General features: G+C 39.7%; 1 protein-coding gene across 2 annotated transcripts; it reads right to left on the bottom strand.

Moving 5' to 3' along the window:
* Positions 1-758: 758 nt before the first annotated feature.
* Positions 759-51,719, bottom strand: LOC104363218 (vesicle-associated membrane protein 2). 2 transcript variants are annotated; one of them, XM_033001607.2, is made up of 5 exons: positions 51,557-51,719; positions 18,234-18,348; positions 13,923-14,081; positions 11,892-11,943; positions 759-9,956 (listed from the first exon to the last, which is right to left on the bottom strand). In XM_033001607.2, coding segments are annotated over exons 1-5 (345 nt in total). In that variant the 5' UTR covers positions 51,559-51,719; the 3' UTR covers positions 759-9,939. The 2 variants fall into 2 exon arrangements, with proteins under 2 accessions (XP_032857498.1, XP_032857497.1); XM_033001606.2 differs by lacking the exon at positions 11,892-11,943.
* Positions 51,720-52,195: the final 476 nt, after the last annotated feature.

Here is a 52,195-nt window from a genome sequence, read left to right as displayed (position 1 = left end):
GGGGGGTGGGGGAAGAACAATACTGTGCCCTTTATATGCGCTGAGTTAATTTGCGACAATATTAGAAGAGCTGTTGAATAACGCCCCATATGCATGAAGGTGCAGAGCTACCTGGGAGTTACCGTGATGCTTACATACTTTAAAATGTATCTATAGTCACTAGGAGGAGGAAAAAAGCAGCTTCCAACTCTTGTTAATTACTCATTAGGAATCATGATAGCAACAGTTACTGTGCCCCAGTAAGCCATCACACTAGTGGCCACTATCAGCTCTTTCAAGTCAAGGCAGAAGATGACCCAGTACAAGAATCTGTATCACCCTCAGAGAATCCTTCTTTCTTCATTTAAAAATGTGCCCAAAGTACACCAAATCTGTGAACTAGCAGGATGTCATGGCAATGAATTTTCTGAGTTAACTGTGCCCTATTAAAAGGAAAACATGTTACCATTTAAGAAAGTTAAGAATAAGGTCAAATGCACTAAAGGCATTCTCCCATTTGCTCTTCTTCACAAGTGTTTGGTGGTTGTACCACTGTCCCCCCTCCCACTTCTGTACAGAGTTCATTATTGTTTATACAACAGAAGTGGGATTTTTTTTCTTTTGTATTAGACTGAATATATAAAAACTCAATGTGAATTTGAAAATCTTAATTTCCAGAAGTCTTTATCACTTAACACAGAGAAAGTATGAAAACTGAAGCTGCTTAACTGTCCTTAAACTGTGTATATTGGAGACAGAAATGATACAAAAAGCAACTTCTTAAAACAAGATTTATTGGCACAAACATACATGTTACAAATGTCTACAATATTCTTGGAAAATATGTTTACCACTTAAAAAAAAATCACTGTCCACAAAAAAGTACAGTAATATCAAACTTTGTAAGTCATCACAATTTTATCATCAAAATGCATGCATTCATCATTTATAAATGAATTCCACTGACCTCCAGATAAAGCACTTGAAGAAATTTCCTGGTCTCCACAACATTATTTTTCCTCCCCAGGTAGCTCTAATAAGATGCAAATTGAATGCTTTCTGTAGAGGCACAAATCACAATTTCCTGCTCAGTACAGCTGAGTCTATGAGGTGAGAAATGCTGTTCTCAACACAGACTTTCAGACCCTTTCTGAGTGCATTACTACATAGCTTAACACTACTGTGTGGCCTTTAAAAGTATGCAATTAAAGACTTGTTGTGGAGTTTAGTTTTTAAAAGGGCAACCGAAAACTTACTTCTGGTTATTCCTATTAGAGGAAGTAAAGCTTGAAGAATTAAAAGGAAAGAGGTAGAAGAAAGGTTTGTTTTGCATTGCCATTCCAGAAGCATCTGAAAGAAGGGTGGAGCATTGCTAAAGTGACTTGTGAGGAGAAATAGTAATCTCAGTAAATACTCTTTTTTCTTTGGTGCCAGTCTAGTAACTTAGTAGCCAATCAAGTTCTTGTCACTGACCTCAGACAGTACAGAACTAGACTTTACCAAATGTCCTGAATCTGATCCTATACCTATCCTCAGCTTCACTGTCAGAGAAGCAGACTTCACATACACAGAGGGGAGAGAATGCCCCAATATCCTCAGCATGATCAGATCTGGCTTAGTCCAATGTAAATGAGGAAGAAAGAAAAGTTCTTGACGTCAGTGGAAGCTCTTTGAAAAACGGGGGTTGCACTGACTCCCACCAGATCTGAATTTTACTCTAATCAGATCAGTGCACACAGAAAAAAAGGCAAGATCACAAACCACATACACTTATGAAGGTGCATACTGCACTTTTATCAACCTTGGTAGGGCAGAAAATATATCCAAAGGCAGAATTTGCTGTGGAATCACCAGCCTTGGAGATTTTCAAAACTCACCAAGACAAACCCTGTGCAACCTGATCCAGCCTCAAAGGTGGCTCTGCTTCAAGCAGGAGACTGGGCTAGATAAACCCCAGGGGTCCTTTCCAACCTAATTTTTCTATCATTCAAAGGAAAGGCTTCTCCTCTCCTGAATCAGAACATGGCACAGATTCCATATCAGGCCTGGATTTAGTAAAGACAGACAAGGTGTTTTTGTTGTCTTAAACAGAGAATGGAAATTCTCTTTATGCTTAAGTGCATGGTGAAGTTGCTTCCAGAACAGGACATGCATTACTCTACACTCTGGGCCAGAGAGTGTGAAATACTCAACCATCTGTCCATTTTAAGTCTACAGTGGTGAATTGATTAGATAGCACCTCCAGAGGCTGCTTTTCTGTGTTAAGACTCAAGCATAAGTCATTAAGGAAAATACTAATTAGCTGGCTACAAATTAATTTCCTGCAATGATTAAAACAAGTTGATAATATGAGTTCATATATTGCCACTAAGAGAACTTTTTATGCTGCAAAATAAACTAAAGGTTGCTCACAGTAGATGCTGGCTATGTTTCATCTCTTGGAAAGAGAACGTATCACCCAAATGACAAATGCTTGCCTACGTATATAAGCACTTCTTTCGTAAAGGGGAAGGAAAAGAGAATAGGAGTTGTCAAATAAAAATTTAACCTCTACGACAATTGGTGTTTCCCCCTCAAAATGTATTTTTGCAACAGACAAAGGATGTTTTTAAGCCCTGCTCTTGAGTAGGAGGTACTAATTTCTAATCTTTCAGTGGTGCTGATATACATAATGTGACTAATATTTTACCACGTATGCGGTCAGGGGAGGGAGGACTTTTTAATTTACAAGACAAAGTAATGATGTTTTTCATGACAAGTAGTGGGTTATCAGTAACATTTTATTGTGCAGACCTGCGAGTGTGTCTTAGCTACATAAACTTTTCTTTCCAATCTGGGAAAAAAGCAAATGGAACATAGATTGTACTTAGCATTTCTAATGAAAAAAAAAAATATTCATCAATAAATAGGCTTCAGAAGCTAATTATTTGACTATTTCTATAGCTGCTAATAGCTTAAATAATAGATAAATAATACTTAAATAAGTAATGGTCACACTGTATACTCATGGCCTTTACTATACATTTCTACTTTTATTCAGAATCTTTTTTCCCTTTAAGTTTCATCAAAGGCTGAACTTGCATTATTTAGTACGCTGTAGCTTGCTAGCAGCATGGTAGCCACGCTGACCACAATTTTCAGGTCTAGCCAGCACTACCGTGACTAATGGAGAAATTGTTGCAACCTTTCAGGTCAATACTATAAATAGTAATAGCTGAACTTCTGAAAACAATTGTGCATTGTGCATGTATGAATTTGTGGCTCCACTATATGCATTATCTCAAACATTGATCTTACGAAGAAAACAACTGCAGCTGCCATTATATACTTGTACTTTAAACACACCTGGAGCTTATCGGGGGGACAAACTAATTTCAAACTATAGATTAAAATACTGAGACCTCTTAATTCTTTTAAACTCTTTTCATTACAAAAGCTCAGACCATCACCACTTGTTCACATACACGTAACAGGAGTGTAATGGATTCAGCAAAGTGATTTTCCATCCTCTCCTTAGACCGTTTATTGGTGGACATGCATAGATACTAGAGTGGAAGAAGGGTAAGCAAAATCATGCTGTGTCAAAAAGACTTAATTACTTGCAGACCAGAGTGGGCATTCAGTATGTATCCGTACTTTACCAAGCACTCTGGAGCTCTTATTTGACTGAAATCCTCAACCACTTCTGCAGCTGACGACAGCAGCAGGTCTTTTGATGGTATACCTCAAATGGTGCTCTCTGCAAAAAATACTAGATCATCCTTCCTGCATATATCCCCTGCGTTTTCAATATAAAAGTGAAAGGAAGTAAATTCAACTACAATTTGTCATAGTTCATTTTAAGTAGTAGTCCATATGCACTTCAATAGACTAGCACTGCTGAGTTTTAATGTACGAAAGGTGCTCTTAGGCACAGCCACTTATAGAAAGGAGTTTACTGAATGTTGGCTATATTTCACTTAAACTATTTCCCAATTTACTATCTGGTCATTATCACACTATACTTATTTGCTGTTTCCTCTCTTTTCCATTGACATTGATGAAATTACTGTTACAAGAAATGTTAAATGCATTTAATTAAATTTAAAGTAGTGTAGCAAAAATGCTGTTGTCTAGCAGTCAGGAGCTTTCTTTTGTATCACATCATTCTGAACCAAATAAAGATTCAGGAGCCATATTCTGTGACCAGTGTTCATGTCCCATCAGTGGAGGCTGGTTTGAGGACTGCAGGGCATTATAGGGAGGAGGTTCTGCTCCACTCAGGCCTGCCTCACCTCTGACTGAGGTCAACAATAACAATATGGCAGAAGACATGGAGTCAAGTCAGAGGGCAGCAGAACAACCTTAGCCCCAATATATTATGTTCCAAATACACTACACTCCAAAAACAAAAGCTTTCTAAGAGAATGAAAAGAGACTTGAAGAATAATGGAGAATCCAGACACTGTGAGAAGAGCTAAAGAATGGAGAAGCTTTTTTCATAATTATCTTTGTTGTTCTCTATGATATTTTCTCTTTGCGAACAAGTACTTTGCCCTTTTAAACTGATAGCACATGGCTTCTTTGGTTCAATAGAGTGTTACGTATGAACCACGATGCTGTATTCATGTTTTAAACCAGTACAGGTTATGATTTTTGCTTTGGAGAGTTAGCAGATGTGATACAGTCATGACAGAATGAGGTTACTGCAGAAATGACTCATTGTTGAATAATCAAGTGTTTACTCCACCAAAACTGCATGTAACCAGACTGCCACAGTTTTTCCGCTTTATTGTAAGATGTAGCTTTTAAATGTCAGTGCATCAGGAAGAAAGGTAAACTCCTTGGGTGGCTCAGAACTCTTTTTATGCATGTGTTTAAAGGCAGACAGCATTCTGGTTCTCAATGGAGAAAAAAGCTACTGAGCACATCAATGGAGGCATACATTAATGAAGGGACATTAACTGAAGAGGAAAACAAAATCCTTTCTTGAAGTGGAATAGAGAAGTGTTTCTGAAGGAGACCAGATGAAGAAAGAACAACTGATGTGAAGTTTTGGTTTGTTTCATACATCCCAATCTAGTATCTCTCCTGAAAATAATGTCACCATCTGAGAAATCTTCAGTCAATCATTTCTCTAGATGCAATTAATTTTTTTTCGAACTACATTCTTTGGCCTTTTGGGTTTTGCTTTTAAAAAAGTGATTTGAGGATGCTTGTGCTTTCTCTTGCATGAAGAAACATGCTCAAATGTATCTCATCTAGCAAGAGGGACCTAAATCAGGGGAGAGGAAAAACTGGCTGGAAGAGCATCTCACTCTTCTGACTACACAGAGGGCCCAAAGGTTATGATCTGTTATGGGTCTAAAGTTCAGCTCAGGACATGATTCCAGACAAAAGACACTTTGCTCTTTTTGAGGCCTTTCTCTAATACTCACTGTGTACCTTGGGAGCGAGCCCAGTGCCTTATATGGCTACTGGTTTAGCCCTCGTCCCTGTTTAAAGGGCAGGGGAAGCAGCATTGACATCTAAATCTTGGATCATACCCAAGTGCTCTCTAGTTTCTTTGCAAAGGTCTAGCACCAACATAAGCAATCAAGGTGCTGTCATAAAAAAAAAAAAAAAAGATTATACATACTCCCGCTGGGTTGATAACTTCCCATGGAATACAGAAAAACTCACTCTGTAAAAGCATGAAAAAGAGTTGAGTAACATCTGAGCTTCTAAAAGTTCCTGAAGTTTGAGTCTCCCATAGTAGATGCATTTCTGAGAAGCAGACATCACCATTTCACGGGTATGCTCTAACACATATGTCGAGTCACGAACTTACTCAAGAGCTAAAATCCATTTTATTCAGACAAGAAGTAGTTCAGCTATTCATATAGTTATGTGAAGCCCTGTCAGAGGAGTAGTGACAGAAATGAGACACAAACAGGAGAATTTCAAAAGGTCTTGCTACGCAGACAAAAACATAGCAGATTGTGACTGTTGTTATTAATTCCTTGCACAGATAATGTTGTCCTGTTCTTCCATCATTGTGAATGTTTAAGTCACTTCCTGCAGATCACTATTTAAAAGGAAAAACCAAATATTTTAGTTGCCTGAACTGTTCCTGGGGCTAACTTCATGCAAGTTCCAATAGAATTAAAGTGCCAGCTTTAAAAATCAAATTGACTACATTTCTAAATCAATTCTTGTCTTACAGACCCTAGGTTACATTTAGAATCTTTATCAGATTCTCCCCTCCTCCTTCTAATAATACTGGATTATGTTGGACTATGTTGGATTGACTGTGCTATTACATAATGTTGTCAAGGGAAAATCAGGTCAAGTGCCCCATTTGGGCTTCCACACTACTGTTCCTGCAAGTCCTGTGTATCAACATTTTTAGTTTTAAAGCCACATGTATGTTATTGCAAAGTGAGCTAAATTAGAAGGAAGAAGCTATAATTCCCAAGCAGGACCTTACTAGCCTGTGGACAGTGGATGCAGGTAACACTTCTTCAACCTCAGAAGCTGATGTGCACCCATTGGCAAGCCGAACAGCTATGGTACAAGCACACAACAGCTCCTAACCATCCCAGTTCAGCTATGCTGTTTCTGAATGGCATATCATGCTAGCATCCTAGCTGTACAGCTGTAGCCCAGAGATCAGAGGAAAAATATCTTATAAGGATAGAATATGCAAGTCTCAAATAATATCTAACTCTGGCTAAAGCTATCAAAATCCTTGCTTCCAGCCAGAGAAGTCTTCAGTCCCCAAGATGGCAGTCAGAAAGCAATCAGCCTTGCAGACCCCTGAGGGTTTGCTGGGGAGTGAGTAAAAGGAAGCCCTTTTGTGCCCTTTTATCAGCCAAAGGTAAAAGTCTAGTCAATAGTTAGTGATGAAGAGTAGTAGTTGAAATTCTACCCAGTAATTGAAATTCTCATCAGTGCTGACTAAACGAGAATGAGTCAACCTTTTCATGGGAAATTTACTATTACAAGTAGGCAGTTGTAACTGCACGGACATTTTAAATGTAGAGGCAGTGAGTGGAAAGCAATCAATCTTGGCTTCAACACTAAGATCTCCAACTGTGTTTATATAGATTGTCCTCTGTACCAGTCTACGTATAGGTGATGGTGTTGCATAATCTATGACCCTGAACAGTCCTATATTACCATATTCTCCTTGCAGAAGGATTAACCCTCTGCAGGATTGGTTTGACTCTGGTCTGTGCATCTGGGAAGGACATACTTGTTCATGCTTCCTGGGCTGAATTAGAAAAGTTAAATGGCTTATCTTACTGACTGCGACCAACCAGCACAGCACAACTAGCAAACATTGAACGTTCATGAGCACACTATATGCAAAGAACTTAAAAGAGTTAAACACCTTAATTTAGCATATTTCATTAGTACGCAGGAGGAAATTGCCTCTTCATAAACATTTTACAACCCACTAGAGGCTAGGTTTCTTGAATAAAGTCTTCCTTGCAAATTCTCACCAACATTTAACAGTCATCCCCATTAGTTACTGTTTTGAAGAAGAATGAGTATACATTCCACAGCCAGCAGTTTACTCTCCCTTAAAGCTCCCACTTCGATTATTAACTTTCTTGAAATATGTTAGCTAGCAGGATGTAAGCTTTGCATCCTTAGAGCAGTTTCATTAGTTTCATTTGGAAACTGCATCTTTGTAGCTCGAGGATTCAAACTCTTTGATGTGTATTTGCAGCCATATCAGCTAAATAGTTAGGTCAGACTCTCATAGGAGAAAGCACCATCTACATTAAGGAGCTGTATCAGCATGTAACCTTACTGATCGTACCATCTCCAGTGAAAGCTATCTTCAACTCATGAGTCCTTTCAACATTCCTGGAGAGAAGCCCTGTGAAGATCAAGCCATGCTCAACATGGGTGCAGGTGACAGGGTCTCACACTGCGGAGATAATTCTTTCATATCAGCTAGACAAGTATCTTAGCAGTTTAAAAAGGGTCCTGAAGATAGACGGCTTATTCCTTTTCCAGTGAAGGCTCAATTATACATAGCATTCAGTTGTGATACCTCATGGAGTCAGGCCTCTCATGACAGCAGTTTTCTGTCTGGCCCATGAGGATTTCAGAATTGTTTATATACTCAGCTGAAGGACTGAAGTGAACAGGACATACCAGGGAGTCCAGTAGCACATTAGTAACTTTGAATGTTAAGTTTTGTTAAGACTGTGGCCACTTACTACTTAATGATATGGAACAGTACATGTGAATATGAAGTAATAAATACCTAGGGGAAAAAATACAACTGGAAACATTCAACTGATCATTGCTTATTCTTTCTGCAAAATTCTACTTAATCACAATTTGTATATGCATCCACTGCAATGAACTTGTCTGGGTCTCTGATTTTTTAATCTAAGACCATGTTAAGAGAGATGCTCCACGGTGGGAATATTTACACTGTTATCACCATTTCCCCTAATTAAATTGCGGCGGTGGGGGTACGGCGGGACACCAAACAATTTTTTTTTTTTAATTCTATAAATTCATCTTAGAATTCTCAGGGAGTTATCCTAAACATACCCTTACAGAATTTCCTGGCTCAAAATTTGACAATTCATTTTTAGCTTGCTTAACTATGATTAAACTATTCAGTGTTTAAAAAAGAAAAAATGAGGAATTCAACATTTGGGAGAAACCCTACAACAATAACATACAAGAACCTTCTCTCAAACCACAATATATAATTTCTCTTAATTACATCAAATGCTAGTTTAAACTAATTGAGTATGAAAAATATCTCAGCTGTGCACTTTACAAAGACAACACTATAGTTTATGAACTACACACACACACAAATTAAATTAAGTTTTTAAAAAGCCTATTAACACCACCATTTTGGAACAGTGTTTCTCTGCCTTCCTCTTCTCCAGGGAAGCTTTGCTAGTCATCCTTCCCTTTCTTGGCCTCTCTCTACTGTTCCCTCTATTTACTCATACCTCCTTGTTCCTGATTTATGAATGGTCCTCACAGTGGGGACCCATTTCTGCAAAATGGTGCAGAGATAGCTTCCTACAATTGTGCTGGGAAGCCACAGACATCACTAAAATTGATCATGTGCTTTAAGTTAGGGCTGTAAGTATTGGGGACTGGCATTCAAGAGAGTCCCATGAAGTCTGACAAACAGTGCCTTGAGTTTTTTGAAAGAATCTGTATCTTGGTCATTTATGATCCTTGTATTACCATTTTTGCATTTCACTTGGCTTTTTGAAGTCTGTGCTAGCTAATGCTTTTTTGTTTGTCATACAGTTTTTTTTTTTTTTCTGGCTTTCATATGGAGGCCATCCTGGTTGTACAGAACACCCCATAATGAAAAAATAAAATCCATAAAATATGATGATCTAGTTCTATTTATTTTCTGCAGACAATGCTTTTAGACTTGGATACTACAACTAATCTCAAAAAATCTGTGTTTGGCTGGCTGAATTGAAATAAGATGTCTTACATGAATACTTGTAGGTACCACTCTCTTTAATGGGAGTACCAGATACTCACTACCTCAAAAAGTTACATTGGATAGTGGATTTTGCCATCCAACTTTAGGAGCTCAGATTAAGAATTTTGGCCCTAAAGTTTGATGCAACCTTAGGTTTGGGTCCAATCCACCTGACAGTGTCCCTTTAAGCAGGAGCTTCCCCATAGCTGCATTCTCTGATTCTGAGATGTTTAGGATGCTTTTCATATACTACAGTTTCTGAAGGTCAGTGCATACATATTTTAAGACACAGTGATAAGACAGTGTATGGAACTACTTGGCAGTATTTAGCTGGTACAGTTTCTTGTGGAAACAACAGAATTCCAAAACACACCACACTGAATGCTTATGGGTTATTACAAGCAAAAATCCCAAGACACTGGGAATTAAAAAGCGGAGTTCAACAAAGGAACACTGATATCGTTGGTTGATATGAACAAAGTTGTGCCAAGTCTTCCGTCTTTGCTTTTTCAAGTGGAGAAATAAACTGGGAAAGGAAGCAGAAGGGAAAAAAAAAAAAAAAAGACATAAACCAACAGTTATTACAGAGTTACTGTTGCTCTTTATCTCACAGAAGCATGTGCTGTCAGAGAATGGCAAACACCTTTAGCGCATCTTTGCTGAAAGAGCATGACATGTCTTGCACACAATCTGCCTTCCTAGCTGGAATGGGGATGCTCCTGTATACAAAGGAGTTCAGAGCGGGAACTAGCATGGAAAGTAGGGGAAACTGCAACTCGAAAGATAGAAGGGGCAAGGACTGATGGTGATGTTAGCCGCTATCACCAGCTCCAGCAACTCCTGCAGTTCCACATGTTGTAACTCTTGCTTCAGCAGGGAGCCAGCCTGCTTTTCCAGGGCCCTACTACCAGGTCGGTAGGAAGCCTGGCTTGGGCCACTGCATCACCCAAGGTAGCTTGTTGCTGTGAGGAACTACCCAATTTATCTGCAACTTAAATTCATTTAAATCTCACTAAACTTGCAATAGATCTCACTATGGTGAGCCATGACCTGGGTTTGATGATGTGACACACAAGCTTGTGAATAAATACCCTAAACCCAACCTAAGCCATGTCAAACCTGCTACGTCTGCTTCTAAACTTACCAGGACAGACATCCAACATTTAAAACTAGGAGGGAAACAACGTTATTACTTATATATCATTTCAGCCTTAACTTCTAAGGAGAAAATATGAGCTATCTTGTCTGCTTTTTACTTTCATGTTAAGATACACATAATGCTCAATGATGCATATATACACATCAATCAATGGCCACACATCTGTCTTCCCAGGTTGCTGCACTAGACTGCAGAACAAAGGCCTGTCTTTCCCTTGAAGCCAGTTGCCTTGAGTACCCGGTTAATATAGTTAATCAATATCTAGCCACATCCCATTCTTGCTGTATCAGTGTTACGAAATCGTAGAATTATTCTGGGTCGCTCTGGTGCCAGCATTCATAAGACTAATAAACTGCCACATGTATCTCAATCCATTTAGTCATATTTACAGGTGATTCTGCAAGCCTTCTTTACAGAAGCAACAGAGGAAAATGGAAACATGCTGAATACAAGGCATGTAATTTGAGAGCTGGGAATTAATTTACATGCACAGTTTAGCCTCCTGGTGGATCTCTTCTGGGTTACTAGCTGGATTGTCTAACTCAAGAAATCTCCCTTTCAGGAGTTAATGCCATATTACAGTTATGTCACATAACGGCTGTTGCTAACACAGAGGTTACATAAATAAAATGTTCAGTTCCTGTCATTACAAGATCCCTGGCTCCCAACCAGCATGACTGCTATTATTCATTCATATGCTATCTTTCCTATAACAAATGTGTGGAATGAGATGATCTCTCAAGACAAGAAATCAGTAAGACTTTGGGCCATCTTTTACCAATATTTAGGTGTCCAAGATGCAAAGTGATTTTCAGAAGCACCAGCATCTCAAATTCCAGCTGATTTGGTGGGAACTAGGCACCTACATGCTTTTAAAAAAATTAATGAGATGCCTTTTGCCTGTGGGCCTTCACCCTCTTGTTATAGGCATGAGGTAATTCAAGCATTACTGTTCTCACTAGAAAACACCAGGACTGTGGCACTGGTTGTTATGAAAGGAAGACATCTGAGACTGTATAAAAATTTATATCAACATGAAAAGGGAGAGTCGTTAATCCTAGGGAAAATTATGTAACATGCCAATGTAAAATACCTTAAATGTCAACAAATTCTACCTATATAAGTGTCCAGAGAGTTTGCAGTAATTCTCACTATAACAGCATGGCACTAGAAGAGGAATTTCACAAATTAATCAGTTTAAATACTTTATATTATTTTTTGTTGTTGTTTTTTAATATATCAGCACTTCGTAAGTCACAGAGCTATTGAGATCAAAAATGAAAGAGAAAATGAACTACTCACTTATAATTATAATGAGAATGACTGCGCATACTACACCAAGGATGATCATCATCTATAAAAAGAAAGTTATGAGAAAAAAAGAGAACGTCAGGTTTTCACATGAAAGACATTAAACCCTCAGTTTTTTTGTTTTTACATAGTGGCTCATTCCTCGCACTTTTAATTCTTGCAAAGACTCCCTGCAATAGACTTGTTAAGGCCCTAAAGTTAGTGTCAATTTTAGGAACAGCTGACCACCAGCAATGGACATAGCCTCTTGACAAAGCTAGCAAGTTCTTGCCCATCAGCTAAGTTGCAGTGACCAACCTCATCCATTTCCAGCAGTAAAGAAAAAGTAAACTTCCAAAGTAAAATAACTCCAGAGGTGCTCCAGAGTGGCTGGATTCACACATGACCATTTACCACTTTACACCACAGTAACTTGATCTCTTTTCACCATGCTCCTGTAGTCAGGGAAGAGGCAGCTGGAGATGTCTAATGCCTAGCAGCTATTTGTGCTTGCTTTGTGTACTTGTGCTGTTAAGAGAGGTAGCCCATGCTAGCCAGCATGGTTTACAGCATGTTAGCCTGGAAATAGCTCATTGCAAAGTTGAAGTCCATTCCCATAGGAACAGATAAATCAGAGCCAGCTGTGCACAGACCATATCAGCACTGAGCTGTGTGGGGTAGAGGCCCCCACATGAGACTTGCTGAATGCTTATGAGGCCACCGGAGATGCTGCAGTTCAGTTCCCATCACTACTCCAGTGAGAATGGAAAAACTGAAAACCAACAAACACGGACATGTCAAATGAAGGCCTTCATTCCTCCCAACATAAATCTGGAGGACAGAGCCAGCCATTGGCTTGCAGATTTATTTATTTTTCCCCTTCCTTCCAGAGTTTGGGAGCCAGAGTAAGGACAGAGGGATTCCGTTTGTCAGGGTAAAGCAGGAAGAGACAATGAGGAAAGGAGAAAGAGGGTAGGTTTGAAGGTCTAGTGTAGTGTAGATCACTACGGTGACTGCAGTCAGCATGGGTGAACCTAACTCAAAATCTGTGTCTGTAGCTCCCGAAAGTCCTGCTTCCTGCACTGTCAGGCAAAGCAACTGGGCAACAGCTAGAAGAGGCCCAGAGGAACTGCTCAGATGAATTTCTAACCTGGATCCACTTATTCCTAGAGTGTTTGTGTGTATAGTTCACCCAGAATATGTTGCCCTGCTTTACATTTCATAGCAGCGTGGATTGAAGAGACAAAGCAGGCAACAGACTGTTGAGAGATACATGTGAGATTTTCCTTTGGGAACAGGTGGATTTATCTGGGTGGACATGAATGATTAGCAGCAAAGATGGTACTGAAAAGAAATGGAAATTAAGCTGAATTTTGGCATAGTGTTCATGTTGGTGGTGCATGAGTAGAAAGAATCAAGGATATGAGGTCTGATATGAATAAGAGGAGCTGAAGCTTCTGGGTCCAGAAAACACAAATCCTGGAGAAGGTTTGGAAAAGCAAAGGAGAGTGAGGTTCCCTCTGTTCATGGGAAAGGATGAGACTTTGAAGACAGCAGAGGAGAGAGCTGGTTGATCAAAGTCCAGCTCTATCCTAATTTGTCCCTCTTTTTTAAATGGATTGTCATTTCTTCACTTCTCACAGCAGTTTGTGGAACCAAAGAGGTTGATGATCTCCCAGAAGGAAAAAGCTGCTTTTTTCCCCACTACCAGGATTCACTACACCTGTTCAGGTTTTGTGGATTGTCCAGGGAACTGGCATGAATTGACATGGAATGCTCTCCCATCCCTATCTGCGGGCACTGACTGAAGCATCAAAATTTGTATCTACCTTTTATATACTGCAGAAGTGATCTAAAGAATAGGTTCTAGTAAAGATCAAAGTTGCTTGACTTATTATCCTGGAGCCTAGAGGGCAAGGCATCTCTTTCTCCCCTTGTCAATAAGAAAATGCTTAGAGATGCCATCCTGCAAAGTCCTGCTAAGTTCAAGTGGAAGTAATGTCTGCCATGAAGTGATTCTTAACAAGAATATATATTTCTTACCTTGCAATTTTTCCACCAGTATTTTCTCTTCAGTTTGGCTGCACTGGTTTCAAACTGTGAGGCTCCTGCTTGCAATGCATCTGCCCGGTTGTCAAGTTCTGATAGTTTCTGGTCTCTTTCTAGCACCTTGTCCACGTTCATTCTCATGATGTCTACCACCTGCAAAGGCACAGCCTTACATTAGATTCCACACACAGTAAAGCAGGTCACCCATACGTTCACACTGTGGAGTATCCTATACCATACTGAAACCAACCATTTGCAATTATGGTATGTGAAAGCAATTACCTGGACAGTGCCTCAAAAACCATGCCTATGGAAACAGAAACAGTGAGAATAAGATAAACATAGCTATACCGTGCTCAGATGCTCTTAAAGGTAAAAAATAAAGGGACATTATGAAATACTGTAATTAGTTTCATTAAAGCTTTTGATTTCTTTTAGCCTACAACTAGCTACTTCACTAGAGATACAAAAAACTGATGGAGACCAATACCTCTATACTTCGATTTGGTTGACATTTATCTAGTCATTACTAAGACCAAGCCATTACTTCCCTTATACATTTAATGTAACTTCCTTACCTGAACTAGAGAAATTGGCTAGATAAAGGATATTCTAAAGGGAACTGTATGCATTTCCTGACCAAAGACCTTACTCATTCTGCAGATCTTTCTCAGACAAGATGAATTCCCAGCCATAATTTGAAGTCCTGCTTGAAAGTGGGGGAGGAGAAAATTATACCTGAGAAGATTCAGCCTGAACTGTAGCAGGAAGCTCATGCCACCTCATTGCACAGCCTCGTCAAAAAAAATGTGCACAGCCAGTACGCAGTAGGTAAGGCCCATCCATACATACATTTTATACATAGAGTTAGACAAAAATCCTCTTCTAGCAAGCCAATAACTCTAAATAGAAATTCTGTACAAATTCATAACTAATATAAATGTTATATAGCATACCAATCTCAGTAAAGTTGTGTCTACTTATTCTAGCAGTGGATATGGTTGCTGGTCTGTTACTTCTCATACTCTGTAATAAGTCCATGTTGTTTGTATTTAGTATAATTTAACTATTACCTGCAAAACCCCAGAGTTATTAAAAAACTACATGATTTAAATACAGTGAGAAGAAACTGGTAGTGAAAGAATCTTTGAAAGGACAGGCATAGGGTTAAATGCTGTTCTAAAACTCAAAAGATTTGTTTTACTTGTCTGCCAAACCTAAAACAAAATCAAATATTTTGTTCAACACAGATTTTTTTATTTGCTTTTCCAAACCAAAATCTTCCAAGCATTTAACTTCTTATCAAATTAAAAAAACCTTTTGTTGGTGGATGAAAAACTATGAGCCAGCAATGTGCAGTAAGAAAGCCAACCATGTCCTGGGCTGCATCCAAGAGCAGTGTGGCCAGAAGGTCGAGGGAGGGGATTCTCCCCCTCTACTCTGCGCTGGGGAGACCCTCCCCTATAATGCTGTGTCCAGCTCTGGAGTCCTCAGTATAAGAAGAACACAGAGCTGGTGGAGCAGATCCACAGGAGACCACAAAGATTATCAGGGGGCTGGAGCAGCTCCCCTGTGAGGCCAGGCTGAGAGTTGGAGGTGTTCAGCCTGGAGAAGAGAAGGCTCCGGGAGACCTTAGAGAGGCCTCCCGGTGCTTAAAGGGGGGACAGGAAAGGTGGGGAGGGACTCTTTCTCAGGGGATGTAGGAATGGGACAAGGGGTAACAGTTTTAAACTCAAAGAGGGTCAATTTAGACCAGATCTAATGAAGAAATCCTTCCCTGTGTGGGTGGTGAGGCACTGGCACAGGTTGCCCAGAGAAGCTGAGGCTGCCCCCTCCCTGGAAGGGTTCAAGGCCAGGTTGGATGGGGCTGGGAGCACCCTGGTCTAGTGGAAAGAATCTAAGGGGGATGGAACTAGATGATCTTTAAGGTCCCTTCCAACCCAAACAATTCTATGATTCATTTATTAGCTAGTATTTACGTGAATTTTGTCTTGGCACAATGTTTTGTAATGAAAATTTTAAACTTTTTGAAAATGCTGAAACAAAATACTGTAACATTTCCTACCCATTCTCTCTCTTTTTTTTTTTTTTTTTTTTTTTTCCCAGAACTATTTATTGAAATTTAACCTGACTGCAGTGAACACTTGTCCTGATGAGACTGCATTTTTGTCAAATAAATAAATGTTTGTCTAGACTAAAACCAAAATCTGGGCCATAGAAAATAAGCTCTAGGATGCCTAGGGAAATCAGATTGGAAAACCCAACATGGATATAGCTGAAATACTGTATCAGCATTGATATAGTATTAAAAATGTCAGTCATTTTACTAAGACCAAGAATTTCCTCTTAAGCAAAGACGTGATTGTGTTGCTGAGTTCTGGGTTTGAATCTGAAGTGCTGCCAGAGTCTAGTGCTGTGCTGTGGTGTTTGGTGCCACCTACAGATTACTTCCCCACAAGACAGGAAAGAAAAAAACAGGAAAGATCTAGTAGTAAGGTCAAAGCAATGCTTAACAGGTCAGATCCTTAGGTTCTAAAAACCAGTTTTACCTTAGTGACTTCACGGTACTGAAAACCCAGTGGCATTTTTCTCCCTTGGCTATTCTTATACTGTGATTTTCCTATTAAACAAGGATCTGCTGACCATTTGCTATCCACCCAAAACCAATACCAACCTCAGCTTCCCTCTCAAATGGGAGGCGAAAAAAACATGGATTCTGATTATCACCCACATAATCCTCAAATCCAAGAGCTACACACTGTCCACTCATACTGGGTAAGAGTTCCTGCCAAAATTATGCCATCATGCTTCACAAGAAGACAATCTTGCATGGGCTTGAGTGAAAAGTCTCAGAATACAGAGTTTCTTAAACACAAAGTGGGGATTCACTAGCCTCATTGGAGCCATCTCCATTGATCCGCTTGAAGAGCCCTATTCGTCTGACCTGCATTGCTCATTTTAGACAATAACCAGCAATTATTTTTTATCTTCTAGGGACAATTACTTTTGCTGCAGCTCACATAAACAATTACAGCACCATCATGACATAATATGTTCAGGACAAGAAGTTATTTCATTGTTCTGACCCAAGACAAAAGCTGAAATGTAATATTCCTTTCCCCACTTCAAGAGACACTCCTCAGTGTGATGTGAAAATTGGTGATAATGAGAGAACCTGGCCTAGAAATTCCTGCAGACATTTCTGCAGCCAGAGGATGTTCTTGTAATTAGCTCTAAGCATCAGCAATGGCAAGACCAGAAAGACCCCATTTCAGATCTTCAGCAAAGAAGAAATTATCAGAAAGACAAAGCTCAATTTGACAGGCGTATTTAAGTCATCTTAAGAAATGCATTTGAGCTGGATGTTGTTAAGTCTTTTAAAGCATGCCTGGAGGTGTTGAAAATAGCAGCCTTTCTACATGTAAATAGGTATTTTCTGATATGTATTTTATTGAATTAGCATTAAAGAATCACACAAGCCTTGGCCAGTTCCCCATGGACATTAAGCCATTAGTTACCTAAGTCTTTGTATGGGTTTAGCAAAACTCTGTACGTAATACCCAGCACATAAAACTGCACAGCAAGTGTGCAAGGATGCTACAGCTGCTACTGTACTGTTGGCATGCTCAGGGACTACACCCACGAGCGGTGGTATGCTCACTTAGTACCATTATCACATCAGTTAGATGGATACCAGCATTACAGACAAGGTGGCGGGGTAGTCTGTATGCTACAAGAATTTCAGGATCCAAGCTGGAACAGGCACGTATTCTCCAATAAAAGGAGGGGGGATTTGTTGAAGATGCTGTTATGACATCATGTGTGGGTGTATTTCCTTGGGGATAAATTGTGACGATTAATCAATAGAGCTCTGGCTAACAAACACAGCCCTCAGCTGTGTAATTCTCATGGCTTGAATCTATCTATGAGAAGCTGATGGTCTGTCCCTGTGGAACAGCCTGTGAGATTAGCATCTAACCTTTAGGAACACAGGAACACGTTAAAAGAGCTGGTTCCCTATGACATTTCCTCCTGACTGACTGGGATGAATTCCTGAATTGGCACCAATGCCCACATTTATTCTGCAGAAGTGTTACTGGTACAAGGATGTTCACATTCAAAATCTCTCTTGTACTGTCTGCCTCCTCATAAATGTTATCCTTTGGTAAACTTAATTTCCTAGATCTGCTGCCTTCAGATGAGCAGAAGTTGCTGGATCATGAGAGAGGAAAGCATCTTAAAGAAAATAAAAGAAAACACATCAGCACCCTTGTGGTGAACAAAAAATCACATGAAGCCACTTACCTCATCCACTCGGGCTTGTGTCTGCTGCAGCCTTTTGTTGCTTGACACATTGGTAGCAGGAGGTGGCCCTGCAGCCCCAGCACTGGTGGGACCTTGGGTAGGAGCTGGAGCAGACCTAGATCAAAACCAGAGAACATAAAAAGTGACTGAAACCGTCTTCGCTTCACTACTGCTTTTCTGGAATAAGTCAAAAGTATCCTTCTCTTAAAAGGAGTTTTTCATTGTCTCACAACCCACATTTTCCATTCATGGATCACAACCCTAGTGTCCCATTCCCTCCCATGCTACAATTAGTTTTCACATTATTTCTTGATAGGACTGTATCAACCTCTTCCCCCTCTCTTGCTGTCTTTTTAAACAGCAAGCAATTCAGATTATCTACCCTAAATTAGGCCAATGGCCTGACTGAAAGGGCAAGGCTTATGTCCCACTAAAGAAACAGACTCTGCTTCAGGTATTTTGTGTAGATGCTATAAGAGCTAGGGCTGCAACCCTGTCTTCTTCCTCACTATGCTGAGTGACACCCCCCCTGCTCCTCACTGTTTGGCTGGAAGCTAACCAGGTAAAGATAAACAAAAGGATAAGAAAAAGAAATGGAGGAAGAAGTGGGGGTGAGAAGTGCATACAGCATGAAGTTAGTCATCTCAGGCATTCAGAAATGCTTAACCACCCCACCACTGGTCACCAACTGCCCCACCAGAGTGTCTGGCCAGGCCTGAATATCTGCCATGGACTCTGGATGAATATTTGCAGCAATGCTGTGAACAGAGCCCTGATCTCCTGCACATCAGCTCTTTTCTTAAGCATCAACATTGGCTTTCCCCAGTTTGCTCTAAAACAAATGACAAAACAAAAAGCCCTTAAAATCCAGCAACGGATCTGGTCTGTCTCAGTGCATGAGCTTGTGCAGACAAATCACCCTGCTGGCCTGAATAGGGTCCTTCAAACCTAGCCAGTCATTCACACCCACACTTTAACCTGTGAAACCTTACCCTTCCTTTCAAGGGTCACCTGTCACTTCCTGCAGAGAAATAAAACCCCTCCTGAAGCTGCAGAGGAAATCCCTAAGCATGTGAACTGAAAAATATCACAAATCCTACTCATGCATTACCACTGCCTTCCCACAGTGACAGACTGAGAGAACACAGTGTTTCTCTGTGAATCATTCCCTTTTACATCCTGGGGTCTGATTAATGCTGCTGGAATTATTGCCTCATTAATACACTGTCAAAGCACCTAGGTGCACTAAAGTTAGTTCCCCAAAGGTACCTTAAACTGCAAAATTCAGTTTGATGGTATCACCTGTGGGCTGAGATCCTACAGGTAACGCTGACCCTCACAGACTCCCAGTGATAGAGCAGCTGTTTATGGACCCAGAGCACTGATGTTTTGTTTTTGTGGTTTTTTTTTTTTTTTTAACTGTGGGTGAGAACATCATTATCAAGCTTTAGTTGAAAGAAAAGAACTTGAGCTTTATACAAATTGCTCATCCTTTGAGGACCTCACAGCCACTATTAAAAACATAAAAGACCAGATGCTGCTGCCACCTAGAATGGAATTACTCCATTGAAAGGCCACAAGTCAGGTTCCCAACAGGATTTATTCTGAGTTTACGCTATTGTCACAAAGGATTAAAATCCGACTATAATGCATATCAGACTCAAGTAACGCAAAACAAGATCTCCCTGGAGCATTAACAACTTCAAAGGGAGTTCCTGGTACAATAACAGAGCTGAAATTGAAATGGTAAAATTTCTTTGTAGTCAAGAAAGTAAATAGGCTTTTTCCCAAACAACACAAGCAGACTTTTTTCTATGGAAACATTGCGTCACACTGTTAACTACTACAAATGTTAATAGAGCTCCCCTCTTGAGCTATGTACTGTTAGCATCCCAAAGACTACAGAAGGGAAGCACATGAGAAGCGTTTTTCCAGGCCACATATTTGTGCTAGTAAGCATAGTTTATAGGTGCAGGCCTGTTCTTGATCAAACCTATGTCATAACTCAGAAGTTCAGTGTTAGGCCATATACCTTTTCTGCCCAGTAATTTTTATCTTTTTTGGCATCTTTCAAGCTGTCCTTAAAATGGTTTGGCATAAAGTAAACACTTCCCAGTTTGTTCTCTTCAAGCATCCTTGCTGCCCTCTAATTTGGTTTCAACTTTATTTCCTGGGACTTCTCTGTTCCCTGTGTAAGGGAGGAATGGATGGGAAGAATGGCTATTTTTACAGCTGCCCTGACCATCCAGCAGGGGTTACTGTAAGTACCAAACGGAGATGGCAATCTTTATGCTAAGGTACAGCAAGCTTGTAATTAACATACCCATCTTTATTAATTATATAAAATCTAATACAAGAGTAACCAGAGCTGGGTGCTGCCTGTAGTGCAGAGCTACTCTTTCCAAACTTTTTGCCACTGGAGTTGTGCTCTCCTTACACAGTAACAGCAGCTGCCTTGCTCACAGCCTCGTGGGTCAGAGCGATGAGCTGCTGCAAGCATAAGAGCGCTCACCAGAAGAGATGCAACACCTGCTACAGAGGGGACAGCATAGGTTCCCAGACAGGCTCCATGAAGTTGGTCCTTAAGTATGTGGCTTCAATGCCACCAGCAGCTTTTTCAGATTAACAAGGCATAAGCACTCTCTTGTCATTAGGGATCATGTAATATCCAAATTAGGCAAAACAAGCACAAAGGTACCTGCATCACCTCTCCTCCTCCCAAGGCACTTCTGAACAGGACAGAGGGGTCTCCATGCTTCTGGCTCAGCCCTACCAGTGTTTGAGCTCTGTAGAAAGCATCCTGGCTGGGCAACAGCAGAAAGCAGTACCTCTGTGATCTAATGTGGTTCCAGTCCCACAAGGTGTCCGCTAAGAGTTTATCTTTGAAACTAAGTTTTCTAGTAAAGAAGGGAATTGAAGGCCTACATCACTGGAAAGCACCAATATTCTCTGGGATATCTTAGTGCAAAAATGCCAGAAGGAAAGTCCAACCTACGTTTACATCATTCTCCTATTATTGCCTCTGTACTGTGTCATATCATCTTATAATTTCTCAGAAGCATTATTCAAAGAAATTTATGGAAAACATTAGCACTATATTAGAGAGGCTTTCTTTTGAAATACATGAAGCATCACAACTTTAAAGTCCAATTTCTCATCATCTGGCATAATTTTTGGGAGCTACAAAAGAATGCAAAATCCATATAAAATCTCCATCACTGGGCCCCTTGCCATCAGACTTTTTTTCCTTTTCCTAAAAAAAAACCAAAACCCACTGAGAATCTTTACTCCAGTGAACAGGTCAAATTCATTTTGAAGGGGGAACAAAGCTCTATTATTGGTGGTGAAAAAGGATATAAATCCATAACAAATACTCTTAAATGGCAATCATTCTGTGATGAAAAAGCACTGGGGTATGGCCTGGGAGAGCAACAAGTAACATGCTTCAGGACAACTGTACCCACACACTTAGAACCTCAGCAGTTAGGTCATTCTTTATATAACATATGTTACATCCTCACTCCCCACCATGCCAGATTTTGCTTCACTTAGCACATGAGCAATCTGACTGATTGAAAGCAGGTGCTGGATCTGTGTATGTATGCAGCTACCTAGGAAGGAACATTTTGGGACTGTCCTAGTGATTCAATAAAATGGTCTCAGCTGACCAGCTCTGGTTACTTGCTGGGCCTGAAACTAGTAAGTCAAAATCATGACTAAGAGATTTCTCATCTCACCTGGATATTTTGGAAGCAATTTACTACTTAACTTTAACCAGTAAAGGAAGCTGCAACTCTAAGAGAGAATTGGAGATACCCAGTATGACTGTTTTCCATTTCAGCACTGGCTCAAAGAATATTAAGGATGACTGTGTATCTAATGTTTTGGGAAGCTGCCTGACATATACTTGCGTTTTTGTTCATACGTGTGAGCTACATAGGAGAAATTTTTTGTGTTAGGCTAGGGGAGATGCACAATGTAAATACCAGTAGGATGCCAGGCCACCACTGTGACTTTGGTACAGTTTACATTAGGACCGTGATAGCTGCTTCCAGCACCTTGTTTTATCCACCCAAAGTGTTTTTTAAAGCCTCCGGCTACAGGACCTAATCCCTTCAAAGCCTTTATCCTAACATCACTGCAATAAGCTAAGGAAAAGCTATTATTCCTGCGTATGGCTGGGAAACAGGTACAGGGAGATTAAGTGACTTGCTCAGTGTCACAGAAAGCCTATGGCAAAGCAGCCCGAGCCTCTTCATTGCCATCCTTTTGCCCTCTCTGCTTCAGCTATTGACTCCAAATCAAAGCTCACAACCTATTTCTAATAACAGGAGTTATTTTCTATGCCTCAGACTTAAATAGGAAGAAACACACAGTTAAAGGTTATAGCACGAGGAAAGTGATAATTACATCAGCTTTAGCTGGCATCACCTGGCAAAGCTCAGGGGAAGGAGCAGTGAAAGTGCATCAGTGCAGCACACAATTTGACTAATGATCCCTATAAAAAGTGAAATGAAAGACACAATTTTATATGAAACCCAGTCTGATTCCCCTTTCCTCAAACTCTTTCCCTGTTGTTCAAATTAAACATAAAATTGCACTGTCTCTCTTCTTTTTTTTTTTTACTGTCCAGGTACCATCTTTATGTACTGAATATTTAGTGTTGTAACCAAATTTATGTATATTTAAGACACTGTTCTTCCATTTGGACCCCTTCAAGAGGCATCTACCCATTTGTGCTTCACTGCTTAAGTGGGGTTTGACAGTCTGTGGTTCCAAAGTCATTAAAATAAAACAAAAAACAAACCAAAACCAAACACAAAAACCCCCTTTATTTAATGGTAAAATAAATCAGAACACTTCCGTAGCTCTGTACTCTTGAGATTTAACTCTAAGACAATTATTAAAACTAGATACAAATACAAATTCATACACTGCTTTAGTGACTATGGATGTCAGTAAAGATCCTGGACTTAACAGTAACTGTAGAAACAAACCACTCTCACATTGTCCCTCGTGCTGAGATTGTTATTCTGTAAATTTAGATGCATCTGAAAGCTTTGAGGCAGGGAGGATCTCTAAGGCAATAAAGGAGCTCTATAGCACTGGGGGTTGGCTTTAGTTTTGAACTTGCTTTGTTTATTCCTATGCAGTAATAGCCAAAGCAATTTTTCCACTGCTAATTGGCAAAGGGGGACTTTTACTAATAATACTTAAGAGTCTCCTGCTTTCTGGAGGGATTTGCTGGCTCCCAGTTTTCTGGTAATCAGACTCTACCACACAGAATTTTAGTTCTGCGGTAGGTCAGTTTAGCCAACACTAGCACAAAAGCTTTCTTAGCAATGAGTTTGGCTATACGCAGTTTGACACAGCCCTAATAAAATCCAGTCTAACCTAAGAGGGCAGATTAAAATTCTGTGCTAGCCTATTTACATGTCATCTCTCAAAGAAATTGCTACCTTTGATATCAAAACTCCTTAAAATTTTGGGCCTTCCAGACTTATGTGCTTAACTGTAGAAACTTAACAATAGTACAGGCCTAACATAGTTGTGTGTGGACAATCATGTTGCTGTTTGGGAATATACAGATGTGTGTCTAGAAATCAAGAGACATTAGCTATCCATTCCAACACCTCCTACCTAAATTTTTGCTTTTCCCATAGTGAAATGGGATAGTACCCAATGTCAAGTCCTGTTACTCCTTCAAAACCACACACTAATTCTCTCAGGAGAGGTTCAGAGAAAAGGCAACTTACTTCTAATGCCCCCATAAAATTAAGTGTCCTCCAGAATTAGGTTCTCAGCCTTCTTAGAAGTAGGTAATGTTGTTCTCTGCCTGTAAGATGAGAGGACTCTTCAAAAGAAAACCCTGGCTAGAGAGCATGACCTACCCAGTTCCAAGATAGATGCACTCAGGAAGGTAATTTGCTTTTCAGTTCAGCTGTCCACTAATTGTATGCATTTCAGATTCCTAGCTGATGTTCCCCAGCCCTCCAATTATTAACTAGCCTATTTTAATAGGCTAAGTTTATCCTTGTTTTCATTCTCCTAATCTCACTTTCACAGGGGGAAAAAGAAAAAAGCTGCTCTATGGGAGTAAAGAAAGTAATGATACTACAAAACTGGTTAGGGTGAAAAGCTGATTAGGTTATTGACAGAGAAGTGTCACTGCTGGGCTAGTGGACATTTGCATATTTGGGGGTTCAGTGATTTTCAGACTATGGAAAGATGTTTTCAGTCCTCAGAGATCTCACAGAGGGAGCAGAATTAACTCCCAACAGGAGGAAAGGGGCTTCCTTCACTACCAGAGAACCATCGCTGCTTTAACAGAGATGTTCTTAACTGTGCTTTTCAGTGTTCCATCTGAGCCCTTAAGTATTCACGAAAAATGTGACTATTGCCAATTAAATGGCTACAGACTTCAACACAGACTCATTCAATTCTATGACTATCCATTCTAAAATGATTTCTCATGCTATCTGTAATAACTGGGTAGTAATGAGTAATAGTGAATTGGTGGTAGAGGAAAAAAAAAACATATATAAAAGGAATTAGCATTTGAGATGTCTTGGTTTTGTGACAAAAGTTCTGCTTTGAACACATTTCTGTTCCCAAATGTGATTTTCATGTACTACCAGCAATATTCTACAAGGACTTGCCCTTATTACAAAATATTTACTCTGATCATCAGCCAAAGAATAATATCCTACATTTAATGTCCTGTGAACACATTTAATTAAATATTCCCACCAGTTTATTATGACTGCATTGACCATCTGGTGTGCTAAATATGCACACAAAGGAAAAATGGAGGAACCTTAAGACATCATCTTTAATTTGATCATTTGTTATGCTAGTAATGACTGACTGATTTATCTTCTATAGCATCTTCTATTCAAGCCAAATGAGTATTACTTACAAGATCCAAAGCACCTGAATTCTAAATCAAGCCAATTAGTTCAGCCAAATGACTTTTGTGAAAAACTACGAATTTGCCAGACAGAGTTGCATTATTTCCATAATTTCTCTAAATTGTAGTCTTCACAACAACCAGTTGAGGTGACTCAGGCAGGGTTTCTGTTAGTCAGAAAAGTAACACAAGGCAGGATTCCTTTTCTGAAATATCAACACTACAGTTTTTTTAGAACCTTCTGGCCCCTTGCTGTCATCTTTTGCAAAGGCTGTGGCTTAAGATAAAGTCAACACAATGCAGGGATATTGATTCATGTGTTAACCACTGACCACACTTTGCAGAGTAATCTGTGGATTTTCTTGAAGGATGATTAAGGGTTAGATGACTCATATTCACAAATCAAAAACTCAGAACTACACAGTAGAAGTAAACTGTCTAACATATGCTAGTGTTAAGTGATCACCTATCCAAAAAAAGCATCTGCACATACAAACTAATTCTATGTCTTTAGATCCTAGTTGACCATTCTCATCTTCACATTTGACTGGACAAAGGAAAGGTTTAGCAAAAATGTATGGAACTACTGAAGCAGACAACTAAGTAGATACTCACCGTTATAACCTGTAATCTATCTGATCCACTTAAAAAAGCTCAGCCTGCTACTTAAACCGCAGTTAAGAATTATGTTGATCCAGACTAGACTAATCAACTCTGGACTCTAACACACTGTGATATGGGTTTTAATCTTTACACCATAGTACTTGCCTCTCCAAAAGCAGCAGTGATGAAGGCTGCCCATCTCTTCCAGAGGGGCAGAGCAGCAAATTAGGTCTCTCTGGGAACAGCTGCAAGAGGGAAGGTGTTAAGAGGAAGACTAGGGAAAATGTGGGCCCTCTCTGGAAGGAAAAGGGAAACTTGGTCACCTGAGATATGGAGATATGGAGAAAGCTGAGCTACTCAACTACTTTTTGGCCTTAGTCTTCACCATCAAGAGTTCCAGCCATATCACCCAAGATGCAGAAGGTAAAGGTGGGGACTGGGAGAAGGGAGAACTGCCCACTGTAGGAGAAGATCAGGTTTGAGACTATCTAAGGAACTTGAAGGTGCACAAGTCTGTGGGTCCTGAAGACACTTTGCTGAAAATCAGTTCTGAGTTGCATCACTATAAACAGTTCTTGGGGTTCTCTAGATAAATGGAAACACTCTTCTCCATGTCTGCTGAGTGAGTACTTCTATTTTGCTTAGCATTCGTCCGGAACATGGAAGTTAATTATTTTTACAATACTGCAGAAGTAGCCACTTGTTCCTCATTTCCTTTTTTGAAAACAAAAATGTCATTAGGAATGAGGAGAAATGTTTGAGATTTAAACCTGTTATGATTTAAAAATCAAAGACTTAATCAAAATTTGAACTGTCCATATGTTATTCAGGTGAGAAGAAATTGGTGAGAATCATATTTGGGACAAAGCAATCCATTTACAGTCAGTGATAAAGTCTTGTTCATATTAACAAAGTCAGATCAAGATCACTGAAGCATTCCCATATATAACATTTCCTGCCCTCAAGGCTATTCTTCAAGCTCTCTCAGTCTTTCCATCTGTGCCTTGAAGGGCAAAGTAGTACCTCCTGCTGTTGTGATTGGGATACAGATACATAATTTAGTCTAGAAGCAAATATTATTTGTGTAGTTTGTTTTCATAAAACAGCTGAAAAACTTTCTATAAATATCCCAACTAAATATTGGGAGTTAAATCTACCTGTTCACAACAAATTCAGCCTACCCACAGCAAGATTCAGTGCACTGATAGAGCTATCTATTTTTTTTTTTTTTTTTAATTTCTCTTTTGCTCCTGTATCCTTTTTTATTTGAATCATGATGCTGGTGCCAGTGCTGTAATGCAGGCCTGGCACAACAGGTTTCAGACATACAGTTCTTCAAACATTATTGGGAACCTTGTGTATGGCATACAGGAGCATGATGATGCACCAAACAGAAGTAGTTCAGGGCTGTAACCAGTTCCCTAGGTAACAAAGAGATACTATTAAAAGAGAAAGTGATACTATGGTGGTAAGTAAATAAATGCATAAAATAAAGGCCCACAAGCATGACTAACTTTCCTAGATACTGCAGAGACTAGAGAGGGGCAGAGCATGTAAATTCATGCACCTTGTATCTGTGAGGAAAAAAAAAAAAATCCTCCCCAATTAGAAAGTCAAACAATGCCCTTATCCATAAGTTCCTTTTAGGCAGCTGGGGACACACTGTACCTACCAGCCCTTTTCCTCTTACCTCACCACTACTTTCCCAACTCTCTTTCACATTACAAACAGCTACTAAGCAACAGGAGGTTTGCAGAGAATGAGTCATTCTCATATGGTTGATAGGCTGAGTGCAGGATGGAGATTAGTGACCTGACAATGCACAGCCCCAGAATCATTGTGCTTCCAGGTAATCAACACGGTCACTGAATGCAGCAAAACTTAATAAATGATAAGTGCTTTAAAAGGATACAGTTATAAGTCATGCCTCATAATTCTCACAAATCGATGTGTTAGCCTAAAAAGAAGGCTGCTGTATGTTAGATGCACAGTTGACACGTGGCATTAAGCATTCCATACCAATAAAGTAGTCCCTTAAAGTTAACTAGCCAATAATTAAATTAGATTTTATTTAGATGGCAATATGAAATCCTTAGGCTTTGGACTAATAGTAAAAATTTTGGGAACTAAAAGGGAAGTGGGGCATAACCACACAATGTCAGTCAGTTCCCAACGTAAGCAACAGATTTTCAGATTTTGACATAACTGGGAGTGTTTCTGTCATGAGATATCTTTTTGACTGAGGTTTTACCTTTCCTTCCCCCTTCTCAACAGAATAATGGAAATAGAAAATTCATCTGGAAAAGGCCTCAGGAGTTCATCTTGACCATTCCCTTATCTCCAGGCAGGACTGCTACTTCAGATCTGAAACAGGTTTGTCTGCCTCAGCCTTGTCTGTTTTTTCCCCCCCAACGATATTTGTATCAGACATTTTGATGGTTCATTTAGCACCTTTAACTCAAACAAAGCTCCTAGGGCACCAGACAGAGCCGTTAATCCTTGCAAGTATGCTTTGCAGTATTTAGTCTTAGGGCCCCTAAGTGAGCACTGGCCAAAGCATATCTGCAGCATAGGTCCCTCAATTATGAATCAGCTGAGGGACTAGAATATCTAGAAAAGAGAGTTGTGAGTTGTGAATATGAAGAATCTTGGTGCCTGCATGAAAACCTTAATGGCAAGCTCTTTAATTTTATCCATTAAGTCCTATAGTAGCTGAACATCTATAGAGCAAATCATTACAGGAAATTAAAAGAAGTAATTTTCCTTGCTAAACTTGGTACAAATCACACCAACTCTGGAGGAAGTGTCTACGAAACCTTGTGCAAACTACATTTTAACCTGGGAAGGGACCTGTTCAAATCAAAGCAGAGTTCTCTCATTGACTGTTCTCTTTAAAACTGGGTTGATTCCATTTCCTAGTCTTAATTGGAATTGGCAGACTTCATTAAAAAAATAATAATATAAAAACAAAATTTGCAGTACGTGCTGTCTGTGAATATTTAAATGAGTGAGTTAGTAGAGACAAACATTATCAGAAAGATAAACTACAGTGTTATTGAGAAAACAGATTTTGAAGCTTGATTCCAGTGTTCAAACTGAGGAGAAAATTACAGAATTAGTCCAGCCTAAATGAATAGACCCCATTTCAGTTTCTTCCATCAGATTTCAAGTAAAACCAACTAACAGCTTGTGAGTAATCTACTGAATAACAATTCTCAGAGATTACTTTCAAATGATTTTTCAAAAAAAATTTTTAGATGCTCAGACTTCTCATAGGCAATTCCAAATTGAAAATTCAAAGAAATAACACACTATGAAGTATTGATTCACTTATGCAGGCTATTTAAAAGACACTGAAGTGATTCAATATATACGTATGCATGAATATATATGTGTGTGTGTGTGCGTCTATCTCAAAACAGCAAAAACAGTGACCATCAGAGTTCAGGGAAAAGATGCTAGATGTTAGATTATTCTCCATTCAAACAAACAAAAACATAATGGCCTAAGATTAGTGGGTTATCAATTCAAATGATTAAATAAAGGCTAGATTCCAAATAAAAAACCTAAACATCAACAAACCAGTCCTTGCTGTAATTCAAAAAAACCTTGTAATGGCTTTAAAAAGTACACCGTGAAATAATACAGCTACACAAGAAGTCAGAATTTAATGTTGTTTTTACCTTACTTTATGTTTCAAGCTACAGTTCATGTGAAAAAAACAACCTCTATTTGAATTAATTCAATTTTTATCAGTAACTTCTAAATCAAATTTAGGATAAAGTGTATGTTTGGTGATTATGCTAATCTCCCCACACTGCTACATCCAAGTTATCCAACTAACTGAAATGTAGTGTGTAATTTGCAGAAAAAACAATTTTGTTGACAATCTCATCTTCTGGGGCGTTGCTAATTTAAAATGTTTTCTTTCTATTTATTTTACAGATACACTCTTTATATAAAATCACTAAACACTAACAGATTCTCAAGTCTTTCATGAGTCAAAAACAGCATACAGTTTCCAATAATGAACTAAGAATTATCACAATCTCACCACCACTCATCCAACCAAGCATAGTTAAAGCAGGTTTATTTTTTACATTGTGATCACAACGAAAAAAAGATGATCCAACTTATTTTATCAGGGGAGCACTTGTCTAGTGTTTGACTCCACTCTTGCATTCTGCTATAATCTTCTCTGGATAAAGCTGTGCCAAATTCATTGTTTCTCTCCAGTAAGTTTCCTGCAGAATTAGGACCTCAAAAATATCAAAACATCTGAGTTATTGCATAGTACCACAGATTTTTAAAAATAAATGCAATTTCTTACTAGTTGCAACAATTGTGTTGCCTTCACATGATTACCAGCAGTCATTATATGTAATGCACCATCTGTGAGTATGTGGATTAATACCAATACTTCTGCAAGGAGCTTGAAACTGGCATAAGAGAACAGTTTGTAAGTGATTATTGATATCTTGAGACCACATAACTGTTTCATGGCAATGTTCCAGAGAACCTACTGCATACTTCTATATACAATCTTCCTGAATGATACTGCAATGATAAAGAACATTCTAACACTCTTTGCTAAGCTCTTTAATATTTTCTTATTAAGATTTTGCCTAACATTTCATGAGATTCAACAGACAAAGGGACTCATTTTCTGAAAAAGTCTCTTCTTCAGAAGTTTGGAGTACCACTTTGTACATTTTTTTTTTCTTTTTTTTTTTTTTTTTTTTGGAAAGAACTTCAACTCAGCCTTCAATCTTGCACGTGCAGTTTTACATCTGGAACTAATAAGAGACATTATTTACCTATCTAACTGATGGCATGTGCAGGTAGTTCAAAGATTTTTCTTGAATTCTGTAAGATTACTCTCCTACTATCGTAAAAGAAAAGTGGCCAACCTGACACTGTTATTTTACTTGTGAGAAATGCCTTGATGAATTACATTTAATCTGAAGAGCTTTCTAATCAGGTATATTCAGAGCATTCTGTCAAGTGAATATGCCTGAATAACACATATTTGGTTTAACTCATACTGAAAAAATGACAGCAACTGCAGCACTCTGACATTATCTTAAGAAAGCAATTCCAGTAAAATATTACTGTCACAATGCCATGATGTATCAGGCAATGTCCAGGGGGCTTTTAATAGTAGGGTATAGCTTCATCTTACCATTTCAGGTGTCCTGTGGTGTGACTGGAGACAATTGTCAATGTCCGAAATGAAAGAACATTTGCTTGATTCTGTTATAAGAAGCAGCAAATAAATTAGGCATTAAATTATTCTGCCCCTATCCATTAAACATAGACACTTTCCAGAATGTCTACACTTGGATGAATCTACTGACTAAAAAGAAAGAAGAGGCAGGTCTGAATCTGCTAATTCTTGCTTTTATTGACTCGTCAGTTATTACTTTGAAGATAGGTACTGGACTCAGAAATTTCTGTGTGGTACACACCACAGAATGAAACATAGATATCAGTAAAGGTGCCAAAAGAAGTGTATTAGTAATGGCTTGCTTTATTTTTATTGTTCATACATTAGTTTGCTTGGAAACCAAATGCATTAAAACAGGACAAATACTCAATCTACTGGCTTACTTATTTATAGAACAAACACTCATGGTATATTATTGTACTTCTTCACTCTGTATACAAATTCTGCCTTTTCTATAGTTTACGGTCCCCAATGAGTTTTTATTGATAGCAAGACCGAGTGTCATCCTTTCTACTGATCTGAAACATCAGCAATATTCAGCATTACTTTCTGGTTTATTTAGTCCCTGGTTTATGATGTCATTCATTAAAAAGCAACATTTGCAGACTGTATTATGAACTGTACTGTGAAGAACCAAACCAAAAAAGCTTGGCTTCATATCCAAGACTGCTACATCACTTCCCAGTCACCAAAATACCTCCATCTTACCACCCTTATCATCTTGCAAGGCTTGCTATCTTGTAATACTTCCAGTTCCTGCCATATCCACTAGCTCTTCTCCACTCTTTCGCCTTCTAGTAAGCATAAGAACATTTGCTGGTGTGGTGAGGTCCGGACCATCCCTGTATACAGCCAACAGCTCCTGAGCTTCTCTTACTGACCTTTTCTCAGCTGGCAACAATAATTTGGGCCTCATCTCTACCCAGCTGCTCATTTCCCAACAGATTTAAGAACCTGCATCTATGAGGTCTTTACCACTCTATCAAGTTTAGCAAAACAGTAGAGAGGTAATCACACAAACTGCATTTCCTTGGAAAAGCAGGCCAAAGCCAGCACCATTTAAAAGCCTTGCATGTACACACCACTGGTTCTGCTACCATTATTAAAACATGTTATGCCTCATTCATGTCAGGATGTTGCTGCTTTTCTTCTTTTCTTCTACATTCGGTCAGCTAACCTGAATGAAATAAGAGCATGAAAAATGTGGGGTGTTTTGAAAGTACAAATAAAAGCATCCACCACAAATGTTTGTATTGATTTAAATTCAGAATAAAATTAAAAATATTTTTTGCCTGAAAATCCACATATATGGGCAGTGAATAATAATATGTAGTCCAAACACATTCCCATTAAGAAAAATCCTACTGGAAGAGTGTGATGGAACAGTTCAATTCTAAATACTCAAAGTGGCTTTAATCTTCTTATAAAAGTAAATTCCAGTGGGCTTCCAACTCCACCCCAGAATCATATTGCAAAACAGTAGTTGAAGAATGTTTTCTTGTACTTGCCTATGTTAATTACTAACCATTCTCATGTGGTCAGTTTGAAGACAAATTTTAAGGGTCATCTGGAATTTATTTTCTAACACCTCTTTCAAAAGTGTACACATGTGGATATACATAGAGACATGTACATATACAAAATGATTAATGCAATCTATATTTAGGTTTTGTAACTCAGCATTTAACAAGCCACCAGTAACTTCATGTCTCCCAACCTCATGCATATCATTCACTATTCTACTTTTTTCCCTTTTGTTTTTTAAATCTTTCAAGCATTTAAAAACCCTAGGAAAAAGGTGTATAGTTCACATACAAAAGATATTTGGCTGGAAAAAAAGGTTATGGCTCCAGTTATTTCACTCTGTAGCAGCTGAAAATCTGCCTCAATTTATACAGCAAACATACCAATTTTTTAAGTGCTATTATGAAGAGCTTTGTAATTTCTTAAGTCAAAGTAATTGGTGTGAGGAAAAAAAAGCTGACAGAATAGAAAAAAACTGGGGAGAGAAAAAGAACGCTGAGCAATAAATTACTTGCAATATCACTTCTCCAGTTTCAACCCCCACAAACTCCCCAGTGGAAAACAAAGAGGGAGAACTAGTGATGCTTCATTTCATTATTATCTATAGATAGCACTCAAAATTTATAATTTCTTTAGGACAGTAGTTCAAAGTTAACCCAGCCTCAGGTCCACAATGACTCAAGTGCACAAAAGACCTCCCAGCAAAGTAAATGGGGAAGCTACAGATAGATAGTTGTACTACCTGTTATGTGGTGTGCAGTGAGATATGGGCTCCTTAATTAAGAAACCTACACGTAACTAAAACAAGCAGCCTCTGGAGGTAGACCTAGACAGAAAATCTGTAGCAGAAAAAAACTACAAAGATGTAAGAGCTTCTAATTGGGTGAAAGATTCATAATAGGTAACACACTCCTTTTGCGATTAGGCTTACAGAAATTAATTTTAAAAAATCAAGACTTCCTTTAATTTTTATCTGTTACTGCCTGCTGGAGACTGTTCTCTAAACTGAACAAATCTTTCTGAATTATTTATTACAAAGAGTATTGGCTATGAAATCTACATCTTATTCAGTGCTTGAGTATTTTACATACCGCATTTCTCATTTTACATTCATGATACAAACAGCCCAAATGTATTTCAGCCCATGGTTCATTTACTATTAGGGGCAAATCCCAATCCTCAGGTTTGGCTGTTATTTTCTGTAACTTGTGAATGTTTAACCAAAATCTCTTAAGATCAGCAAGAGAGTAAATGTGCTTCTGCAATACCTATTGCAGGAAGAACAGTTCTTTATAGTGAGATTCCCAGTATTGCTTCTGTTTTAATATTTGCAAGTCTTTAACTCTCATCCAATTAGGCACAAATTCTGAACAATGAGACACTCTCACTCACAGCATCTATAACACAGATAAGTCTCTATATTGTTTGTTTAGCCTGTTAGCTTATAGGGACAGGGAGCATCTCTTGCAGTATTTGTACACAATCAAGTAGAGCAGAGACTCTGAACTCTACTGTAATACCAAACACCAACAGTTTTAATGTGGATCTGTTGCTCCTTTCAAGCAAATATGGAAATTAAAGGAATATCCAAAGTTGTCTCTCAGCCACACTAATCCTGTGGTAGCAGTGACTCACCTAGTAATGGCTTTCCATAAATTAGTCAGCTAAAAATGGGTAGGAAGCGTGAAACCATTAACACTTCCTGTAGTGTAAATTCTCTCACTGCATGTGAAGAAAATCGAAGGTGTCAGCACCCGTTATGTTTAGATATGTTGTTAATAATTCAAATCTTCCTCCTTTGGAGCGTATGGTTTTAGAATGAATCATTCTCTATTTCCTTTTTCAAATGAAAACTGAGGTTTTGCTGCTCACTAATTCCATATGTTTTCTTCCCAGCTATTAAAAGAGAAGAAATTAATATGGCTAATTGTGTGTGTTGCCAGCATCATCTCATAATAGTACCCTACTGTTGCAATGTTTTGTATGTTACCATCTTCCACCTATTAGCACTGAAATGGAAATGATTGGTGGCAAAATCAACAATATACAAAAGGAAACTCATACATAGCTTTGGGAAACAGAAAGAGATGGAAGAGGAGACAATGCACTTTTGTATCCATGAATAGTCTTTTGGAGTAGCATTCTCATTTACTCCACAGAGCACGTCCGTTGCTCTGGGCTTGGCAGAGCAGCGCATGCCAGAAGAGCACCACCGTGATTGTCACTTTGTAGAAGTGGAACATGATAAAATAAAGGTTGAAAACCTAAATTTCAGGACCAGTATCTAAACTTGGCTACTGAACTAAGATAGGTAGTTTAGAAGGAAGAAACAAACAAACAAAAACAAAACAAAACAAAAAAACAAGCAAGAAAGAAAACAAGCCTTTTTTCAACAGCCTGGCTTATTGCTTTTGAAAGAATCAAGGAATTTGCTAATTATGAGGTGCCAGGCTACTAGCTCTTGTATACACACCTCTATATAGGCCCAGAATGTAACTGGTAAGCAGCAATTGCTGCAGAGTTTGGTTAAGCATCACAATTCCAAATATCTATTTTAGATACTAAAAGCAAAAGATACAACCATGGTGCCAGACATAACAAAGTGCACAATTTTTTCACAGAAAGGACTATAACAATCTGATGCTCCTAGAAAAGGTGGGAGAGGCATGGGCCTCATACTCAGAGCTGGTAGAGGCCTCAATACTATAACAGTTCGTGACATATTGTGTAAATCACCCAATGGCAGCTGTTCTTCAATTACTGCTTCTGAACTTTGTCGGCATCCTATTATCAAGAATTCTGAATATCAAATATTCAGGTCAAGGTCTCTTATATTCTCATTTCTATCTGAGTACAGTAGTAACATTCCTAATTAAAACCATTTGTTCTATCCAACCCAGTCTTGCTTCATCTAGTTCCCATCATTTTTTGTTTCTCTAGTCTATACTATGCCAAACTAAACAAGATCTTAAGAGAATAGATGCTAAAAGTGTTTTGCTGTCAATAACTTAATTTTTCACTCATGTTGCTCTACTCCTTCTGGACTATGCACCTACTGGAATCTATTCCTTTACAAAATTCTTTCTTGTCATGGGGACAGACAAGAGAGACTACTGACCTTGCAGCTGCTGTAAAACAAGGAAAAAGAATTTCTAGTTTAAAGTGAAGCAGTCTAACAAAAAGAAAGGCTTACAATTTTATTTTTAGTTAAGTCAAATATATTTAATCTGAAGTTGTTTGTGAGCTGGAAGCAACACTGTTCCTACATCATTTCAGCCACTTGGAGGTTAAAAAAGAAAATTTAAAAAAAAAAAAAAATCACACAGCAGAGAAGCACACAGAAAGCACAGGCAGTGCTAATGAGAGGGGTCTGGGAGACTAGGATTTACCACAGCCTTAATCCCTCCCTCACCCCATCTGGTAACAACACCTCTCTCAGAGTATACCGTCGCAGGCAAGACACTACACTCCTAAATACACTTCAGTATTGATCAGCTCTCCATCAGATCATCAATACAGAGGTGTCCCACATAAGCAAATGTTTCTTCCCTACAGTCACTATACAAATGTACTGCCTTTTTCAGAATGAATTTCTGAATTTCTGTAGACTGAAAGACTATAGGGGCATGTTGTTTCTTAAGAACTGTGAAAAGGCAAGTGAGAAATCTGACCCAAGACAGAGGACAAGCAGGTGTTGCTAAGAGGGGCAAGCAACAAACATTGGGTTACTCACTCAGTGCAGACATCACTGTCAGTCTAGGAAATAACCAGCAGGTTTGTGGAGAGGCAAGTGCTCAAATGTATAGAGAAATAAACCAGAAGTGCAAAGAGCAACACCTACAGATAGCTCTGGGTGGATGAGTATCTCTCAGTAGATCCAACATTTAGTGAAGGTGAACCTCCTGGTGCATGTAAAGCAGTGGCATAAATCCCTAGCAACTTCTGTTTTGTAATGGGACTGGAGGAATGATGGGTGACTAAACTGGAGAAGTGAAGTGCAGCTTCTGCTCTGCCACAGTAACCCAGCATAGCCTTGGACAAGTCACCCGATCCCAGCTTCCTGAGAGGCATTTCAACCGTCCGATTCCCACTGATGTGTATGGCACTGAGAGCAAGATATTTGAAGAACTTTGTGCCTTAGATGTAGTTCTCTGTTTCTATCTCTGTATGATTGTGAGGCATCAAACACTGCAGCAACGAAGAAGGCACATAGATACCTATAGCAGTACAGATGACCCTTGATAACAATAACCCAAACAGAACTTTTTCCAGAATTCTTCACCCATGAACATTTCCTAGCTCACCAGAAGGGACTCTGCTGTTTGGTTTTTTTTTTTTTCTTTGATAAACTACATGTATTTTTGACTGTAACAGGACTTAATCAGACTACTAAAGTGATTTTGAGTTATTACATCACTCTTGCATCAGTCTGAGAGGGTCTGGTTGCACTACAGGGTGCGTTAGGCTGTAGTCACCAGCACAGAGCACTGCAGTAGAGCAGGAATTCAGGACTCCAAGGCTACCTTGACACCGCGTAAGTGGAAGCTGTGCTAGGCACGAGGAAAGAAATCCCTATTGCTGCTAACAGCCCCCCAGCTACAACATATAATCTCAAGTACTTAGCTAGACATCTAACTATCCTTTATCTTCAACAAAAACCCCACTTTTTCCTATTTCCCTCTTTTATGTTTGAACATACTATTTTCTCCAGGTATTTTTTTTTACATTGTCAGAATCCATTAACTTCATGTGCTTTGATCTTTCCATAGGGAATTTAATTCTCTCTTCAAAGATCTTTTCTAGTGAGAAGATATTTTCCCAGCTTCTGTTCCCTTCATATGTCAGCACAACAGTTTTTGTTTTGCCTTTTTTTTACCTTTTTTTAATTTATTAACAATCAAGAAACCAAATTACAAATTAGAAGAAAGCCGGGCAAGTTTACTTCTGATAGCATAAGATGTGCCCTCTAATGAAAAATTGAAAAAGACAGACATTATGCACACATTGCTCAAGCAAATTCAGTCCACAAAAGGTTTTGCGAGGCAGAGTAGTTACAGGAAAGCAAAGATAGCCAAAGGTAGTCAGAGTTAGTCATTAATCAAAGGTGAGGAAAGAGACAAAAAAGAAAGAGCAAGGCAGAGATGGTTGTGTTTTACCTGGGGTAAACCACAACACCCAGTAACCTACTTTACATGAGCCTCACTGGTCCAGAACATCTTCCCTTCTAGCAGCATCCTGCTATTACAACCTGTTGCCCCTCTATTTTGCTCACCCCTTAACTGGTACTTATCATCATATGTATCATCAAACACCAGGCACACTTGCAGGGGTTATAAAGAACCAGGAAGAGCAGAAGCCACCACCCTGAAGCCACCTTCCCAGCTGAACAGCAAGTAAATGTTGCTGCAGGCTGTTTTATTTCCTAGTACTTTGAGAGAAGAAACATTCAGGATGAGGAAGTTCTTTTAAAATGTCAACTTCTGGAGCACTGTGATGGAGACACAGTCCCACACTAACTTAATTCTGTGAGATAAATTTGGAGGACATCAGCAAAGGGAAGACATTCATTAAAGTTCTGGGACAATCATAAGCATGTATGAGATCTACATAAATCATTTTTACTCACTTATGCTACTCAATTTAAACCAGCATGTTCTGTCTTCTCTCTTAATTCCCATTAACAGCTGCTAATTCTGAAGGAAAAAAAAAAATATCCACAAAATATATATAATGGCTATATATGTCTTAGTTTTCCAACAAGATTTTAATTCTTCTTTGGTTCATTTATCAATGTTTATATGGTACAAATCTGCAGTGATGAGACTGCCAGTACCACTACTTTTAAGACACAGGGGTATTTTGATTGTTTTTAGCCTATTAAAACCATTATCCTAATTAAAATTCACTGTTTGTTCCCCCACTTAAAAAAAGCTCTGTCTTGCAAACAGGTGTTTTTAGAGGGAAATCTCTTGTGTCCCTCTTCAAGGAGTTTTCAACCTTATACATTCACTTGAACTTTCAGATCACTGCTTGCTTGTCTGATCCATGTTGTTGCTCTGTCCTGATATACCAGAAGTGAGAGATCCAGAGTGAGGGCCTATGGGTCATTTACACATTTCTCTTGATTTCAGCCAATTGTATATGGCTAATATAAGACTATTGCTATATTCCAAGAATCACTTTACTTTACTTGCATGTATATTACAGACTGGGGACAAGAAGGAAGGAGAAATATGCTGGATGCATCCTCTTCTATTATGGTATTATACAGTGCACAACCTTCAACTTTTATGAACAGGTCTAGTTCCTGTGCAGTCACTAGCCATATACGGTCCCTCTGTGAAACGTATTCTCTATTTCTCTGATGCTATAGACACATAAATTAGAATAGTTGCAACTGTTTTGTTGTCATTAAACTCAGTAAAAGGATACTTCCACATTGAGAACAAAAGCATCAACAACACATCCTGTGTAAAGCAAAGTACTACTGGGAAGAAACAAGTACTCTTCAAAGCCAGATTGCCTGAACCAGGACAACAGCCACCTCAATGGACTGGAGATGAGGCCCCAAAACTGAGAGGCTGAATTCCAACATTTTAATTTGCCAAACAACTTTTCCATTTTGGATAGTCTGAAAAATAAATGAAACAAGTTGCTTATCCCAAAACAACCCATCTAATGCACACACACTCAAAAAATACCAGCGTTTCAGGATTTCATTTATAAAGACAGAGCAAAACACTGAACTGTCAAACAGAACATGCTTTGCATCATAACGCTCATAGGCAGAATAGCTTTTGCACAGCATCATGGAAACATTTAAATTGGTGATTCTCTACACACATTTGCACAAAGCAGCTGTCATTAAAAACATTGGCAATTTGAAAACAATCTGCATGCTCCTAGGCAGAGGTGTTTGTTCCTGTGCTGAGTATCTTCTCACCTAGAAATCTCACACTTCTCATGGAGTATTAATATCTTCTCTCATAATCTTTGTAAGGTCAACTTGTGTTTTTGATCTCCGAGGTAAGCATCCTAAGCATTTATCTGAATATGCCCAAGAGCAAATTCCATATAAAATCTACGTTGTATTTGGGAATACAAACAAAATACACTACACTCTGGAAAAGTACAGGCTTCTTGAGAAGAACCCTATTTTGGCTATGGCAGTAACTAGAAGAAATTCCCAGTTCCAAACACCCCCCATTACTTGGGTAGAGGTCTAGTAATTAAAGATAACTAAAGCCATGGAGTTTTTTTCCTTTTTTTTTTTTTTTTTTTTTTTTTTAAGGAAAAAGAGAACCAACTACAATATCTTCCCTTTGTTCCACTTTGAAGACAGGAGGACAGAGACAGCACTCATTTCCTTCTCTGTGCAATACTGAGGCGGTGTGATGTCTAATACAGCAATGGGTTGTGTTTCCCAGTCTATCCTTGTGTCCTCTCCATTTAGTCTCTCTGTAGCTATTTTTCTCATTTTTCTGTACTGCTCCTGAGAGGACGACTTACAAGATTGGAGCTTGGAAGAACAGAAAATGCAAAGGCTTTTTAGAAATCCAAAAGTTCTGTTTGGTGTAAGAAAAAGTCAAGGCCCTCACTTCCTCAAATATTCTAAATTAATTTTCTTCTGACCTCAGCCTACAATCAGTCTATCCTTTTATGAAAATATGAAGTCAAGTTTGCCTAGTTTATTCTCTCAAAGAGACAGCCAAGAATATGTAGAATATCCTACTTCGATGAAATTGTAGCTCAGAGCAGAGGGATTCCCTTTGTTTTTTTGACAACACAAGGGAATTACTGCAGTCCTGTCTCCTGTCACCACTGACAGCCTGTTTGATATCTTTCTGCTGTTAGAGCCCTGAAACACATTGCTACCATCCCAGTAAGGATTCAGAGGAAAGCCATTTCCACTTGAAGTTAGGTTACAAGCCCTCTGTCACTTGGAGCTGTAGCTGATGCTTGCTGGTTGGCGAATCCATAATCAATCTGTATCAAGACACCTCAGGAAGGGAAAAGTCCCAAATACAGGCAGACAAGTCACATTCACCATTGGGAAGGTGCAGGGGAAGGCAGGTTTCGAGATAGGCCATCTGCAAGTTAACAAGGGACCACAGTGAAAACATCAGAAAACTGTATTCAGCGTATGAGTCACTGCCTAAGACACCTGGCTGCCGGAGACTCTTATGTGACTGTGCTGCCAAGAGACTGCACATGGGCTCAGTGCAGCAAGCTGCAAGTGTAAACACCTATGTTTGTCTCCTCTTCCCCATACACTCACCAAGTTGCTACCCCCGTCTGCTACTCACAATACTTCACCACCACCCTTCAAAAAAGAGGAGTTTATCATTTTTTTTTTTTATCCTAAGTCCCAGATGACAATTTTTTTAAAGATATGAAAAAATCTTTATCAGGTCCTTCCTTTGCGATTTACATGCATAATCTCATAAACAACCTGCACAATCAGTTTCAAAGTAAAACAAAGATTACAGAAATAAACATAAACCTTTGCAAAAAGTCCTTTCAACTAGAGGAGTTTTGCAAATGGTTGCATATATCCAAACAGTGAGGCACTTTGTTCCAGGTTGGGGGAACAGCTAACTTTCCTGTAAACCAGATTCAGTCCTACAGACAAGTGATGCCAAAATAAACCCAGAGACAAGCACCATCACCAAACTAAAACTAAAAAAAAAATAAACAAAAAACAACAACAAAAAAAGGCAGTCACTGGTTAAGTTTTACTAAATGTTTTACAGTATTTGGAGCTTTTTCAGGTTCACTCAACAAAGTATGTAATGCTTAATTCATTTGGAGTTACCTTCTGAACTATATTTTTTTCTACTTTTTTTAATGTTTTCCTTCAAGTTATGCAATGCTTCTGCAGCGTCTCAGAGTGAAAATACCTTGTAGAGAATGATTTAGCTTTGAGCTGAGCCTGATCTAGAGCCAGTAGCCATGTTGCCTCTGAGGATTTTGGATTTATCTTCCCAGACAGATAGGACCTCTTGGACTCCTTTTCCATTTGCTGGGTAGCACTGAATCTTCCAAGGGACTTCAATACTAACAACCATTCAGTACAGTCAAACTTAAGGCTTCTGAGGTTCCTTTACTTGTTATGAGAACTACAAATTCCTCCGAGACTACAGCAAGTTACTTGGAAATCCTGGTACCTCTTGTTCACTGACAGTGCACAGGAATGAGGGTATTTCTGAGAGGAACTCATATTCTCTCTGGGTACAACACTCCCCCAAGGCAAAGGACCCCTCCTGATTCATACACACACACACACACACAACCTGACTTGCTAAGCTCTTTCTTCCACTCAAATATAGAGATTGTTTGATTCTGTAATTGTTATGTTTTACAGTAAGTCAAAGAACCTTCTTTCTGCATCACAAGTTTCACCATCCAGACTGCTCATGAAATAGGAAGGTCTGGGAGAGGGGTCTCAGGACTGAAAACAGGCTTTATTTCTAAAACTGTGGTGGTGGAGATCTGCAGCAAGTGGCTATCTATGAGTCAACAGCAAGAAAAATATCAACTTGCCTAGTTTGTAACTGGCTTTGCCAGGTAGGGGTTAAACAAGGAAAGCACCTGTCAGCTGTGATTTCTGTTAGGAAATCATTCTACTGCTAAAACATTTCAGTCTCTGCACAGAACTTAAAATTAAATCCATTCATTCTCCCCTAGAGTTAGCTGCATAAAACTGATTGTCACAACAAGGGCAATGAACATCTTAATGAAAGGGTCTTTGCTTTAATATTGCACTTGTAGCCACACATCAGCTATGAAGATGAAATACAAGAGACCATGTTGCTTCATGTACATGAAGCAATTGAGAACTGACATGAACAATGTGCAGGTCAGTGTCAACATGCCAAGACACATGGAGCATATCCTGCCTTTCCATTCCTTTCCCTAGTCTCTCTTAAAATGTTCAATGCAAAGAGAAAAGCATCAAAATGTTAAGTGACTTGAAATATTTTTGTATTTATATCATCTAGTAAACAAAGTTGCTGAAAAATGTCACTGTGTGATCTTCATATATGTGTGGGAGACAATATCACAGCTGTCAGGGATGACTGTACAGCTCCTTGCTGGAAAGAAGTCAAACATTTCAGAAGCAGACTTTTATAGCCTGGTGGGATCCCTTCTAAACACTTGGGACATCCAGGCTGTCGATTGCTTCCAGGAAGGTATCTGCTGATTCATCCTGGCAGTACCCACTCTCAAGCTGAGCTCTCCCTGGATCTCAATCAGCAGGAAGGTTCTCAACTGCAGTGCTGACACCAGCTCAGAGAATTTTGCCTCGGAATTCTTGGGTAAGCTGATGGGCTGTAAATCTTCAAATCTCAGTCAGCTTTTGAAGTGCAGGAAACAACCAGATATCCCAAACATTCTGGAAGGGCTGTTTTGTCACTCAGTGCACTTGTGACTGAAAATAAACAAAGCTTTATTCGTACACAACTGTCCCCTGCAAATATGAGTCCTTGGCCAGAACCAGTCCTAGCAAATGAGGCCTGCAGCATCTACCACGCACGCTATGCAAGAGATGCAACATCATTCTGCCAGAGTTTCGCTTACTGACGTTCAATCTGATGCCTGTTTAGGAATCTTTGCATTTTTACCAATAGGCAAGTCCAATTATCTTGTGGTAACAGTTTTGAAAGATTTGATCCCGCTGCAGATATTCAGCAGCACAAAGTGCCATACCAATCTATTTAGATGCTTGATGATAGCACAAAGTGCTCTATGCCTTTCAGGGTTAGATGACAACTTTGGCTTTTCTGCTATTGATTAAAGCTCTTTGTTTCTTTGCTTCCCTTCTCATTTTCCCATCTGAATTGTCACCATGGCAGACAGCTGTTGGGTGCAGCTATTCCCTCTGTGCACACACTGGACATGGATACTACTACAGACACATGAAAGAGAAAAGAAGCTCTATCAGAGCTAACAGCAAACTTAGCTGGAGTTCATGAAGCTTTCCCACAGATTAACCTAAAAGAATGTGTGTATGAGAGACAGAGGAAGAGATATTTTTGTCTCTCTTTTTCACTGTTGTTAAGGATCACTAAGAACAATAAGAAATGTCCAGTCTTAGAATTCCCCTCTAAACTCCAAAATAACATACAAAACACTATCCCACATGATCATCTGTGCCAACAGCTGGTGGATACCAGATCAGGTTTATGCTTTCAAGCAGCAGTGCCCTTTGCCTTACTGCAGCATACTGTAATTAAGGCCCTGAGTAGGGCCAGATTCACTAGCATGATAAAGAGGAGCTATTTTTGTATATGAATTCAAATGAACAAATGTAATTTCTAACCATTAACCTCCTGAAGTAGATAACAAGTGGGTTTAGGGATAATTAATGAATTTCACAGTTTCCAGGAAAGCTTTACCAGGACCCATATATTTCTGAAATGCTGGCACATTGCCTGACTCAGGACCTCAGTGTCTAAAAGGGCACTGCAACACCCCCCACCTCCCAGAGCCAGCACCCTGGCCTTTTTGTGGGTGCAGAGGAGACAGAGAGAACCCTGTGGAGCCAATTCCCAAGTCCCTTCCTTCACAAAGCCACACTTGCTCTTATATAGACAACCGTGTCTCAGTAGAGCTGAGTACTTTCGATGCATTGCTCGCTTTGAAGGTTCCGAGATTGATTCCAGCAAGAAGTACAGTTTACAAGGCTTACTGGGAAAGCTCATGCTTCACCTCTTCTCCAGAGGTGCACGAAATCTAGACTGAGGAAGGAAATCTGGAGGGGCAGAGATGATGCTGAGCTAAGGATCTGTCCTGCTTCTGACAGCCCAAAACCATGAGGGACCCGCTGCCAGCACAGATATAAGGAGCACGCTCTGCCAAGTGTGCCCACAGAGCTCCTGTAGACTCCACTGATAAAGATCCACCTCTGCAGCTGTGTCCTGAAGCAACACAAATCCTTTGTACTAATTCAACAGCCACCATCTTGCTAGATAAACCAGGAATTAAACCCACCATCTCCAGAAGTTACAAACTGAGCTGCAAAAGCAACAGCTCTGTAGCAATGGGCCACAACTGTTTTGGTCAGCACATCACTCCTGGGTTACCTTGCCTACTACCAGTAATTCCTCTCTCTTCCAGTCTGCTGCATGTGACAGTGAGATTTGTTTCTCTGTTATGGATCTGGACACCCGAACTTGATATAAGCACATATGGTTTTATTGAAATGTGCACTCTGCGCTCCTGAAACAGCATTTACAGAGGAACAGAATGATGGCTTTTTTCAAACTCCCAAGCAAGACATGGTACAGAGAGATAGGTGCAGACACCAAGCTATGGAAGATTGCATTGAGTATGAAAGATGAGAAAGCTTGCTTGCAGGGAACCTGGATTTTGTTCTCTGTGGGAGGAATATGAACCTTTGCATTCAAGCCAAGTTTAATAATGCATTCCAGTGATCTGCCTTTTTTTTTTTTTTAACTCCCACATTTCCTCCTTTCCTGAATACCATGTTTTCCCCTTCTATTAAAGGTATTTCTGTGTCATCCACTACCAACAGGTTGAAGATGAACATGCTACCAAGTTATCGTGGATGAAAAGTCAAAATCTTGAATGTTTGGGAAACAGCCAAATGTTAGTTTAATTAACCTCAATGTATTCAATTTTGACTGACTTTTTCAAACAGAATTGCAGAGGCACTGAGGTTGAACGGAACCTCTGGAGACCATCTAGTCCAACCCTCTGCTCAAAGCAGGGCCCACTGGATGAGGTTGCTTAGGACACCGTCCAGTCAGATTTTTTTAATATCTCCAAAACCAGTTGGCAAAACATCTTTACTGAACATGTGCACTACAGTCCTTTAATAAGTTATTTAAAACCAAATTTTGCAACCTTATTTCAAAGAATGCAAAGAAATCTTTTGAGAATTTTGTAATATAACACATTTTCCTACATTCAGAATGGAAATAAGAAAAACATTTTCCCTACAATGACAGCATTTTTAATACTGTTTAATTTTTCAATTTTGTTTTCCAATTAAAATTTTAAAAGTTCAATATATAAATTCCCACCTGGATCTGGTGTGAGCATCTTTGAAGAAAATCATCATCTACACATTATCAGGCACTAGCACAGTTCAGTACACCACTTATCACTGTATTTCCTCTCTTCAACACTCTTCCAGACCACGTAAGGAGTTTTGTAAACTGTGGACAATTCCTTTCCTACTGAGACCTCAGCTTAAGGACACCGTTCAATGAAGCAGGACATCACAGCCTCCGGTGTATTCCCACCACCCATCAGTTCTGTCTCCAGCTTCTTGTAAAGGCTGTCTCAATTCTGGATGGCATTGACATGTTTCATAAGTGAAGTTCACAGCACCAACTCCTCACAAATACAAACTGTCAGCTATTTGGTTTCTAAAACACCAGCAAACTACAGCTCTGATGTATAAACATGCAGTGGCAGCACTTAATTCCAATACATTTACCAGTTTACATTTGGAGTACACTGCAATAGATGAGAATGTACTTTAAAAACAAAAAAACACACAATTCCTAAAACAAATGTGACTTTGATCTTCTAAAAGCATCATAGGAGAATTCCTATTTTCTAGAAGAGTTCTCTTTTCACCCTTTGAGACTGAGTCCAGCAGATGTAAATGATAGAAATTTAATTTCTTTCTCATTTACTCTGAAATAGAAATACTTCCATTTTTCTGCATACTTCTCATTTAATTTTGCATCTGAAGAGATCAAAGAACTTGATCAGGTAATTCAGATAATTTGGTCAGGAACTTCCATTCTAATAATTTCACCCAGTACAGAAGCTACAATATAATTGCAGCTGACAAAACACTTACTTGCAAATATACAGACAGATCTATTTCAATGAGCTTCTACTTTACATAGGAAAACATAAGGCTGTCATAACTGAGCACTTCAAAAAAAAAAGAAATACCTTGCAATGATTTAGTGGTTGTTCAGTGGAAAATGGAAAAGAGTTTAGAGAGCTCAAGTACAGACATCAGGGAAAAAGGAACTGCATCATTAAAACACACCAGCCTAGTTAATTGCTGGTAATGGCTACGAATAATGACAGTAGAGAGTACTGAATGACGTCAGCAAGAGGATATTCTCTAAATTGTAACTGCTTAAAATGAACAGTTGAGTCAATTTGAACTTATTTGGTACAGTCTGTACTGCCCCTTCCAAGGCACCATAAACATTTGACTAAAGCTGTCAGTGAGTCTTCCACATGTTCTGCATCCTCCAAATAGTGGCAGAAGGGTGGTGGAAGAAAGGGGAGAACAGGTTCAATACATTGCTCTCCTTTCTTCAGTCATGCCTGTCACCCCGGGAGCACTCTGTACGCACATGCGCACATAAACATGGGTTTGCCTGGTGCTCTACAGCCTAATTATTGATTTTTCAGGAAGACATCAATTATGAAATAGCATCTAAAAGGGGGAAATGCCTCTTTGGCAGACCAATTCAGCTTTCTCTACAGTCACTTTAAGTGTCCTGTAAGTCACACCACAGCTGGAACTATCTATGCAAAATGCCCAGAAGTCAACAGGAACAAGTTACGGCCAATGCATAGCAGAAAGAATGAGTGCCAAGTCACAGGGAAAGGGACCACCGAACGAAATATATTTGGATTTCATCTACCTCATATTAGCCTGTTTTGGACAATGTTTATTGTGACACATGTTCACTTCATCTGTACTTGTCACATATAATTCTCAGTTGCTCACATTCTGGGATTATTTTCTTCGCTGAGGTCATCAAAACACCGTTCAGTTTGGTCTCTATGCTTTCAAACACTCATCACCGAAATATCCAAAAGATTTATGACCTACTTGGGCCACCCTTATTTCAAATGGCAAGTAAGTGTAGCAGGAATAACAATGTGAGCTGGAAGCATTTATTTCTAATGCAATATGTAAAGATCCCTGTCTGCATGATGCCACAGAAGAGCAAGTCAAGGGAAGCAAACAATGAACAGAACACATACATCCTTCTGCCGATGTCTCAAACCAGCAGACTATACAGCAGCTCCTGTTCATAATGCCCTTACTTTAAAGCTTACTCAGAGCTGTGACCCCTAGAACCGTCAAACAAAGGTCAGAATAGAACCATGCTGAAAATGGGTCCTTTCCCCTTCTCAACATCCTCTTGCCATGTACACAGCCCCACTCCACTGAGTACAGTGATTATTTTCACTACAAGCTCCATTACATCCCTGAAATTGTAAGAACCACCTACTTCTTCATATCAATGCTTGTGTGAGCCAATACAACAAGACCCCCAAACCATCGATCCCTCTGGCTAACTGTAGTGGGGAAAAAAATGTCAGAAAATGTCAAGAATAAATCTAGCTTCTCTGGGTCTGAGGCAGCTGGCTGTCAGATGTAAAACCCTACAAAACGCCAGTGGCCTCAAATCTTCCTGCCACCACGGATTTCCATAGCTGTTTTGGAACATATTTCTAAGGGAATACAGACACTTACCAGCATAGAACAGCTGCACCACTTAGAAAATTTACCCCTCCATTTCATGCTGGTTATACTTCTCTAGGACATGCACTTTTGTAAGCCACTAAACTCCCTATTAGCTGTGGATCAGTATTGTGTAGAAAACAGTACTAAATCTGTTTGTCTCTGCTGATCAGTACAAGAGAAGGGCAGGGTAAGGAGATTTTGCTGAGTTTAATAAAATTATGCCCACAAAAGGAGGGCTAAGTACTGCTCTACTAACACCAGGAGACCAGAGCTACGCCATTCTTTTCAGACAAACTGAATTCAACTAGAACAGACTCGTTACAATTGGTGGAACCATTTTAATCCCATCCATCCCCTCCAGGATGTACTCCTTGCTGCTTGCTGCTCTAAAACAGGCAGAAGGATTTTTTTTTTTTTTTTTTTTTAAAAAAAGCTCTAACTGCTACCCGAGGAATGAGATACTCCCCCAGGGAGAGCCAGGTGCCTTGCTTTGCTGCTTGTCTCTCAAAAGTTATACCCTGCAATAGACTGCATTTGTATTGGATTAATGTAATCAAAGGCACCCTACTGTCTGGTCACTGACCTACCTGTAAACAACAGATGACATGATGCCACGAGCTTCTATTATGTATAATTACCTACTGAAATGTGACCATTGTAAAAGAAACAAAACCATATACTTCACCTGCTGCTGTTAGTCTATTCTCCAGAGAGGAACAAAGCCTGTAAGCGCCTCAGCTTTGAGCATCACTTTTTTCTCATCTCCCTTCACCGTTTCTCATATCTCCTCCAAATAAGTATCCCTTATACCTGGAACAATCTTCCCAGCTGCACTGGCATGGTCCAACCCTTCTCCGTTTTTGCTTTACATCCCTCTTATATCCTCCTTCTTTCATTCAACCTTTTTATGTCACAGCTTCCTCTCCTCTGCCTGCACCAAGGTGAAAGATACGTGTTACCTGAATGCATCTTATCTGCCCCGGACTGTACTCACTGTGATAGCAACCATATGGACAGATTCCCACCTGATGTAAATCAGTGCAGGTCTGCTGGGGTGATAAACAATCATGAATCACAGAGAAGATAGTGAATAAAGAACACACTTCTCTGATTTCCAATACAAGCGTAAGATCAGACAGAACCTGCTATCCACTAGCTCAAAACAGGACATTAACAGGAAGCAGCTTTCACACCCTGCATGGTCCAGCTGTAGAGCTTCTTGCCACAGGACACTGCAAATGCAGCAGCTGGACACCTTCCTCAAAGAGCAAGGATACCCACTGAGAGTCATGAAATACAAAGAACTCTCCTTAGGTTCAGACACTCCCTGAGCCTTGAGCTGCCAGACACTGGGCAAGTATTCTGGGAATACCAGTGCATACCCACTGTTTTCTTGTATTCTTCCCTAAACATTCCCTGCAGACCACTTCAGGGGACGACACACCAGAATAGATGGAGCTGTCATTAGACCCAGTAAAGAAGTTCTTTATTGACACTAGTTCACACCAACTGAAGACACAGCGTCAATCATGGCTCATGTGCTCCATATACGCACGTTAGAAGAGTCCACGTTTGCAATACTGTATAGGAGTAATAGCAGGAGAAGTAACCTGTACAGAGTATTTGGTGCTCACTAGCAATTAGCTTTTATAGTCCAGTGAACTACAACTACTGCTGCTACAACTCAGTAGCTAATGCAGATTTGTTTGTTGTTCATCAGTAACTCAGAAGCTACTGGGACATGATATTCATGCAGATGTTAAAAAGTTTTCATTACAATATCTGGCAATGAAACAGAAGCCGACTGACATTGCCAATGACAAGCTGCTTATTTGTCTTGGCTTTGCTTCGATTATCAAACTGAGAGTCTATATTGACAAAATAGACAAAAACTGCTTTCCCTATTTCTTCTAATTTTTGTCAGAAGTCTGATGCAGGTCTCCTACCGAATAAGTATGACCAAGTGATATTAGCATTGCCCTATCTGCTTTGTTTACAAATGCTCTCATGAACACCTATATACATCAGGACTGAGTATATACAGGTTAACTTAAACATTGTCCGAGTTGCTGCTTTGTGTCTGAACATCTTCGATCGTGTAATACTGCAGCAGCAAATCCTTGTATTAATCATTGAAGAACAGTTCACATACAAATAAAAGTATCTGATGTCATCATCTGGCTCTTGATATAACCACAGCTAGGCAACAGAAGCTTACAATGAACTGGCTTTTGCTAGATGGAGTTTGGTGTTTACATAAGGAATCTTCTTTTAGAAAGCAATTTTTTTTAGCTTCCAAAGAGTTCTTTGTTTTGGAAATATTTTAGACAACATGGACTAAAGTTTATTGTCTGAGATATTATATAAGAAATAGCATTAAGAAAAAAGCAAAGCCAACATTTCAGAATATGTGATAGTAGACTCTATTTTGAAAACCCCTCATGAAGAACAGTTGGTTATTGGAAATATTTTAAAAGTAATTTAATCACAGATTGCCAGGACTGTTTCCACTCGTCATCTTGCCCTAATTAAGTGAGCTCCAGTTCTTCCAAAAACACTCACTACCAGCAGATATTTGGTCTCACACACCACATGTGAGTGACTGTTTTAGACGTCTTCTCTGCCTGTCCCTTAGGACTTACCAGGAATGAGAAATGAATTGAGTCTATAGTAAAATGCTGCATTTAGCTTCTTGAATTCTTTTGTGAATGAACAGGGGTCTGGTCAATTCCTACTTACCTGGGCATACTTCTGGTTTCAGAATTTACTTTGGGGGTTTCACCACTGCTTAGCAGAGAACCTCAATGCTTTCATTAATACTGAATGTAAAGACTTGGAAGAGATATTTGAAGAGATACAAATAAGAAGGAACAGGTTATTCTCAAGCACTGCTGACAGGAAGCCATTGGTACTGGAGATAGGCTGAATTGATCAGGCAGCTAGTGCTTGAGAGAACATTTCATTGAACGGTGAAAATAAACAGGACCCATTTTCTGTGGATCAGCAGCACTGAGTGACTCAGGCTATCAAACAATCCCGACTTGAACCTGTTGAGGATCTTGGCCCAGCATTTCCTGTGGAGTATTAATCCGAGTTAGAAACGTGTCAATAATCCTCTCGACTGCTGCCTGGCAGCTGGATAAACAGCAATGAGAGCCCTATCTAAGTGCTCACAGGTTAATAGCAGTAGCAGACAGATTAGATTTTGATGCAGCTCGCTACAGATTGCGGCTGGCTGGGTTGCACATGCCAAGCCCCACGCCCTGGAAATTCTTCCTCAGAGCCTGCAGCTGCAGGGCTGCCATCCGCACGGGGTACGGCCGCTTCAGACATTTTATCCCCGTTTCCACCCCTGCACCCCACCCCGCTCACGACGCTGCACATCCCATCCACACCAAACCCACGCCGGATCGCAAAACTTAATCCCCCCGCACCCCCCGGCTGCGGAAGCAACCGGGTAACACCCAGCAACGTCTCCGAAGTCTGCAGAGCAACTCTCCAGCCCCCACGGCGGCCGTGAACTTTCCGCGCGCGTCCCCGTGCCGGGCAGCCGGCCGTGGGCCCGGGTACTCACTCACATGGCGTGCAGCCGGGCCGGTACGAGCGGCGCAGGGACCGCCGCCTCCCTCTCCAGCAAAGATGGCTTTGCGGCTCCGCTCCTGCTGCAAGCAGGCTCCTAGCCCTGTAGGCACTGTTGCTGAGGTAGGAGGGGTAGGCACCGGCTACTGAGCATGCCTGCGCCTCGCATCACAGAGCAGGAAGGAGAGGCGAGGCAGCGGTGCCCCCTCCCCACCCTCTCGCCAGGCAGCAGAAAGTCCTAGAGCGCCTAACGCCGAGGGGCCGCTCGCTGCCCCCGCCCGCCGCCCCCCCCAGCAGCCAGCGCCTCGCCGGGCTCGGCTCCTTCCAGGCAGGAGCCGTGCGGCGGTTATTCAGAGGAAAACCTTTGTGTGTTTCTGTAACGACCGACCTTCTCCCTCTCCTCTCTAGAAAGAAAAAGGGAACTAAGCGAAACGAAATTAAAAAACAAAACAAAACAAAAACAACAACAAAAAAAACCATATAAATATCTGGAGAGGTAGTGCAGGTCAGCCTGTGCTGTCATGGGTGAGTATCTGCAAATGAAAACCAGCAAATTATCCAGATTGTAATTCCTACCCATAACACAGAGCAAAACCAGAGGCAGATAAGCTACCAGATCAACGCTTTGCTTCTTAAAT

The sequence above is a fragment of the Tyto alba genome, unplaced genomic scaffold (genome assembly GCF_018691265.1).
Source record: "Tyto alba isolate M040663 unplaced genomic scaffold, T.alba_DEE_v4.0 Super-Scaffold_10, whole genome shotgun sequence".
Taxonomy (NCBI): domain Eukaryota; kingdom Metazoa; phylum Chordata; class Aves; order Strigiformes; family Tytonidae; genus Tyto; species Tyto alba.
This window is presented reverse-complemented; position numbering and strand designations above follow the sequence as displayed.

What these genes read in the sequence shown, in the direction of transcription:
- LOC104363218 (XM_033001606.2), bottom strand. An exon ending in CACAAGCCCGAGTGGATGAG is followed by an intron (nt 14,082 to 18,233) that starts GTAAGTGGCTTC and finishes GTGCCTTTGCAG; the next exon opens with GTGGTAGACATCATGAGAAT. An exon ending in ACTGGTGGAAAAATTGCAAG is followed by an intron (nt 9,957 to 13,922) that starts GTAAGAAATATA and finishes TTCCTTTCCCAG; the next exon opens with TTTATTTCTCCACTTGAAAA.